This window comes from Pezoporus occidentalis, unplaced genomic scaffold, assembly GCF_034315485.1.
Source record: "Pezoporus occidentalis ecotype Australia unplaced genomic scaffold, CSIRO_AGI_Poc_V1 ctg86, whole genome shotgun sequence".
Classification (NCBI taxonomy): domain Eukaryota; kingdom Metazoa; phylum Chordata; class Aves; order Psittaciformes; family Psittacidae; genus Pezoporus; species Pezoporus occidentalis.
The window spans coordinates 8794287-8866375 of NW_026916220.1; the positions used below are offsets into that span (position 1 = coordinate 8794287).

General features: G+C 44.0%; 1 protein-coding gene and 1 long non-coding RNA gene across 2 annotated transcripts; one reads left to right on the forward strand and one right to left on the reverse strand.

Moving 5' to 3' along the window:
- Positions 1–18764: 18764 nt before the first annotated feature.
- On the reverse strand, positions 18765–23639 carry TOPORS (TOP1 binding arginine/serine rich protein, E3 ubiquitin ligase). The gene is made up of 2 exons (XM_062604535.1): positions 23455–23639; positions 18765–21817 (listed from the first exon to the last, which is right to left on the reverse strand). Exons 1-2 carry the CDS (start codon positions 23608–23610, stop codon positions 18839–18841), a joined length of 3135 nt encoding a protein of 1044 aa, XP_062460519.1. The 5' UTR covers positions 23611–23639; the 3' UTR covers positions 18765–18838.
- Positions 23640–23747: 108 nt separating this feature from the next.
- LOC134156389 (uncharacterized) lies at positions 23748–24292 on the forward strand. The gene is made up of 2 exons (XR_009961893.1): positions 23748–23832; positions 24015–24292. It is a non-coding gene; the product is annotated as an uncharacterized LOC134156389 (long non-coding RNA).
- The last annotated feature ends 47797 nt before the right edge of the window (positions 24293–72089 follow it).

Below are 72089 nucleotides of genomic sequence, written 5' to 3' on the forward strand. Positions count from 1 at the left end.
TTTCATTGTTTTCCACCAGCACAGCTGAAAAGCAACAGTGGAACCAGGCAGGGATAAAAATAAACCCTGAGAGAAATATGAATTTATTAAACCTACTGTGAATCTACATGGATGGTGAAAGAAATCTGTCCATACAGGCCCAACACAGAACAAATCCTTTCCATATCTGTCATCTCTGCTGGGTCCTCCCATGTGGTATTATTTTCATGACAACATTTAACAGCTGCCAGAATAAAGCATAAAATGATACTTTTTTTCTGGACCACAGAACACTAATAGTTCACTCAATTTCTCTATACTCATTATGGGTAAAATATTTGCACCTAAAGAAAGCTTCTGGTTTAACGCTGATGGTCTTGCCAGTATTCAGGCTTAGTTGTCATGGCACTTTTCTGCACATGGTAAAGACAATGACTGCAAAACCTGGCATCAGCACTGTTACTATTGCTAGCCAAATAGCTGTGACAAACAGATGGAGTGAAAGGGCTTAATAACATATTACTGTCCTTCTTCCTGGTCAACTTAATCATTCAGGGATACTTTGCAAGCAGAATATTTTAAGCCAACTTGAAAGGACAGTTATTTGTTGGCTATCGTACACCAAAGGCACACAGAAGGAAATACAAGCTGTTCCTTCTAGCCTCTCTAATCCTAAAAATAGAATGAAGTGCAGAATTGTGGAATAACATTGAAGAGATTCAGAGTAAGTACAGCAACAGTATTACGGTTGTCATGGATGGCACAGGTTTACCAGGAGATACCATCAAGGACTTGCTTACCATGGCACTGCTCTATCTGCTTGAATACTGTTTGCACAATAAGTATTGCATGTTCTTTCCACAGAGAACAACTCTTAAGATTACTTCAGGTTTTTAAGTGTTTGTTTGCCAAATGTCATTTTGGGTACCTTTGCATTTTATTTCAGTAGATACAGTAGCAACAAATTGTGCCAGAGAAATATTTCCCTCCAGTATTCGGGATTATTACCACGTTCTTTTGGGCCAGTTTGTATAGCCGCTTTTAGCTCTGCACACTGAGACTCTGCATGTAAAATACAGAGAACTTTAAAGTATAAAGCAATTATGTTATGACTCAACATATATAAAAGACAGCTAGGATTCAACAAGCTAATAGATCCCATTTCCTCACCAGCTTTGTAAGACCCCTAAAGGGTATTTGGTGGGCTGGGCAGGCATCAGTCAGGTTAAACCACCACGATTTCCACCAGCAGCATCAAAAAGCAAAAAATAAAGGAAATAGCCTGTGCAACTGGTAAACACCACATTTCAGACTAATGGAAGGAAATGCATTTTGTTAATATATAATTAGCTTGTGAAACTCATTGCCAAGAAACATTACTGAGGTCAGGAGCATTGTTGCACTCAAAGGCATTAATCTCTTTGGGCTGTAAGAACACTCATGGTGATTGTGCGCACAACAAAGGGAGCAAGATGTTATTCTTTTGCCCATAATCAAACCAGATTTGATGAAACAGAGTATTTTTTATGCCGTCTCACATTTGCCCTGTGAGATGGGGTTTTACACTCTTCTGGTGCAGCTGATAGTACCCAGGTTTGGAAATATGTTATTTGAGGTGGATGGACCACTGCCATTATGTTCTGTGCCTCAGGTTCTGTCACAGATAAAACGTTTGGCTCAGAAAACCAGGACCTATTTTAAGAAAAAAAAAAAGATGTATTCTAGAGCAAATTTGAACTGATTTCAAAGGCATATCCAAGCACTTTTTCTTCCGCAGCCTTAAATTTTTAATCTCAGAAAATACTAACCTGTTAGATATTACAAGCAAGCAAACTAGGAGTTCTAGTGATAATGGCTGCATACTTTTTTTGTTAAATGTTTTTCTAATGGAAAAAATGCATTAGGATTTTCTAAAATAATAAAATATGGTAATTAGCATAAAAATTACTAAATATTAACCAATCATATGATACCAAGTACAGCATGAAAAGTTAAAATATTGCAACTAGTGTCATTATGAAGAATTTGTCTCACAGACCCACTTTTTTTACTGGACAATTTGTTTCAGAGTTATGTCTGGGATGTTCATTCATCACGAAGAAGCTTCACTATGTTACTTAATGGCATAAAATGCCTACTCAAATATTCATGCTTGCAAGAGTGCTCTATTCTCACTTCAGAAACTGAAATATCTAGGACCCATCCTCAGCTTGGATAAATTGTTTAGCTGTATAAAACCTAGTGGAACCACGCCAGATGATGTACAGCATTTTGTTTCTGAATGCTCTTGTCCCCTCTTGTGCTCCCTTCACATGTATTTGGGCAAGAAGAGACTGTTACGTCACCTAGTTTAACCTCCACTGTAAAACAAAGCTACAGCACACTTGCAGTATCTGCTCCAGGAGCCACCTGTAACATACTTCTATAAATGTCACAGTCTCAGAGGCCAAAGCATTTAAAAAATCAACAGAACGTAGAAATGAGGAAAGCTGTAGATGGCAGGAGATATAATGTGTGTGTATTACCTGGAAGAAAAGGAAAGTTGCTGGTAAAGAATATAAACCAGAAGGTGGGAACTGTAGAAAGTTTAAAGCAAAATTAAATGAAAGCAGCAAAAGGTAGAAGAGATCTACTGGCAACAAAAAAGGAATTCCATACTTAAAAAAGCAGTATTAATAAAATTAAAGTGCCAGATGACCCATACCAAATCATTTCTGGTGTCCTCAACATAAAAAGGACATGGAACTGTTGGAACAAGTCCAGAGGAGGGCCACAAGGATGATCAGGGGACTGGAGCACCTCCTGTATAAAGACAGGCTAAGAAAGCTGGGGCTGTTCAGCCTGGAGAAGAGAAGGCTGCGTGGAGACCTCATAGCAGCCTTCCAGTATCTGAAGGGAGCCTGTAGGGATGCTGGGGAGGGACTCTTCATTAAGTGCTGCAGCGATAGTAGAAGGGGCAACAGTTTAAGACTTAAAAGAAGGAAGTTTAGATTGGATATAAGGAAGAAATTCTCTACTGTGAGGGTGGTGAGGCACTGGAATGAGTTGCCCAAGAAAGTGGTAAATGCTCCATCCCTGGCGGTGCTCATGGCCAGGTTGCACAGAGCCTTGGGTGACATGGTTTAGTGTGAGGTGTCCCTGCCCATGGCAGGGGGACTGGAACTAAATAATCTAAAGGCCCTTTCCAACCCTAAATATTCTATGATTCTAGGACAACCTGCCTCTCTTTTTTTCACTGCAATTGAAATCTGATATATAGATCAGGTGATGAAATGGTTGTGGTTCTGACATATTGGTATTTGACAGGTGAAATAGTTGTCCTGCTATTTTATTTATCCTGTTAAAATTTTACATTTTAAATCATAAAATCATAGAATCAACTAGGCTGGAAAAGACCTTCAAGATCATCAAGTCCAAACGTTACCTCAGGATTCCAAGTCCACCACTAAACCATGTCACTGAGGGCCTCATCTCTATGGTTTTTAACACTTCCAGGGACAGTGACTCTACCACTTCCCTGGGCAGCCTGTTCCAATGCCTGAGCACCCTCTCTGTGAAGAAATTTTTCCTAATATCCAATCTAAACCTCCCCTGGTGCAACTTGAGGCCATTTCCTCTTGTCCTGTCACTTGTTACCTGGAAGAAGACCACCAACTTCCTCATTCCATCCTCTTTTCAGGTCGTTGTAGAAAGCAATAAGGTCTCCCCTGAGTCTTGTCTACTCCAGACTAAACAACCAGAGTTTCCTCAGCTGTTCCTCACAGGACTTGTGCTCCAGGCCCTTCACCAGCTTCACTTCCCTTCTCCAGACTCACTCCATCAATTCAGTCTCTCTCTTATATTAAGGGGCCCAGAACCACATTCTCCTTTTGCTGTTCTGTGACACTGAGCACGTTATTGCCAGTGGAGATAATTTTACTAAGTATAATAGTTTAGCTAAGCTGAATCCCAGTATTTCTGCTGGCCCACATTTCCAAGGTGCCTGCAGTTTTTCTTTGAGACAAACCAGAAGGAAACTTTCTGGTTCAGATCCTAGCCAAGGAACAGGAAGGATGTGGCTCAGTGCTACGTGACTTTGGCTAACCAGCATTTTTTTCACCCTTCAGTCTTATAACATCAAAGGAGTAGTGATAATATGTCTTTTCTGGCAACCTTGATTCTTCCCTACCAAGAGGGCAAGACCACTGCGATAGGGACCACCCCTATTTGGGGGTCATTTGTGCCACAATATGGCCCATAATGTCTTGAACAAAGTGACTGAGAGGTCATACTGCAGCTGTTTGACTCAGGATGGAGATGGCCCGTGTCAAACCAAGACAAAGAAGGACCCTAGAAGGATTTGTCCAAATTTCTGAAGCTGAAACTGTGAAGATTGACTTGATTCATTGAGAAGAGATTTTCATGAATTTTACCTAATGCTCTACTTCTGCAAGACTTATTTGTAGCAGCAACCTCTCTGGGATAAGTAGGTACATTAAGAGTGCTGTGTGTATTCAGGTTGCCTGACGCAGTCCTCATTTTTGTTTTTTTTTTGCTAAAACACAAACTATCCAAGGGAACTCTGTATCTTTCTTTGTGATGCAATTATGTTTCTAGAAAATTAATCTCTGTATCTATACACATAAAAAATTATAATATTCATTCATTTATTATAAAGTCAAACCAAATTGCATTACTTTTTAAAGTTAACTCCATTATATAGTGCAGTCACCACTTCCTGTTACACAAAAAGAATTAATAATCTTCCTTTTTTAATTTTGAAAATCACTATTTTAATTTTTAATTTTGAAAAACACTGAATTTTGAAAAAAATTATTTTTGCTTGCTTCTGTAATGTACTGCAATGCAATCATATATGAAAGCCAAGTATAAATGATAACATTTTCCATATGAAATGTTATTTCATCACTTCTGCTAACTTCCTCAATATGCCAGGTTCTAAAAGGCAAAGGCTTTCCACCCTCAAATTGCATGCAGTCTGGGTGGCATGTGTGAAACATAAATGCTTCCGCAGAAGAGTTAGGATAGAATCATAGAATCATAGAATCGTTAGGGTTGGAAAGGACCTTAAGATCATCTAGTTCCAACCCCCCTGCCATGGGCAGGGACACCTCACACTAAACCATCTCACCCAGCGCCTCGTCCAACCTGGTCTTGAAAACTGCCAGGGATGGAGCATTCACAGCCTCCTTGGGCAACCTATTCCAGTGCCTCACCACCCTAACAGGAAAGAATTTCCTTCTTATACCCAACCTAAACTTCCCCTGTTTAAGTTTTAACCTTCTCCAGTTATATCAGGTGCAGACTATTGGCAGCTCTTTTCCCTGTCCGACCTGCAGACTTGATACTGGTTACAGTGGCATGGACATTCTGGTTCACAGGAATGGCTCTTCTAAGCACATGCTTAGAAGCTGACATTTAGGAAAGGAATTAAAAACTGGGGTGGGCATTAGGTGACCCTTTTTACCCTGACAGAACCTAATGATATTCTGATATTCTGTATTTTAGCCACTCTCTGATCTGGAAATCTTGCCCACATCTTTGAAAATTCAAAATTTCAGAGAAATTTCATCAAAGCACTGTACTCCAGGGGCTTGTGTACTAGCATGGAAAAATGAGTAAGGACAACAGCAGCGAGAGAGAGGTGTACTGAAATTGGCACCATACCGTGTTAGTGGACTGGTAGAGGATGACAAGCAGGTCAGCGGGAAGAGTCAATGACATCGTCATGAATAAATCAAAGGAAAAGAATCAGATAGGAGCTAATGAAATTTTTCAAAATGCTAATGATGACACAGTCATTGGATGTTGTTGGATGGGAAATCAGTGCGCATCCATCTTGTGTGAAAAAAAAATGTACGCGTGGAGGAAGCCAAAACAAAGAAATACAAGGACATGGGTGTGGAGTTCTCTGTGTATGGTGAGGGGAAGGATAGTCCCTCTGAAAGCATTTGACTGGAACAAGGTGATTTAGCTATGATTCAAAATGATGAGAATTCAAGGATGTCTGTGGTCATAGGTCTGAATGGTAAGTGGCACATGCTGCTGATGGTGGTGGTTTGGGAGATGTCAGCAGGCTTGAGAAATATGGTTTCAGAAGGGTTTGGTTTTGACCATGCTGAATGATGTCAAAACGCACAAGGGATGGCTGTAGAAGTGGTTGACAGATAGGATTGGATAGATGGTGACAGAACTTACAAAGAGCTGTAGGCCCATTGGTGTTTGTAAGTGGAATGAGGATTGAAAACAAATTAATGTCTCTGCAGAGACAATTCCAGGCTGTAGAAAAAGAAGGAACTAAAAAATGGCAGACCTCCATGAAAAATCAGACAGAAGAGTATATAAGAGAATATTCTAATGGTTAGGCATTGGAATTTCCTGGAACAAACACCAGGTTTTCTTCCTTTAATGGGGTAAATCTTTGGCAGGCTGCATTAGCTTAAATTGCATGAGAGTAGTAATTATCAATTAAGTAATTTGAATAAGCAAGTGAATCTTCATATTCCCAGTTTGCTGGTGTTCAGGCAATAATTTCCTAATCAATAGCTATTTGCTCAGTATTCCCAACTGGAACCAACTCTGGCAATTTACAGTCACTTCAAGTAACCAAAACAAAAACAAATAGAAAATCCTATTCTAGCAATTTTAAACTACTATGTAACTTATTCCCCTCTTTTGGAATTCATTTGCTGTACTTTAATTATACTCCACTGCTAAAATGTTCTTAAAAATATTTCCTATGAAGGCTAAACAAAACAACATGCCAAACTTGTGCCTTTTATTGTGACAGTCTGTCAACTTGTGACAAGCATAACAGATTGGGTAGCAAAAGCCGAGCAGCAAAGGCTGTTGGACTAACTTTTGTTTCAGCAGACTATAATGTTGCTTGCTTACATTTTCAAGAGTGATCAAAAGTAGTAAGACCAATTTCAAAGTAATTAAAATTTTATAAAAGCTGCAATGTAAGCAGTGCTGCATTTTTTGAGGAGGAGGCAAAGCCATACAATCCATAATACCACTGTAATCCATGGAAAGCCATGGAGAAGACATGAACTTCATTCCTTGCATCGAAGAGATCTGGTGTGGGGATTTTTTCCTGACTCAGTCCAGGCTGACAGGTAGCTTGAGCAGGGGCCAGGCTGGAGATGGTGCTGCTGGATCTCTGTGAAAATCACACTTACCAAGACAGGTTGTCAGGACTTAGCTAAGAAATCATCTTGTCTTTCTCCTTCCCTGTGCTGTGACGCATGGGTGCGGAAGTCCTTATCTATCTTTGCCACCCCTTCGCATACTTATAAATGGAACAGCTTTCTTGTTTCCTGATTTCTTGCCCTAGCTCAGGAACCATTTAGAAGGCAGCACAGCAACATCTTTTTTCTTGTATGCCAGTCCAATGCCTTACGACTCCCAGTGGAGGCTTAGACTGAGCACTAGATATGTAGTCCTTTGTTAAAAGAAGAGGTGCTGTCTGCATCGCTGTACAGCTGAGGTGCTTGGATAGCTGAAAGCTCTGCAAAAAAAATAAATTAAAAATCACTGTTTTGCTCATATGTATGGGAAACCCAAATTTGAAAGCTTCTCTCTGGGAAACAGTATTCCTGGCCTCTGGTCAGCTCTGACTTCATGACTTCAGCACCATCAAAAGCCAGATCATCCAGCAATCATTAGTCCATGATCATGAAGATCAGAGTCAAAACACAAAATATTCCTAAAAAGGCTTGCAAGTCTGTACACCAGTACAGCCAGAGATGCACAGAAAGCCATCCACAGTTTCCCAGATGGCCAGTTTGCCAAAATTCAGTAGCCACATATCCAGACTGCACACATAATATCAAGATGGACTCAGACTGCGAAACGGTGGAACAAGTAGCTCAAAACTATCCTGGAGAGAAAACCTTCAGGTCTGTTTCTAGTTTACCTGAAAGAAAAAACACAGCCAAATAGGGTAAAGATTAATACAGACAGTTATATAAGGAAGGTATTATAAATCAAAAGTGTGCAACACCTCTTAAAATGCTAGTGTTCCATAAGGACTATATTTGTACATCATAACAATCGTTTCATCAGATGGAAATCTGTTGAAGATGGATGTTAGTCATGCAGAGCCTGTACTGGGACCAGGAAATGTGAGCAGGCTTAAGAGAAGGAGGTGGAAATGAAAACGACATATAAAGGTAGGTGTGCAGCAGAAGGAGGTGTGAAGATAGAGGAGACTTACCTTAATCTTCCATTGTGCAAACATCACACAAGATACTGAAGTAGAAGAAAAAGTCCTACCAAAAATGCTGTGAAATCCCCCACAATTTTTTTTTAAAAAAAGGCCTTTCAATTTTCCTATTCAAGGGGTATGTAAATTTTAAATAAATGTGACAGCAAGAAGTCATGAAATGCTAAGAAAAGATGCAGTAGAAAGATTTAGGGCTCTCTATACATTCTTTCTGTCTGCATCCAGAAGCCAGGCAGAAGCCCAGCCCAGGGAGACAAAGAGAAAGGGAAAATTATGTCTACTAATGTACTTTCAAGACTCAGTAAGCAATATCAAAAGTTCTTGGATGACTTTCCATTGCTGATAACAAGGGTTGGTACTGCTAATGGTGTACAGGGCATCGCAGGCTCTTAATCCATGCCCCAGGAAGGCTGAGGGCACTCTCAGTACTTCCACCTTGCTCAAGCCCCTCTTAAGCCCCTTCACATCAGTAGCTGTGATAAATTTATGAGGTTTTCTCACTAACATGTCAGGGGAGGAGGGTGTCTGGAGTCAAGAGGCTGCTAGAACTTTGATGAAGGAAAATGCATAAGAAGGAATTTCTGAGGTCTTCAGAAACTGCTGAAATGAAACAAACATTCCTAACATTCCCATAAGCTGTAATTCAGAAGGAGAGGGTTATCTAGAATCATCTCCAGGTCTTAGGAAAGCTCTAGTTTTAACTGGACTTCAAAGGAAATACCCTAAAGACCTTTGGAATTTTTACATTTTTATTCCCTTGTATTGAGCTATTGAAAACTTCTGTACTGACAAAACCAGGTTTATTCACAAAATCTGTAGAAATAAAATAATTCACTAATAAAACCTAGAGACTTCCACTAAAAAGAAAGCTTTATAAGTCTTATCTAATATTGTACATGTAAACTTTTTCATAAGGGGCACTCAGTGAAAATTCACAGAAGCAATATCTTCACAAAAAAGTGATAAGGCTTAAAAATCACACTGCTGCCCAAACACCCTGTTGTCGTAGAATTATGAAGGTTTTTTATTCTGTTCTGTATCCAATATTTTCCATGGAATTATTCTGGAGCCAGGAAAGCTGCAAAGCCATGACAAACCCCCAAAAGACAGCCATCCTTGTAGCTTTCTCACAGTCCCTGCCATAAGCAAACACAGCTGTACCTTCTGCTTTTGAATGACAGCTACCACAGATAGCATTAATCAGCAGCAGATATGAAATGTCATCCATGTAATGAGAGACACTATATGGCAGTGATGCAGTGTGAGAGACTGATCTGAAATCAGACACCACTGTCCATTGTCTCAAAGATTGGTATAAGAAGCTGAGATGGAATTCCACAGGTCCATTGTCTCAGAGATGGGTTGGAGGAATTGAGATAAGACTCAATACCCATTGCCTGGGAGAAGGGTGCGAGGAGCTAACTGGGACTGTCCTATAATGGCTGTCTTATTTCTTCAGGCTGCAAATTATAGGTTCAGAACCATCAATCAGAGCCATCAACATCTGTGGTTAGGAAATGACCTGCATATTTGTGATGATAGTTCAGAATATGAACATTGTTGTCTCTGTCAAGTACTGTCACCCACTGTACGAATTGCACAAATATTCTGAAAGGTTAGCAATCACTTTCTCAGGAAAAGTAGAAGCAAAATGCATTTACCAGCACTTCAGCTAGTTTGGGTCCGGTGTTCTGTCTCTGCTTCCTCCCCGCTTCCTGTGCCCCTTCTCACTGGAAGAGCATGAGAGACTGAAAAGTCCTTAATCAGGGTAAGTGCTACTGAGCAGCAGCTAAGACACTCGTGTGTTACCAGCATTGGTCTCAGACTAAATCCAAGACACAATGCTGAACCAGCTACTGGGAAGAAAAATAAGTGTTGCAGCTGAACACAGGACACAAACATAAACTACATCTGGCAGTTACGCACTGTTTAATAGGTAATTGCCAAAGCCTGCATGAAGCTCTTTGCTGACATATCCCCACTCTTCCAGGGCTCTCAAGGACACTGGAATTTCACTGCAACCACATGTGTTATGTGTCCTTTAAACTGGAGTGATGGAATTGCCCTCATGGTGATGTCTCATGGATGGTGTCCCTCAGGGTCTGTAGTAGTCATCAGTGGAGAGTGCCCTCACTGAGATGAGCTTCTGGAGTCATCTTCATGACAATGGCTATTTTTTGTGATTACCTTTTCCCCCTTTTACAATGATCTGGGGGGAGTATTCTAGTCATCATGTCCTGCATTACATCTTCTTGGTGGACCAGTTTACCCACTCTTGCAGCCAGCTCTTCAACTGCAGGTATCTGCAGCAATTCTTGAGATAATGGATAGCAATTGCTCACTCCAAAGGAGGCAATGGACAGAAGAGTCTTATCTCAGCTCTTTCCCACTCATCCCTCAGGCAATGGATGGTGGAGTCCCAGTTCAGGTCTTCACACCCTTCTCCCAAGGAAAGGATATTGGAGTCTTATCACCACCCATCTCTGAGACAATGGATTGGTGGAATTACATCTCAAATTCTCATACCAGTCTTTAAGACAATGGACAGTGGAATCTGATTTCAGATCAGTCTCACCCAGTTGTCTTCAGGAAAAAGACTGAAAATTAGATTCTTTAAATCCGTCCAAAAACAGTTTGTGCAAAGCATATGCTTATAGATATTAGTAAGGTTTAATCTTGACAGATGTCACTGAATTCTATTACAACAGAGAAAATATAATCAGGTTATTTTTATTATGCATATTCTCAATTTCTCTCTGCATCTTTAGTTTTACTGCTATAAAATATACAGAGAAGGGAACTGAATTTAACAGTAGTAGAGCAATTAAGATCTATTTGTGAAATATCTTAACTCAATATAGAAAAGAAAGGTAAATAAATTGCCTGAGAAAATTGATGAAGAGAAAGTACCTTCATAAGTGAATGAGAAATGCATGGAGAAACTTGAAGTGGGAAAGGGAGTGGGAAAGCAGGGACCAGAACCTTGCAGCAGCTGTGCAGAACAGTTCAACATTACAGAGGCATTTGGTTCTCTGGCCATTTTAGCCAAAGACTGGACAGACAATGAGCAATTTGAATGCAATTTGAGAGTATGTCAAAGCAATTTAAAAGCATGGGTCTCCCCATTGCTCCCAAGCAATGGGTAGGCCCCCAGCACAGTCCCTGGCACCTCTGCTTGTTGCAGCCTGACGACAGACTACATCTATACCGTGCCAGAGCCAGGCACCAGCACAAGCAGCTAATCCCTGGGGAGAGGGCTGGAATGGGTTGCCTTCAGGGCCCCAACATTAACTTCACATGATTCACACTGTAGAAACAGGACAAGAGGTAATGGGTTTAAACTTAAATAGGCAAGGTTCAGATCAAATATAAGGAAGAAGTTCTTTACTGTGAGGGTGGTGAGGCACTGGAACAGATTGCCTAAAGAAGTGGTGAATGTTTCCTCGCTGGCAGTGTTCAAGGCCAGGTTGGACAGAGCCTTGGGTGACTTGGGCTAGCATGAGACATCCCTGCCCATGGCAGCAGGTTGGTAAGGGTGTTGGAACTAGATGATTTTTAAGGTCCCTTTCAACCTTAACGATTTTGTGATTGATTGAATGATAATGTTCTTTGAGTTTAGAAATCCAGAAGCCTGAGGACACAGGGTGAGGAGGCAGCATGACCAGGAAGTATGATAAAGATGGCAGGGATCTGGTTAAGCATGATTACTCAGAACAACTGAGTTGCTATCACAGAGCATTTCTGTATGGGCAAAGGCTGACCAATTTCTAAATTACATTAATATCAATAGAAGACTATTTATCAAAGTGGTACCAATAATGATAATCTCCAGCTGGTGAAAATGAGGCATTGTTTAAGAAACTATCTCACTGGCAGTAATGGTTACAACGCAGGTAATCTGCTGCATACTATTTCAGCATGTCTGTTCCGTGGGAGATGGCATCATTATTTCACTTTCACTGTTTTACTTATATGACATGGTATGGGTATTTTGTAACATCAATTTATTCTTCATCAGTCTTCATTGTGGTGCCAGCTGTTAGCATCTGAATAAGGCTGTTTTCTCATGTACTGTACACCAGTACTGTTTTCCACTACTGTTCTGTAGCAATCAGTAATCCTGTGCAAAAAGAGACCAACAGTGCAATTCTGACAATACTATAGGTTTTGGCTTTTTAAAAGTAGGGGTGTTAATATTCCCAGGAATAATCATCCTAGCAAAGTTTAGCCAACCATAAAATATAGTAAGATACAGCCATGTAAATCTGATAGCAAATATTAAAGCTCCCATAAAGAAATACAAAATTTGGAATGCAAATACAATAAATTGATCGTCTTTGATCGTACTTCAGAGCGCTGAAATTCTTGCATTTGTTTTAAAGGCAGCAACAGTACCTAGTGTGTAATGATAACAGTAATCTCTCATGCTGAAACTGAGATACCAGCATAAAAGACATTGTCATTAAACAAGTTGTTCTTCTTTGTGGCTGAGCTCTATATCTTTATAGCTTTATTTTCCCCTTGTTTTTAGGCTGGAAGGAACAATTTAATCTAATTGTTTTATGATGACTCTCTTCATAGCAAAATCCAAAGAGCCTTACCAAGTTATTTCTGCATCAAACCTACAATTTACCATGAAAAAAGAACTGCAAAGACTTCTTTTTTTCTTCTTACAAAAATAAACAATACAAGGAGATTGATAAAATATATTTCCACTCATTAATGCCTCAGTCCCAAATTATTGGTTTCTTCTTTAATGATGCTGGCGGTGTGGTTTGAAGCAAGCTGACCCCCATGAAAAAACACCTGTGACTACAGGTAAAGCAGTAGATACTGCCTGTATAGTATCAGAACACAGCCTGCTCACTAGCTGTGACGATTCATTGTAATTTAATTATCTGTGCAATTCCTGCAGAGTTTTAACTCGTGTCAAATCAAGCAGTAGTGCTGGAAATCACCAGTCATAAAGGAACATTCCTGAGAAAAAGAAAGAGGAAAAAGACAAACAATTCAGTACAAGCTTCATAATGACCACATATTTTGAGATCCAGCAGGGTGCTGCCTAGTCCATGCAGGAAAATGAGGAATAAATGCTGTTTAACATTTTGCTTGAAGAGTTTTTCCTTTCAGAAAACTATTTGCAATACAATAATGAGAAAAGCAGAGCTGTGAAGAGAAGCATTTTATATGACTGATTACCTTTCTAAGCATATTATCTGATATACACTTTTCTTATCTGGAGTGAATTCAGTGGTTAAAAAGATTAATTGGGTCTATTTTATGTTACTTGTACATGCTCCCACAGGGGAAGTAACTTGTGTTTTTTCTTATTGACTCAAGCACAACAGCCTGGAATACACCAGCAAGAGCAAAATTACTTTTCTAAATTTAGAAGTTCATAAATCTTATCAGATGTGGCCCATCCAGTGATTTGTTTGGTGTTCTTTTTCTTCCTCTCAGCTCTTTCTCATATGTCCAAAAATCCCTAAATGTGCATACAGGAGGTGAACAGTATCTGCCTCTGCTTTTCTTCTCTGCTCTTCCAGGGTAGGGATCTGACAGCTCACTTGTGCTCATGCTCTCTTCCTCCCACCCTTTCCCGCTTTCTATCCTCATAAACACATATAGTGTCTGGGTGTGTAAGCACATACATATGTACATATGTACGTACATTTTTTCTACCTCACCTAATGAAGGAGAACAAATTACAATGATTTCAAGGCACAAAGGTGTGTGGTTTGAAGAAGCTGTGTGGTCTGGTTCATGTGGCTATTACTCGTCCACCCCATGGTCACCATGAGGGAACCTTTCCCTGCACAGCACACCTCCGCTGCTGCAAGGGCACACGGTGCCCAGCTGTTTGAACCAGGCAGAGCCAGGGAGACACTTGATGGCTCTGGGATGGGTCCTGAGAGCTGCCAAGGGCAGCCTGCAAAGCACCGCCCAGCACCGGGAGAAGCCTTGCTCAACGTTCCCAACCTCACAGGCGCTCTGTAACCCTCTGAGTCCAACCTATCAGCCAATTGCTCATCCAAAGTGTTATGGACTTGTTCAGCTGTGTGCTGGGTGTTTTGTCCAGAAGGATACTGTGAGAGCCAGCGTCAAAAGCTTTGCTAAGATCTCCGAAAAACACATCTATTGTCTTCTGTTGGTCAACTAGGTGGGCAACCTTGTCATGAAAGGAAATTAAGTTAGTCAAGCAGGACTTGCATAGAATCATAGAATGGTTTGGCTTGGAAGGGACCTTAAAAATCACCTAGTTCCAGCACCCTTACCATGGGCAGGGACACCTTCCATTAAACCAGGCTACTCAAGTCCCTGTCCAGCCTGGCCTTGAACACTTCCAGGGATGAGGCATCCACAGCTTCTCTGGGCAGCCTGTTCCAGTGCCTCACAACCCTCACAGTGAAGAATATTTTCCTAATATTGAATCTAAGTCTACCCTCTTTCAGTTTAAAGCCCTTCCCCTTGTCTCATTACTACAAGTCCATGTAAAAAGTCCCTCTCCAGTTTTCCTGTAGGCCCTTTCAGGTACTGAAAGTTGCTTTCAGGTCTCCTCTAAAGCTTCTCTTCTCCAGGTGGAACAAGCCCAGCTCTCAACCTGTCTCCAAGGGAGATGTTAATCGTTGTGAACCTGGGCTGCCTCTGGCCAGTGACTGCATTGTCTCTCAAATGTTTTTTCAATACCTTCCAGAATAACCTCTCCATAATTTTATCAGGCACTGGAGTGAGAGTGACAGGCCTGTAATTACCATGGTCTTCCTTCTTGCCCTTTTTGAAAACTGGGACCACTTTTGGCAGCTTCTCATTGACAGAGACCTCCCCAAACTCCCAAGACCATTGAAAAATAATGGAGAGAGGTCCAGCAATGATATCAGCCAGCTCTTTCAGTACCCTGGGATGAATCCTATCAGGCACCATAGATTTATTATCCTGGTTTCCACTAGGATAGTTAATTTTCTTCCTAGTAGCTGGTGCAGTGCTGTGTTTCAGCCTCAGCCTGAGAACAATGCTGATAGCACACGGATGTTTTACTTGTTGCTAAGTAACACTTACCCCAATCAAGGACTTTTAGTCTCATGCTCTGACAGTGAGGAGGGCCACAGGAAGCCAGGAGGAAGCAGAGACAGGACACCTGACCCAAACTAGACAAAAGGGTATTCCATACCACAGCACATCATGCCCAGGATATAAACTGGGGGAAGTTAGTCAGGAGGCGGCTGATCATTGCCTAGGGATGGGCTGGGTGTTGGATGATGGGTGATGAGCAATTGCATTATGTATCACTGCTGTTTCTTGTTTGTTTTCCCTTTCCCCTTTTAGTTTTAGATTCTCTCCCCTTGTTATTTCCCTTATCATTAGTAGTTTTTCCCAATTATTAGTAGTATTATATTGTACTTTAGTTATTAAACTGTTCTTATCTCAACCTGTGGGGTTTACATTCTTTCAGTTCTCTTCCCCATTCTGCCCAGGAAGAGGAGGAAGGGGGGTGAGCAAGTGACTGCATGGTAGTGTGCTACTGGCTGGGTTTAAACCGCGATGCTTATGTCCATCCAGGTGGAGAAGAAAGTCTCGAACATGTTCAGAGTTGTCTGGGAGTTTATCATCCCCACAGTCATGGTCATCTGAGTTTGAATGCTAATGTGTCAATGACTTTACTGGGGCATTTGCTAGCACTTCAGTGATGAGGTCTCATCCCATTCATACATTTTGCATTTCACTGCAATTCAGAGTGGAGCACAGACTCCCTAAGATGAGGAGGAGGCCACACATACATTCAAGATCCAAAGGGGAAGGCAGTACAGACAGGCAACATCAAAATGTCCAGCTCTTTCCCAAACCCCAGGGGACCTAACTTCCACAGTCACCTTGGCATGTCCCAGTGCTAGGTCTGCTGTCCAAAGAGCTCTTTTGCTGCTCTCTTATGCTTGCTCTCAAAACCAGGCATAGTCTCCTGAACAAAAACTTCCATTTTCTTCAGTCTTTCACTGGGCAAAAAAGTTAGTCCTGAGGCATGGATCTGGAACATCTTACTGCAGCTGTCAAACAGCAGGATAACTAGTCTGATAAAAAACACCTGAACTTCTGTCTTACTAACAGCAACTGACGGAGGCAGAGGAGCAGCCTGGCTAGAGCACAGGGGAAACCAGAGGGAACATCTGTATTTGCATTCCCTTGCGCCCAATCCCACTCACACTTGTCCTGGTGTGTGGGTCCCCAGCCAGCAGGACAGAGGCCCTGGATGGATGGGTTTCCTGAAGCAGGAGCAGTCAGCCAAGGAAACACTCTTTGCCCTCTGACAGCTCATGGGCCATCCAGCCTGCCTTCCTTCTGGATGCTGTTGGGCCACCAGGCTAGCAGTCCTATCTGCCTAAACAGATCAGGTGAAAATGAAGGGTCTGGGGGTAAAAAGATGAGAAGGGGTGAAAGAAGTTTTTTAAAGATCATTCATCTGGCAAGTGCAGTTGCAAGAATAAATTTGATGCATGTCCATGTACACGAACATGCTGCACTTCCTGACGGTGGATACTGGGTATCAGGAACAGTTTTCTCTCCCTTGGGTATGGTGCTTGCAGTTCTGTGATCAGTGGTTGGTAACACTGGACAGACAGACCCTGGCAATACAGAGCTCTGTACACATTAGTCGCAGCCTCCTCCTGTGCCAGTCCCAAAGGCTGATCTGCACCAGCCTGAACTTTGTGTGAGAACACTCATTCTCATGTGAATCCTTCCATCTCTCTGCCATTGCAGGGAATGGCTCAACAACCTCTTCAAAATCCTCCATGCAATGAGAACAGCACCCTTGGAAGTGAGGAAAACCTTAGAAAGTTAATTCTGGAACGGTTATGAAATTGCCATCCCTTGCAGGTAATGAAGGAGACTGCAACACATGTTCAGGAGCTTGCTACAATGACTCGCTTTGGGATTTAGCACTGAGTGGTCAGTGCTGTCAGATGTGCTCATCACAATTGTACACACAGCTAACAGCTTAAACCCTAACTATTCTATGTGGTATCCACATCTGTCAAGCCAGGGTTTATCAAGTTTGTGTAGCAAGGTTTTGGTAGCAGGGGCTGCCCAATGCAGACACAATCTCTTACAGCTGCCTCCAAAGAGACCCACGGCAGGGCATAGCTGAGCCCATCACCCATGCTGGTGGTGCCTCTGTGAAAACATAATTAAGAAAGGGTCAAAAATGCTGCAGGGCAGCTGTGAGAGGAATGAGAAAAACATGACAAAAACAGCTGTGCAGGTCAGAGTGGAAGGAAGGGGAGGATGAGGTGCTCAGACTCCAGAGAGTATTTCCAGCAGCCCATAGAGGATCATAGTGAAACAGATACCCACCATGCAGTCTGTGGAAGACCCCACGCTGGAGCAGGTGAAGTTTCCCCAAAGGAACCCACAACTTACAGAGACTCCTTGTAGGACCTGTAACCTGTGTTTAGGAGTCCATACAGGAGTAGCTTTTCTGGCAGGACCTGTGACCCTGCAAGGACCCTATGCTAGAGCAGTCTGCTCCTGAAGACTATACCCTGTAAAAAGGACCTATACCAAAGCAAACAGTGGAACGAGGATGGAGCAGCACAGACAAGTGTTACAGCCAGGCCATCACCCCCATGCCTCATCCCCCTGCACTGCTGGGGAGGAAGGGATAAAAGAGACAGAAATGAAGGAGTGCAGTTGAGCCCAAGAAGGCAGGAGAAGGTGGTTTTAGTTTCGTCTTTTTCTCATCATCCTACTCAGTTTTTAATTGGCAATAAAATGATCATCCATGTCTCTATTTGGTCTGTGATAGAAATTGTTCAGTGTCTGTTTTTGTAACCCATAAGCATTCTCCAACCTGTGGAGAAGTGGCAGAACAGTTTGGTGGGTATCTGGTAGGCAACTAGCCAAAGTCAAACCCATCAAACTCATGGAGGCAGCAAAACAAAGGGAACATCCTGGGTCAGCGCTGAGAGCTACTGCTGTGTACTCTGAGAAGGCCCAAACCTGTAGAGCAACACCTCACATGAGCCTTGTGCCTTGCACATACATTTAGCAGGACAACTAGGGTAGGCCAAGATGGGTGAACACTGCCTAAAGCAAGGAGCTCAGGAGGAGCTGCTTTATTGCCAAGGTTACGGACAAGACATGTCTCCAAGTACGTAGTGGTAAGGCATACAGAAGAGTAGAACAGGGTCCTTGCGAGCGGCAAAGCAATAGGACACAAGGACACAGACCACAACAAGGGAAATGCAAAGATTTAAAAAAAAAAAAAATAAAATAAAAAAAAAAATCCCATGGGAATACTCCAACATTAAAAGAGTAGCACAGAGAGGCCGGGCTCCTTCTCTTGCTGTTCATTTTAAACAAAACTTTGAAATACTCCGTACATACATTTTAATACTACAAAGAATACAGGATGGCTTTATGAAATCGTAACTTGCAGTCTTCTGAGAAACCATAAAAGTTACATACTAGCAATATTCTATCTTTATTGACTCAATAGTACATACACATTCAAAAGTTTTACTCATTTCCCAGACATCTTTTAAAAACAGAAATCACATAAGGTGGGTTTTTCTGTTCCCAAGAGGAAAAATTCATTTTTAACAAATGCAGAACTTTAAGAAGTGTTCTGTGGAAAGTGTGCTACAGTTTTTCTTCTGGGAAATTAAACCAAGATGATCTGTTGACAAATCCTTTTAGCACTCTCAGCATCAATGGTTGTCTCTCAGGACTCTCTAGGAAGGAAATCCTGGGTGAAGGCAGTTGACTGGAAGGCGCTGCTGGTGCTTCCTGAATGTAGCTGGTTAGAGTCTCTGTGTGAGGGGTGCTACTGCTGGTGTCTGGCATGGTAAGATTCTGATCAGCTGTTGTTTCTTGAAGTTCAGCATTTCTAATGTCACCATCTAAGTTTCCGCTTCTGGTAGGAATACTGAACTTTTTGGCTACTTCTTCAGTTTCCTCAACAACTCTGTAAACATCTTCAGATTCTCTCCTTCCCAGAACAGAAGATGGAGACTCATTTCCCCTCTCACTTATCTGAGTGGTGCCTGTCCAAGTAATACTGCTGCAACTTCCATCAATTTGTAGCTCCCTGCTATCACTATCGATTGTTATCACTGGTGGAGAAGAGTGTGTTGAGTTACTCATGCGACATTTCCGGTGTTTCTTTTTATGCTTTTTCTTTTTCTTTTTAAGTTGCCTTGTGGCTTCTGTTGCTTTTCCTTCATAGACAATCTCCACACTTGGACTTCTCATCTTTTTTTTCTTTTTCTTATGTTTTATGTCGCTGCCTGCTCGACTGTCTGAAAAGCTGTCTTCATTTTTGTAGCAGTCACTGAATTTTGAGAAAGTCTTCTTGGGGTCACTTTCTCTTTCTAGATTTGTGCTCTCAGTGAATGTATTCTCCAGGTGGCGAGTTTTGTACTTCCTTTTTCCACCAGGTTTTTCACTTTTCAATCTCTCAGTTCCCCTCGGAGGAGTCCTTGACCTGTTGCTTGATCGACTCCTTGACCTGCACCTTTCATAACAGTAATAGTGCCTCTCACGAAATCCCCTCTGGCTGTGTGGATCTGCCTTTTCAATAAATGATCGTATCCTATATTCTGGACTAGGAGATTGCCTTGAGTAGGTATCATTAGACTGAGTCCTTCTCCTGCTGGAGGATTCATAGCCATCTCCAAACACCTTTCGACTACAGAAAGCATATCCCCACTGGTGTCTACTTTGATAACTGTCTTTTACATAATAACGATCACTGTCTCTGCTTCTTGATCTCCTTTTGCCATGGCTTTTGCTACGTGATGGTGATCTGCTTACTTCTCTGGATGGAGTGCTCTCATGACTAAAGGAGCCTCTCTGGCTTTCTAGAGAGACTTTGCTTTCATGAGCCCTTGACCTCCTGCTGCTTCTTTTGCTTCTACGTTTGCTACTATCTCTGCTTCTTGATCGTCTCCTTTTAGTTTGGCTTTTGCTATGATGCTCCCTCCTAGACCGATGCCCATGACTGCCACGACTGTTCCGTGAATAGGATTGCGGGCTCCTGGACTTTCCCTTTCTAGACAATCTGTGATTCCAAGGGGAGCACACTGTGTCACTCCCTGGAGGGGGGCTCCAACTTAAGACCTGTGAAGTCAGATCTTTTACCTTATGTTTGTACTTATCATCATCTTTTGTCTTCTCAACTTCAGGAGATAAGCAGCTTCTACAGCTACCAACATTCTCCTTGTATGTTGTGGAATGTGGTGATGAACTCCTGCTTGGTTCACTGTCACTCCAGCTGTGACAGTGGACTGGCTGCTGTTTCTTTACATCTTCGTTTTTCTCTTCCCTGATGGGTTCCTCAGAGTCTGAGGACAGCTCAACAACTTCTGGTGTCCTCTCAGCTAGTGGCTTAACATACCGAACAATAACACAATTGTCCGAGGAAGAATCACTGTCGTTGGAGTCAGCATTAGCCTGTAACTGAGTCTGCAGATTGGTTCTTTGACTCTTTGTAGCAGAGCCTTCATCAGAACTTTCTGACATCTCCAGAGTCACAGGAACCTCTTCTGAAATGGAATAGGAAGGCCCTGGAGTTTCATCATCCCAGGGGGCCTGGCTGAGACCAGTCACAGACAAACTGTTATCTGGGCCTTGAGAATACGCTGTATCTGGAGATATTGTAATAACTGACAAGTCTGAGCGGCTTCCTTCATCATATGATGGTGCAGGACAATCATAATTGGCGTGTTGATCATATGCTTCTAAGTTAAAAGGACAACGGGCAAAACTGATGAATTCATGTAGGAAATGTTCAGTTCGATCCAACAAAAATGGCTTTATCTCATCAGCAAAGGCCTGACTTTCCAGATCATACTTAGTCACGTTGCTCATGATAATGTGCTGTATAATACTAATAAAAGATGCATGGGTACCAAAGAGGGCTGTAAGTTCTCTCTTCAACCAAGGGACCAACCTGTGAAGGCAGGCAGGGTTGCGGCGGAAAAACTCTGCTGAAATGTCTCTGTAGCGGCCACCATCCTGAATGCTACGAATACGCACACCAGTACGGTACAGAGCTCTGCGGAAGTTGATCAAGTCCTCCGCCTGCATCCGCTGCCAAGCTCTGCCCTCTGCGCCACCCTGCCTCCTTGAGGCTGGCCTCCTTATCATCTGCTGCATCTCTCCATCCCTGTGACGCGCTGGTTCGCCAAAGGATCCTTCAGAAAACAGTGAATTATCTGGAGGAGACAGCGTCCTTTGGGAAGGGGAACGGCCAGTGCGACGATCCCCCGTTAAGGTGGTACGGTAACGAAATCTCCGGCCATCAGGGCTGGCAAAAGATCCATTTTCTAGAGGACTGAGTATGTACTCCTTGAAGTCATCTTCTGCACGAATTGTATGGAAAATAGAAAAGAAGGGTTGCTTGCAGAGCGGGCATTCTGCTTTGTTTTTTGACCACTCCTGGACACAGCGGAAACAGAACCTATGCAAACAGCGATCCAGATATGCAACATTGTCAAATCTATCCAAGCAGATGGGGCATTTAGAGTCAGGAGAAGCATCTGTGGGCAGCTTGCTTGTGCTGGCTTTTGGTGAAAAGTTGCTATCTCCTGAAAACTCCTTATCTGCTGAAGTCATGTTCTGCAAAGAGAGAAAATATCATTGTTATATCATACAAAAAATGAAAAGCCTAGACAAACAAACTAACAATAGCCACCCTTAAGGTGGCAAAACCAAGCTCTAGCACTGAGTGAACACTGAACAAAGAGGCAGGACATCCTAACTGTGTTGCCCTGCTTCTCTTCACAGTGAGATCTGGCTCTTCAGTGTTGCAAGTTTTAAACTGAGCTTGAACCATGATGGAGATAATAGGCAAGAATATCTTCTCCCCCACTCATATAAATACTGCTTTGATATGATCAGTAAGTTTGTAATTAATATTGTATCCTCCAAAACACACATCCAAAAGATACCAGCATTTACATGGGGTGTTGGTTAATGAGAAACTTAACATGACCCAGCAGGCTGAGCTCACAGCTCAGAAAGCCAACCGTATCCTGGGCTGCATCAAAAGGAGCGTGACCAGCAGGTCAAAGGAGGTGATCCTGCCCCTTCTTCTCTGCTCTCATGAGACCTCACTTGGAGTATTGTGTGCAGTTCTGGTGTCCTCAACATAAAAGGACACGGAACTGTTGGAACAAGTCCAGAGGAGGGCCATGAGGATGATCAGGGGACTGGAGCACCACCCATATGAATACAGGCTGAGAAAGCTGGGGCTGTTCAGCCTGGAGAAGAGAAGGCTGCATGGAGACCTCATGGCAGCCTTCCAGTATCTGAAGAGGGCCTATAAGGATGCTGGGCAGGGACTCTTCATTAGAGACTGTAGTGATAGGAGAAGGGGTAACGGGCTCAAACTTAAACAAGGGAAGTTCAGGTTAGATATAAGGAAGAAGTTCTTTACTGTGAGGGTGATGAGGCACTGGAATAGGTTGCCCAGGGAAGCTGTGAATGCTCCATCCCAGGAGGTGCTCAAGGCCTGGCTGGGCAGAGCTTTGGGTGACATGGTTTAGTGTGAGGTGTCCCTGCCCATGGCAGAGGGGTTGGAACTGCATGACCTTAAGGTCCTTTCAAACCCTAACTATTCTATGATTCTACATATGAAAAATACGAGAACAGTTAGTTCTGTTCTTTAAAGAGAAAAATCAATACAAGTAATCACTCTCAAACTAAGCTACCAGTTTGCAAGATCGGCTTGACCTGTACTGTTTCTCCACTCCTTGCCCATATGTTGCTGGGCACTCATGCTGGAGCACATACAGGCTATTGAACTAGACAACTTCCTGGGATGCGTTCCAGCCTAAATCAGTTGTTTTTTTTTTTACAGCTGGAGTGTCATTGCTACACCCATAACCAGCTACACACTGCCTCTGTAGTGCAGTAGCTTTGTAGGCAGCCAAGCGTGGTCAGCTGTGAACCTGTTTTAAAGTTATTTCAGGTATCAGCATTATCCTACAGCTATAACTCAGTGGAAGTAAGCTGCCACGCTACATCAACACCCATTAGCCCACCTTTTGCAGCAGGCCCTGGATCAGGTCACAACCGGCTGCAGGAAACGGGGCACGAAGTGAACTACGCAGGCATACGAGACACACGAACACGGACACTCGCGGGGCACCCACGGGAGGGAAGAGGATAGAGCCCTCCGGTGCGCCACCGCCCGCCCGCTGCGCGACGCCAACCGCCGCCCACCGGCACAGCCCCGCGCCGCCCGTACTCACCGCGGCTGTGCCCTCGCTCCCCGTGCGGGCTGCGGCCGTCTTCAGCCTGTGGCGCATCCGGTAGCGTCCGGCGCCGGTAGCCTCCCGCCGCTCCCCTCCCGGTGGAGAGCCACGGTGGCGGCCGCCCTCGGCCAACGGCCGGAACGGTTCTGACATGGGCGGCGGCGCGAACTCCGCGTTGTTGGGAAACGCTCGTCCCTCACTACCGCCGCAAAGCCGAACCGCCCGCACACCGGCATCAACGCGGGCGCCGCTTTGCGACGTCACTTCCAACCACGTGACGACATCCCGCTGGCAGGATCGTATCGCATCCTCCGCGGGGCCGGGCCGATGATGGCCGTGCCGAGGCGGCGGGATCCGCGCCCGCTCTGTCGCCTGGTGGGTGCCGCGGCCGGGGACAGGCCCGGGGGAGGCGAAGGCAGGCAGGCAGGCGGGTTTCCCGCCCGGGGGTGAGCAGGGTTGGGTGTGCCTCGTGGCGGAGGTAGCGGACACCGGGGTTCGGGGGATGACGGGGGTCCTGGTGCTGCCGCCGCCAACGCGCAGTGCGCTCTGTCCCGCAGGTGCTGGCCGCTGTGGTGATGCTTACCTGGGGCTTCGTTCTGTATGGGGCACGAGTGGCCGCCCAGCGGCAGCTGCAGAGTATGCTCCTGGCCCAGAGGAAACCCTAGGCGATGACGAAGCTCGCGGGACGCCCCCGGGAGCCGTGCGCTGTCTCCGAGGAAACGGAGGAATCCAGGTGAAGGCTGGAGGAGCCCTGTGGTCAGCTGGGCAAATAAAGCATAAATATTTCTTCAGAAAGAGAAAGTAAATAAAGCGTAAACAATTGTTGGGAAAAAAATGTCTCCTTTTTGTACTGGCGCGTGAGGGACAGACGTACCCATTCACACAAAGAAAAGACACTGAGGCAGCCAGCTCTAGAGACTGTCACAGACAGGGTGCTGTCTTTTGCAGCACCGCATGTAATACTCCCAGGACTCGCATAAAACATGAACAGAGCAAGCCATGCCCCTTTTCTCTTCTACAGCTCTTAAGGATTGAAATTCAGTAGTAAAAGCACATGTGGGTATGGAGATGCCCTGAGTAGTGGCATAGCCTCTGTGCATCTGATAACGCTGCTCTCTGTCATGACCTTTTGCTCAACAACACCTGCTGGTCCAGCTCCCTGATCACAAACAAACATGCACTAACACACTAACACACCCAGCAAATGCTCCACAGCCGTGGATCAGGTTCCAGCACAGGCATATCTATGCCTGATAGCATGCCTGGCCCAGGGCCTCTTCCTCACCAGCGAGGCCACCTTGTTAAGGAGCTACATCCTTACCCCAACACTTTTTTCCGTGTTGTTTCAGGGAGATGCAATCACTTTGGCTCCCCAGCAGGCACCACCAAGCACTTGGGCTGTGACCTGCAGTCCTCCTTCATGTGCTGGTGCCAAGACTTGGCCGCTTTACACACCCTGGTTGCCCCAGTAGCTGTACCTGGGGCATGCATAATTCCAATTGTGTCCTAGCAGCTGAGCCTTTCTCCCATAGCACGCACAACCCAGCAGCATCTCACTCCACCCACAGACCTCCTGGAGCCGAAGAAAGCTTTCCCCTGAGGACACCTGGCCCTGGTTCCTGGGGTCTCTTGGTCAGTGGCAGGATTTTTCCCACTGGCAGCTTTGTGGGATAGTGTGGAGGGGCACAGGAAGAAGGTCAGCAGGACCCTCACACTGTTTGATTACTGCCTTTTAGCATCTCCCATGGTAGCTGCATCATCCTGTAAATACATGAAAATCATCACAGAACCCAGCAGTGCCCCAACAAAGGTTTCTGTTCTGACAGAGAGGCTCTCAGCCTCTCCACCAACTTCTAATCTGAGCCAAAGCTGAGCAGCTGGATCATCCTTTGCTGTCCATGCAATAAGAGCTCAGGATTGGTGCATTGTTGTGCCCACTGTGGTGTTCAAGTGGTCACCAGGCACAGTTATCTTTTTCTCCCCCTGGCTAGCTGAACACATCGAGCAGCATGGCACCACCAGTAGGAATGACTGGCGCAGGCCTGGACAGCCTGTAAGAAAGGGTCTCTGACCACTGGCCTGCCTCTCTGATTTTCCACCTTTGTTTCAGGCATACCACTGGCATGCTCCTGGAGCTGCAGGGGGGCACGTATCAGTCACTGCAGGGTTTAGGGTTGCTCCACTCTGCTGCAAACCTACCAAGGGTCATTTTGTAGCCACCAAAACGGAAATCACAAAGCATTCTTGCTTTGCTCCTCCTGGGTAGCCAGTGTTCATGAACAAACAGTGCTGATTTACCTGCAGGCTGCCACCAGCTGGCAAAATACTCCCCAGCATTGCTCTCAGGCCTGCTTGCCGGTGCTGCAGGCTGAAGCGGAGCAGGTGTCTGGGAAGCAGCAGCACCAGCTGAATTTCTGTCCCCTGAGGTTAGCTGCTGTTTGGTGTGTTCAGGGGTGCCTCTCCAGCAGCCTCCGGGGTATCAAGAGCTGCCTGCCCATTGTCTCTGGTCCCTGGAAGTCCAAGACACAGCCTACAACTGCACACAACAGAGATGAAAATCCTGAAAATGTCCCTGGTGTTGACTAGGACCTTGCACAGTGACAGCAAGGAGGCACAAAGAGAACTTGCTCTTTTTATGGCATGGTCTGTAGCTAACCAAGCAAACTCTGTGATGTTTCAGTGGATATTAAGAAAACTGAGAGTCTCAAGAGCTTTTTCTTTGCTGTGCCCTGACTTTTCTCCCTCTTCTGTCTCCTGTGCTGCTACTCCAGCACCATGCCAAGAGTTAATGGCTAGGGTCTAAGAAACATTCCCAGCTCCACACCTGATGTTTGCCCAAAGCCACATCAGGATGATGTTAGCAGCAAGAAGTAACTTTTTTTCTCCTGGGTAACATGGGACTGGGATCAAAGCCCCCACAGAGGTTGGGAAATACCTCCTTCAGGGCTAGTGGGGTGGACAGGTTGAAGCTTCTGTCTCTGCCTCTCACCCTTCTGCTTGCCTCTGCTACCTACCCAGTAACAGTAGCTCTTTCTGGAAAGCAAGAATTAAAATCATATGCATTCTAATAATTTGAAACTGCCATCTCAACAAGTCTCTGCATAGTGCCACTAAAATCGTCATAAAACATGCAATGAAGAGCTCCAGGTAACCAGAGAAATCCCAGAAACTTGAGGTTTAGATTCATCTCAGTTTTCTGCATTGGAGTAAATCTTCACTCTGATTCTTCTGCACAGAATATATTGCCTTGAAGACAAGGCCGTAAGGATCATTGTCCAGAATCAAGATCCTGAGACATGGATTGAAAATAATTGAAGATCTCTAGTAAATACCTAGTCATTAGAAGTAAAAGAATATAAGCTCAGTGTATTGTCAATAGCAGTATTAAAAATTTACTTCCTATGCAGTTTTGATGTTAGTTGTCTCATTTCTCAATATGCTAAGCTACTGCTCTCTGAAGCTGTCTCTGAAGTCGTGTCCCCTTCCCTTTCAAACTCTCTGCTCAGCTTGTGCTCATGTGCTTGCTTATGGAAGTCAAGAAGCACAATCAAATACTCTCAGCTTGGTTCTGGGGTGCTGCAAGAAGGGTTTGGACCCAGTGCTCAGCATCCATTATTCTCTTCGCACCCACAAGGATGCAGTGCAGTGCAGAAAGTATGTTTCACATCTGAAGTAGTACAGCAAATAATTATGTTTAGGCAGCATTAACCAATCAGATGTGACCATCAGAGATGGCTAAAGGAATATATTTGTAGTGCTGATTAAATCCCCCTCAGATCTTTTTTTCCCTTTTTAATCCTTTTAAAAAAAGCATAGCTTGTTTATCAGAACAAGAGCGGTTTATTAGCCCTGAAGTGGTTGGTTTGTTTGTGTAGGTTTCAGGGGATTGTTTGGAAAAATTGTAATCAGCATGCTTTTGATTAGCACAGCTAAGAGGACTTTTGTTTAATGAAATGATTACTTGATTCAGCCAGGTATTCAGCCACAGTAATAGCTGCTTCAACAGATACAAGAGATTCTCCTTCAAATACATCCTTGCTTCACTAACATGAGGCAGTACCCATGGTTACATGTTAATTATAAGGTTGATAAGAATATGTATGGACAGTTAATGTTGTAGCTGAGTTATTTGATGAAGGCTATTGAAAACAGTCAAAAACGGAAACAAAATTGTTAGCAGGCATGTTAGTGTGGGCTAAATTTGGCTTTAAATCTCTTTAATGTACTGACAATAATCAATATTATTTATAGTCTATGATAATAAGTTTCTCCCAAATCACACCAGCAAGGAAGTTGGAACATAATTGCTTCATTCCTGTAGGAATTATGCAAGCTCAAGCTAGAGTTTAATAGAGCCCACTACCTGCTTAATAATAATGATATGCTTTCATTATCATCTCTATCATTCATGCAATACCACCTTTAACCTAATAGCTGTATAAATACAGATTCTGGTACATACACACAAGTTCATGGTGAACGGAAACCTAAGAATCTTTTAAATTCCCAGTAGTGACCAGGCATAAAATGCATATAAACCTAAAGGCAGTACTTGAGACAAGTAGCTTCCAGGTTGTTACAGACCAAGAAGCAAAAGCTAAAATTGCATGGGGAAAGATGAAAAAGAACGTATGCATGGTATGAGACAGAAAAATAAGGGTAAGAGACACAGGAAAGCAGAACAACACTGAGCTCAGAGAAGGGCGACATGTCAGAGGACCCTGACCAAGGACATTACCAGTGTTTTGTGATTAGAAACACTGAACAGTTCACAGTTCACAGAATGATCTGGGTTGGAAGGGACCTTTAAAGATCACCTAGTCCAACCCCTAAGGTTGCAAGGCATTTCCACCACTCACATACTCCACACCCCTGGACTTCCACACAAATTGTGAAAACAGGGATTTTAAATCCTTATCTAGTCAAACTTCATTGCACTCTCTTAGCTTCTTTGTAGCCCTTCTGTCCTGGGTTCAGCAGTAGCAGTCAATTTTTTCCTTCTTAGTAGCTGGTGCAGTGCTGTGTTTTTGACTTTCGGCCTGGAACAGCGCTGATAACACCGATGTTTTTAGTTGCTGCTCAGTATTGTTTACTCTGACCAAGGACTTTCTGAGTCTCATGCTCTGCCAGGGAGGAGGGGAAGCTGGGAGGAGAGGAAGCCAGGAGAAGGCAGAGACAGGACACCTGACCCAAACTAGCCAAAGAGGTATTCCATACCACAGCACATCCTGCCCAGTATATAAACTGGCGGCAGTTACTCGGAAGGCCCAGGTCACCGCTCAGGTCGGGCTGGGTATCGGTCGGCAGGTGGTGAGTGGTTGTATTCTCTTCCCTTGTTATTTCCCTTCTCATTATTATTATTGGTGGTAGCAGTAGTGGTTTGTGTTATACCTTAGTTACTGGACTGTTCTTATCTCAACCCGTGGGAGTTACATTCTTTTGATTCTCCTCCCCATCCCTCCGGGAGCTGGGGGAGAAAGGTGGGGAAGCGAGCGAGCGGCTGCATGGTTCTCGGTTGCCAGCTGGGCTTAAACCACAACACCTTCCATGATTCAGTACTATATGCGTACTGAGATGGGACCTATTCCTTGCATCATGCACATTCCTTACATCTATTTTCTTCTAGGTGTGTCAGGAACAGGAGTCGCTATGCAGGTTAACATTTTCTGAAAAGCAGAGGGTGAAAGCAGACTTAGGACCATTTTGTCTGAGTTGTGCGGCCAAAAATACCATGAGAATTTCAACAGGCATGTTTCAGTTTCTTATCTGCAAACACAGACTGGCAGTTTTCTTGCTGCATTGCCAGTTCAGGTCTCCGCTGCTGTTTACTGCAGTCATCTGCCATTAATTGTCACATGATGTGACCACTTCGACTTTTCTGTGGAAAGGAACGCATGTATCAGAACAGAGTGCCATGCTACAGGACCTTGACTTTCCATGGGAAGCTTGGCAAAGCTTCCCATGTACCCATGAATGTAACCCATTTACCTATGATAGTAACCCATGAACGCAAGCAACTGAAGCAAAAGCATACAAAACCTTTGCAGAAGCCAGATGGCAGTGTTGGCACATGCTTTACAGCACAGGCAAGCTACTGTTCGTATTTTGCACAGTGGGCTCTAATGTTTACAGAAATAATTTTTGGGCCTCCTTTCTTTGTCATCTGTAGAAAAAATGGTTCAGCATCTCTGAAACTTCAGACTCAATACCAACAACCACAAAGGAAGTACTCAGAGTTAATGAGGGAAAGCAATAGACAAAAAAACTTAAGCAGAGTTCTTCAAGCAGGAAGAACATATCCTTTTATTTAACAGCAAAAAGGCATTCCCTCCCAGCCTTCATGTTTCTGCATGTCAGTAGGTCATCCAATTTAACGGTGACACACCACCAAATAAGCTTGCCACTAAAAGGAAGTTGCAGTTTTTTAAATGGCTGGTTACATTCAGATGAGATTAAAAAAGAGGTGGAGTGCTCTGCCACAGATACTGGAAGAGACAAATGGTTAAAAAGATAAAGACCTTCAAAGACTATATGTTGCCTGAAGCAGCTTTTAGTGAATTTTATTGCTGTTCAGTGAGTCTGATTTGCTTTTAAGGGTTCATTTGGCAATTGTGGCTGTAGCAATTTCTAATAATATTTTAACTGGGTATAGCTTTGTGACTATGCAGAATTGCTGGATTGCTTTGCAAGTGATTTCTGGACTTGGTAAGATGGAAAAACATATGCAGCAAGTTTCTTTAGCTCCTTCCTCCATGGCAGACATCCCTATGAAGAACAGGAGGACTACAGTCACCCTGAGGAAAAGCAAAAGGAATTCTCTTCCACTCAGATGAGGGTTATTTTGAAATTGTAACAGCAGCTGAGAGCACAACACTGCTGGCAGATAGAGACAACATTTATTTCCTTCACACTTCGTGTGTTACTAATTACAGTGAATAAGACTGTATATATTTATGGAACATACTAATGTTCTTTCCTAGTCTGCTCTTCTAAGTAATATTTTGATTCTATCCTTGTGCTGATTCAAGTAGCAGAGTTTTAGCAAACATTACTAAAATAATGAAGTGATGAACTGTAATTAAGACCATATCTATGGTCTTATACAGTGATATATATATGTATACAGTGAGATATATATATATATATAGTTTTTCATGATGAACTAAAAGTTCAATGCCAGCAATATAGGAAAAAAAAGATTTAAACACAAACTATTGAAATAATTTTCTATTTGTGCTGCTTAATAGCCATACTTTATCTTCTTTCATCAGCTGCAATCTTCCTGCTGTCACTCCACATTTCTACAGAGGCTTTCAGACACAGGATAATGCTCTTCATGTTCTCTATTGTCATTTTTCAGCCTTAACTGTGGATGGACAATACATTTCACAACAGGTAGCAATGCTGAAAGTAGGAAGGAAGATATTTCTAGTGCAAGAAAGGGGTAAGGAATTGAGGAGACTTCTCCTAGGCAAATAATTCTATCAATGTCAAAGCAAGCATGCAATTAAAAAAAAAACAATTCTCTGTATAAATTTCTGCATTAGGCTTCAGATCAGTGGCAGACATGAATCTTGCTATGACCTCCATAGTTGTTCCTATTGATTTCAATGGGACTATTTACATACAAAGCACATGCTGAACTTCCAGAATTGGGACTTGAGGCCAGTTAGTTCAATCCAGCTATAAACCAGCTCCAGACTAAAATCCTTGCATGGCTGCTATTTATTAATCAGTACTTATGTATCACTTTGTAGTACCTTCTAATTGGGTATCTTAAATTCATATAACATACCCTGTTTGCAGGATTGGACCATAAGGATGCATTTTGCCCAAGTACGGTACACTTCAAGAAGAGCTTGTATTCTAACTACAGAACTACACATAGCACTGGGCCCCACGATCTTCAGACCATGTGGAATTTAGTTTGTCTCTGCTTGCAGCCAACCTGCTTCAGACTGGATTTTTACATTATTCTAAAGGTTTGTGGACCACATATTCTGTGAAATTTGCAGCTGAATGCATTTGTTCATTATCATCTCCATCACTGATTAAAGGAAGAAAATCCATTACTTCAAATCAACAACCTCTGCCCTGGTAATGCTGAGCTCTCTTCTCCTTAGAGAGGAGCTGTTTGGGAATTCACCTCAATAGAACTAAACTAAACAATATTAACTTTTCAGTTGTGTTTCTGTTTTCTATGCCATTAAATGGCACCAATTCAGAGTTACTTGTCAATTCAAAAGATAGTCAGTTATGCTGTTATGTTTTGCTTCAGACATGCAGCACCCTGCCACAGCCTACCAGGATGTTTTTGCCTCATTAAAGAATTGAGGGATTCGGTCTAGTGATATAACAAACTTAAATAATACACAGCTTAATCATAAACCCATCTCAAATAATTACTGTTCATTCGGCCTTGATCCAAAGCATGGCACAGGTAATGACTTCAAGGAGGTCTGTCAGCACCGTTGTGTTGGTAGCATGTGTAATTGTAACACTGAGATACCCAGACTTTTGTGGGCATGTAAAAGCATACATCCATACTGGATGTCACAAAAGCATACATTCCATACTGGAATTTACAGTCTTATGTAGAGCTGCTGCAAAAGGAACAAGTGAAAGTAATTACAGTTGTACCTGTTTCCCTGAGTAGGATTTGGTGAGGGAAAAGCTGCTAAGAAAATCGGCTGTGCTCACAAGCAAGCTGAGAGCCAGCAACTGATCGCATCTTGCCAGGCCAGACAGGGTCTTTTAAAGAGTCTTAAAAAAAAAACAGATAACATGTTGTTTTTACTAAAGCCTTCTGAAACTCTACTAGTACAGCCACAGCTGTGATAGGAATGGTGGGCTACAGATCAATGAGAGTGGAGCAATGTAGAGATTAACAGAAAAAAACCCTGTAGTGTCACAGTGAACAGTCCCAGGTTGAAAGGTGATGAGTCTGACATTTATAAACCTGAAGCAATGGCTATTTGATGGCCATGACTGCAATAAACTGGAAGAGCGAAGAAATATTTTTTTTTTCCATTGAAATCTGCAGTCGTCTGCCTCTTTCTGCAGAAGAGCTCTTTGTATTACATGCGTCCAGGAGACAACTATTCATGACCCTGTCATCCAGCTCTCACAGCAGTGAGCCCAGCAGAAGTGAAGCAGGAACAGTTTATCATGGCTTATATAGCTTTTGCTCCCAAACCAACAGTCTGTAGCAGGGGAGTTGTCCTGCTGTCCCAAACCAGTCTGACCGTTTTTTCAAACCCACTGACAATTTTTCTCATTTTCTTCAAGAACTTCTGTAGGTTTATTTTGTTTTAACAAATGCCAGCTCACCTCTCTTCACAGCAAAAGCAAATTTAATCTCTTGGAAATACTCATTCCACAGTCCTTTTAAGCAGGCTGTGAATCTTTGGTGATTATTGCACCACTGACATTTCTGTCATCCCTTGGTCTCTCCAGGTGCTCTCTCTGCCCTGGGTAAGTCTTTTCTTCTAACATTTTCTTTGCCTTTCTTTTTGAGCCTGGAGTATGCTGGAGAGCAATGCAGACAGAGGGATAACTGTGGTCTGAAGGGCAGGATAGGAGAGGAGAAAGTCCATTCAGCAGGCAACGGCAAACTGCCTTCCTCAGGATGAAGCGGAGTGGTAGAGAGGGGTATTCTTCAATCCCCTGTAGGCTGCCCAGCACAAGTGGCTGCATGAGGACATCAGCCACTCACAGATGATTGATTTGCATCTTTCCTCGCAGAGATTGTTTCTTTCTGAATGATGCATTAATTCTTCCTTCCAGCAAAAAAAAAACAAACAAAAACAAACAAACAAACAAAAAACCCTAAAAAACAAAAAAAAAAAAAAAAAAAAAAAAAAAAGAAAAAAAAAGAAAGACAAGAAAAAAATACTGCACAGGGAATTTTATTTCTGGATAAAAGGAGGGTTTTACCATAAATATTAGCACATAGTTGAAAATTCAGAAACAACTATTTCATTATTTTTCCAGATACAATGGGGTATATTAATATGTATTAGAACAGAGTCTATGTATATATATGCAATTTAATATGTTTTATAATGTGGTTGTATCTCAGATCACTAGGTCTTCATTTGAATGAATAATAAATATATTTTAAAGTTTTCTCAAATTTTAAATTTTCTCAAAAGCTCAGAAACACCATTTCTTAACAGAGGTCTCAGTGGACTTTGGTACAAATTTCTGGTTATGTTTTCTGTGCAAGATTCACCCACAGTCTGTGAATAAGTATATTTAATGCTCTCTTAATTTTTCTTTAGATAAAATCAAATTAGGAAGTCTTTATCCAATAGGAAGAAAGATACACAGCTACACCTCAAAACTACTTTGCTTATACTGCAATCTGTCATTGGCCAACATATCTCTCTCAGCCCCATTAATTATCAATTAGTATTAATTAACTGGCTTCTTCTGGGAAAAGACTGCCAAATACTCATTTGAAGAATGCATACTTCTAGATTGGGAAACAATGTTAGAAATAGCTTAGTAGGATTCCTCCATTATTGCTTAATAAGCATATGTTCCCTTATTGCTTCCTTTGAGTTAAACAAAGCTCACCTGTGTTGTTTTGCTGTTGAAGTCAGATAATGAAACTCTGTAAGTGATGCATTAGAAACCTGTATAAAACTCCAGGACCGAATTAAATGGATAATGCCAAGTGCTAAGTAAAAGTGAGTTACAATTAGCTTTAGAAGACAGCAAGCTGTGCCTGCAGCCTGATGATAGTTTACATTTTCACAATCACATTTTTCACTAAAAGAAGTTCTTCTTTCCCTGCTAGTGTTGTGTGAAGGGCCCAAATAAAGAGAGTAAGACTGATGGTATGCATATGAATGTAGAAAACTATCAGCATTAAATCAGGCATGTGTCCCCATTGCTGCCAGGGGACAAAATGCACTAGTAGAGATTTCTGAAACCACTTGCTCCTGAGAAAATGAGGCCACCTCCACCAACTGAAGTTTGACTCTCTTTCTTGACATGATCAGCTCAGCACACATACAGTCAGGCCTTTGAAAAGAATTAGGAAAAAAAATGTTCCTTACTTTGCTGCATTTATAATAAGCTTAAGCACATCTTGACACAAATTTGAATTTAAAAACTCAAACTGAAGTCATTTTTTTGCTAAATTCACACACTGTTCTTCTGAAAATAGTAAAGGAAAAGCTTTAAAATGCAAGTAAGAAGGACAGAGGCCACAAACTCTTTGCTCTACATTGCAGTAGTCATCATATTTAGCCTCACTCTTAACAGAGCTGATGATGCCTTTTACTGCTATTAAAACTCTTCAATGAAGCATTCAAGCAGCACACAGAACAAACACAGCGATTGAAAGCCACAACATCACACCTACTTTATACTTTCTGTTTGCAAATCTTTACCTATTTAAAGACTTGATTCTCCTCTCATACTTGCATGGATAAATTGAATTAATGTGGTATGAAACTTATTAGGCTAACATGAAAACAAAGACAGGCACAGCATCTCAAAAATAAGCCATCCAAGAGTTAGGTATCTCTCTTAAATTAGCCATCTAGGTTTCCCACCACATCCCAGATTGCCTAATTTTTACTGGATGACCTGCTGTCATGGTTTTCACCCACAGTCCAACCTCAGCAGGCTTATGGGAGGCAGCTTAGTGAATTATTGCTTTCTTTTCTAATTTTTGGGAGTAGTTTAAAAATATGAATGAAGAATAAATCATCAGCATAAATTGATGCCTGCATGAGATTACAGACTTCCAAAGGCAAGAGCTATAAGGAAATCTTGCTACACCAGAGCAATGCTAATTCCAAAGTCTGTCAGTGATTTCAGTTTAAGCAGTGGTAGGAAAATATGTGTCTGAGTTTGGGCCATAATCTGTACTTTTTCTCCCTGAAACTATGTAGCATTGCAGGTACAGAAACTGTCAAATATTGTCACAGGCAAAGATCATGGGCTACTTGCACAGGCTAGTGTGGAGATTTTGTCTTCTGAAACAAAAGCTTTTACCAAAAAAGTTATTTGAATTAATGAATTTTTCAGAAGGAACATAAGGCAGAGAGATGGCAATGGGATGGGGCAACTTTAAAGCCAGAAATGGAAAGCAAGGTTCTCTTGAGCATCTCATCTCTTTGCTGCTTTTCATCTTTCAGTGGCTTCCAAGATGTGTGAAACTTATCTAATTAACCTTAAACAATAGCCTTTATTAAACTGAGTATGTAAAGAGAAAGAGACCAACGCAGAATTTAACCTATGCATGGTGTGAGAGTGCAGACATTTTCCTGTTAATGCTAATGCCTTTTGTTTTTGAGAAGAATATTTGACATATAAATTATAATCAGCAATTTAGCTCTCTAGTTTGCCTTCTTGGTGATTCTGGTGACTCACCCTGAGAGTTAAGCATCAGTCAGTGAACTTCATATCCTCCTATTGACCTTGAAAAAAAGCAACATGCAGCAAAGCTGTCCAAATACTGCAAAATTATCAGGTGAGTTTCATTGTTCAAAAAGAAACTCATCAGTTACTTTATAATGAGAACAAGGGTAAGAAAGAATCAAGAAGGTATCTTTTAGCACTAGCCAAGCCCAAGGGTTTAAGTACCCACACAGGCACATTTTATAGAACATGTTCAGTTTCCTGAACAGAGGCTGAACTGACAGTGCAAAAATCAACCTCCTTCATTATTTTACGCTTTCATCAGGGCCTGCTGATGCTATAGAAGGACTGTAAGTTGAACAAAAAGGCATGTTCTTAGCTTCTTGGTCTCATCCCACCTTTTTCCTTCCCGACACTGTGGATCCCTCTTTTCCCAAATACTTCTACGCCCACAAGAGGTGCCGTGTTTGGCTTTTCCTGTGTAAGGACAGAGCTGGTATACAAAGGAGATATCAGGAGTGCTTATCTGGGGTGAGTTGCATTTGCCACTAACCATTCGCAAAGACAGCTGGCATGTGAATTGTGTATCTCTAAATAAAACTTGTGAGGACACAAGAGTGAGGAGATGGGCAAAGTCTATGTGAGATGGGTTTTTTCACCCAGAGGAGACCAGCACTGTAACAAACTCTGATTTTGTTTGTCACTGAAGACTGGACAGCATCTGCTAACACTCTTACGAATTAGAGAAAAAATGAACACAATATTGAAGCAGAACCACGTCTCTGCCTCAGAAAAGGTGCTTTCCAATCGCTCAGTCTTTCTTGCTGAGCTGATCTTCCAGGCTGTACCTTCTGCCAGATAAGGCAACCTGACAACAAGATTCAGTCATGCACTGAAGTGATTAATTCGTATCAGTTATAATAGCTATTGAAACAACCTATTAAATCAGATAGATTGTGTCATTCAGCACACCTGATAGGCTTAATCTAATGTCTTAACCTGGCCCTGGGGTTATCAGTGGGCAGCTGTAACTGTAAGTGATTCAAAAGATTTTTTTCCAGGGAAGTTTCTGTTCCCTGGAACTCAGGCATCATTGGTTATTTTCCCTGTGTTGCCCATTCTAATCCTTCCTTTCCAATCTTCTCATCTCCTAGAGGGCCTATGCAGATTTTTAGTAACTTGAAATCAAGTTTTGAAATCAGCAATCAGGCAAGATCTGAAGGTAACACATTGGACCTATAATGGTACCACATTAGCACTGTATCATTTTACAAATCTCATAATGCCTCTGCCAACATAGGAGCTGAATCAACTGAGGTCAAATTTTTGTTTCCTTATTCCTGCAAAGCCCTGAAGTGTGTTATACATGGAAAATGTAAGTACTTTCAGAAATGTCAAAATAATAGCACGCATTTTTGCAGAAACTGCCGGCTTCTGTAAACAAGCGTCTTTTCAGAGAAAATTGTGCAACCAGGTACACATCTCTCAGCTAACAGAAAGCACTGAACACCCACCACACTTAAGATTACCATTTGTCTAGGCAGGTCATCCTTGCTGAGAAGCACTTTAGAGCATGAGTCACATCCTGACCTGCGAAGGACAAAAGACAGGATGAGTTTATTCACTGAGATAATGAGCCTTCCCAGGTAGTGAGTACCACATGTGCATCTCCCATCTCTGTTCTAAGTACTCAGCCAAGAGTGCCCACATGGTCCCAACCTACAGGAGAAATTAGAAGGGCTTTTTTTTTTTTTTTTGCTTTCCCTCAGTTTCTCTTCGGCCTCAAGGACTGGACTTAAACCACCACCTCATTTTGAGGGGAGCTGCAGGTAGCTGTCAGACAGCAACATTGCTAACTAACATGCAAATGGGAATTGAATTAGCAACCTGGAAGGAAAAGGTTTAGCTTCCAAAACTGCTCCTTTCAGCCACCCAGTCCCTATAATCTAGTGAGCTATTTTACTTTTAAAATAACCATGTTCTGGGTGGAAAGGACAAAATAAAATAGACTTTAAAATAGAATTATTCTTTAACTTCAAAATTTATTATTCTCTAAGTAAAATCATACAGATTTGGTCTCCTAGATGTGAAACAACATATATAATCCAGACCAACATCATAATCAAAAAGACAAGGTATGTACAGCATGTAGTCACTTACAGAAGGGATTGAATGTTTGCAAAATTACATGCTGGCCTTGAGGAGTTCTCTGAGTAACAACTGGAAGGGAAGATACTGACAAACACCTTTCAGCATGATACTATCCACAGAGGTTTATTTTTGGACATGGAGTAATATTTAATATTCCCTGGCACAGATTCTCCTGTGCAAAGCCACCAGGTTCTGAGATCAGCTTCCTTCTACCAGCAAGCTGTACATCCTCCCATCATTTCTCACAACTGCTGTAGGGATGCATATGCACTGGCTGAAGAGTGACAGCATTAGCAACCTGCTGCCTTAAACACATTCAACACAGGCCCTTTGGTTGTCTGATCACAAAGGAGCAAGATAAACAGGAAAGGTCAAGCGAAAATCACTGAAGAGACACCAAGTAGAGCAGGCAATGTGTTCTCAAACCCTGGATAAATTGGGTCAAAACAGTCTGAAACAGAAGTTGTTAAGCAAAGTGAGAAACCAAGGTTCTTATATCAAAGCTGCTCCATGAGACATTGTTCTGTGACTGCAGCATGCTTTGCTTTCGGTTCTGCTCTGCTCAAGACCAAAGACAGTTTTGAACTGCAAGACAGCATGGACTGAATTAAAGTAGACACAAGCCTCACCAGGAGCAGCAGCCATATAAAAAAGCAGGAAGGTGGGAGGAAAGAGCAAGAGCCACTATCCTGATAAGGAAATAAAAAAGAAATCATGAGTTTGCAAAGACAGGCAAGGACAGCAGTGAAAACCTTCCACACTCACTAAACTACATTAAACCATGCATAGGGAATTTTTCACCGTCCAAGAATTTTATTCAGATTGTCCTTTTAGGTCATAATATCTCAGCTTCCAGCCTACCTGCACAAGGATTGTGCCTATTGCTTCAAAAGGAGAGGAATAAAACCAGTGATTACTCCATCCTCCTCAGGGAGGGAAGCTAACAAGACGGTACTTGCAAGGCTCCTTGCAGTACCATTTGAGAGGGCATTTTAAAACTTACAAGGCACCAGCTTATGTGATCCTGGACAACGTCAGGTGCTTGAATACAGCATGTTCAGAGCACACAGCCCTGAGTGCAGAAACACGGGGCCTTGGAATAGAAGCTGCATGGCAGTCATGAACAACACTGAGACACCACGCTTTTTCCCTTATGGGGTGAAGTCAGTAAAAGAGCTCCATCCTTGGGACTGCAGGAACTGGACTGAGATCCTTAGGCAAGAGAAGAACTCTGTACTGAAGAATTAACTGCACATTTGTACAGAAATACAAAAGGCACAAAAATTTTACCAGAAGCCTTAGCCAGATCCACCCTAAAATTGTCTGTCTTTATGTCTTGATTATCTCATAGTAAAAAAAAATCAAAAGCTGTGAAATAACATCTGCAAGCAGGATTTGAAGTGATACATGACTGTAATAGCAGCTCCTTATAAAAAGGATGCACCAGGGAGAGAATAACAAAGGTGCGTGGTTACATCCTGCCTTGCTTCCATGGCAGCTGAGCCCTTTGCACAGCAAAGGGGACTTCCCCCCTGCTCCTTGTATGCAGTGGAAATGCAGATTTTGGTGCATGTTACCTTATGTTGCAGCTGGAGAAAGAAAAAGAGAAGCTTTTTTCTTACTTAGCTGTGAATGATTAGGCCATGACAGAAATAAATTACAATAAAATATGAGGTTCCACTGCAGCTTTCTAGCAGCACAGAGTATTTCCAGAAAATCAGCAGAGATATGCCACCCATCCAGTTAATTTTGTAGCTATCTAAGCAGCCAATTTGGAGCAGCCTGGTTTTGGGAGACAGCATGGTCTGTAACTGTGGCGAGTTCTAAGAGGCAGGCTGATGCTACAAGGCATGAACCGCATTGATTATATACATTTCAGTTATGTAAGCAACTTTCACTGGAAATATTTTAAACACTCCATGAGGTTCTATGCCTTATGTTCCTCTGCTTCAGCATCTGAACACCCAAGTGAAAGAGCCACACCAGTACGTAGAATCATAGAATAGTTGAAAGGGATTAAAAGGGTTGGAAAGGCCCTTAAAATCATCTAGTTCCAACCCCGTGCCATGGGCAGGGATGCCTCATACAAAACTCTGGCCTTGAACATGCCATTCTTCCCATTGAAGTGTTTGTCCTTCAGTGCCTACAATGGACAAGTGATTAAACTGGCTGCAAGCACAATGGCTGAGATGGCTTACAATTAGCCTACAAGGTAAAAGAAATTACACCTCTCCCTCCACCCTAGTTTATATGACCAAGTACTACATAAAAGATATCATTATCATGGAGCAAAGCAACATGAAACAAATGCAGCAAATATGTGCTTATCCAGACATTAAATGAGGAAAATGCAGCCTAGGTTGAGAGAGACAAAAATCAAGAGTACTTTATTTTTTTCTTTTTTTTCCCCTTATGATACAAACTGTTACCAGATTCCCACTTAAAAAAAAAAAATCAAACCCAAACATGTGAACAAGGCAGACTTACAATGCACTGGGAGGGGAGCACAACCACGCTCGTGTTGTACCACATCACATTCATAATGTTGTAAGGCAAGTGATCTCACTTCTTGCAGCATTTGTGAATGCAAAAGGAGAAAAAGTGGATGGAAGGGAGAAGAGGGAATTTGAAATACAGAAACAGAAAACCCCATAACATATTTTAGATTTCCCATCATCCTTAGTTGTATATGCATATCTGAAAACATGAGTTTCCTCCTACCCATTAACAAACTTGTAACAGAGCTCCAGACACAATCTGGAGTCCAAGCCACCCCAGAAGAGTAAGACTTGTGCAGGAAGACAGCAGCTGAGATGAGTGCACAGCAGCAGGACAGACCTCCTCAGCTTGGTCTGAAGTGCCTATTGTTCAGAGAGGGTAAAAATAGAAAGTGGCATGTTTTTAAGAGAGCATCAGCCTTCTGTAGAGTTGCAGGTTAATGGTATTCTGTTGAAGCCATATGGGTCTGTGTCATAACGAGAAAGAAGGGGACAGGGAGATAAAGGAAACCAAGACAACAGAGTGGGAAAGGTGAGGAAGAGGCCAAGGGGAGCTGCATCTCCACTGGACTCCTGTGACTATTGCACAGAGGCAGGAGATCATCCTGAAAATGGCAATTTAATATCCCCACACCCTTGGCCCAGGAGAAAGACTGGTTCCAGTGTCTGCTCCCCACAGGTATTCCCTATCTGGCACAAGGTAAAGAGTAAACTAAACTCTGTCTGAGCAGCCTGTAACCCAAAACTAAGCCCTCAGCAGCTCCTCTGGGCACCAGCCACCTGGTACCCATGCTGTGTGGAGGAGGCCAGCAGGAACAGCCTCACAGCCCACTGTTAGCAAGGTGCACACCCATACAGAGGCACTAAATAAGACCTCAGCCCAGGTGAGGCACCTGTCTAAAAAGGTTTGAGGTTATGTGCAAAACGTTGTTATCATTTATGCAGGCATCTAACAGCAAGGTGGAGAGGACAGGCTGTGTGATGGTTTTGACTGGGATAGGGTTCATTTTCTCCATAACAGCTAGTATGGGGCTATGGTTTGGATCTGTGATAGAAACAGCGCTGATAACACAGGGATGTTTTAGTTGCTGCTGAGCAGTGTTTACACAGAACCAAGGCCTTTTCTGCTCTGCACTCACCCCACCAGCGAGCAGGCTGGGGATGCACAGAGAGTTGGGATGGGATGCAGCAGCAGTTACAGCTGACCCCAGCTGACCCAAGGGATATCCCACACCATATGGTGTCATGCTTAGCATGTAACGCTGGGGGAAGAAGAAGGAAGGGATGGATGTTTGGAGTGATAAGTTTGTCTTCCCAAATAACTGCTACATATGGTGGAGCCCTGCTTTCCTGGAGATGGATGAACACCTGCCTGACTGTGGGAAGTGGTGAATGAATTCCTTGTTCTGCTTTGCTGGTGTGTGTGGTGCTGCTTTACCTATTAAACTGTTTGCATCTCAACCCACAGGTTTTCTTACTTTTACCCTTCCAATTCTCTTTTGCATCCTACAGTCAGGAGTGAGTGAGCAGCTGCCTGGAGCTTAGTTGACAGCTGGGGTTAAACCTCAACAGCATGTCATAGAGACTAGGGATGCTGAGAGATCACTGGGTTGCTTCCACTGTGAGAGACTTTCAAGAGGTTCTTGGGGTATGCATGGAGGTATCAAACCTATTATGGATCAGGTGGGAAAGAAAATGGAGCCAGGGAGCAGTGAGGGCCAACAAAACAGGGTGAGCAGGGAGCAGGGTGCAATAGCAGGGCAGGCAATAGCAGAGCAGGGACCTCACTAGTAGATACCAGGATAGCAAGCATCATGTGTGGGTCAGGACTGGGATCAGAGCAGGGGTCAAGGTCAGAATCAGGATCAAGGAGGTACAAGACTCTCTGTGCAGCTGCAATGCAGTGCAATGCAGCATCTCTCCAGGGAAAGAAGGGGCACATCTTTGGCTCCAGCTTCCTTCACAACCACTGCTATCAGCAAAGGACCTGACCAGGACCTGACCATGTGTGCAGTCAGCCAAACTTCAGCTTGGCCAGCTGGCTTTCTGTCCAGGAAATGTGCTTCTGGTCCTGAGAAGTGCACCTCTTGGGATGCTGAGGCAGAGCTCAGCAAGAGCAAACAGACCACACCCCTAATGCCAAGAAATCAGAAACATTTTAACTTTCCAACTTCATGCTACCCAAGCGCCATACAGATGTGTTTATGAAGACAGGCAGATGAAGCAAAATAGAGTTTGATTCCAACTTTTTTTTCTTGAGGAACTCTGAAGAGAGTCAATCTGCCCAGTGAAATGAAACCTGCTTTCCTAATGGCTTTTTCCCCCTAATGGCTCTCTAGCCTTGAGTCAGTTGTTCCACGTCACACCTTGGAAGTCAATAGGCTTGGAGGAAGCAATGTTTCAGGGCTGACAGCCTTTCCCCAGGAAGAGCATGTGCTGAATGTGTGTGTGAGCTCAGATGAAACTTGAGCTGGCTGATGCGGGCAGCACACACAGCTCTCTGGTGGCCGGCTACACACCACTCCCTGGCTGCAGACCGTGCTCAGCACTTCACACTGTGGCCAGAGGATGCCGGAATCACTGTTGAGACAGCTATCTCTGTCAGCCGTGCAGGAAGGAAACTGCAAACCGGCACTGAGTGAGACCCTGACAGACATCAGAGACAGATCGATGCGGGACACCCTGCCCTGAATCATCTCCTCACAGAGCTGCTCCACCTGCCGAAGCCAGCCTGACCAGAAGCTGACAACGGAAATCCTTCAGGAAGGTGAACTGTGTCCTTCATGGGCTGAAAGATAAGTACATCCACAGGTGCAGAAGAGACACAAGTGTGGATTATCCTGGCCTACTGCAGCTCCAAAAAACAAATGGGCCCTGGTGCAGATGCTGGAGGTTGACACACACAACTGGAAATCCCACTGCTTGTACAAGAGGATTCCTGAAGGTCAGACAGCAAAGCATATGGTAAAGAAATATACCCCCTCTGAGCATTCACGTACTCAGTTTTATTTTCTTGAGATCCTCTCTTGTTGCAGTTCTCATGCTGTTTGCTGCTGCGCCAGTGATGCTTAGGACTCATGAAGCAGCTGGTACATTATATTGGGCAGCACACTGCTTTTCAGTTGTTCAAACTACAAAAGCAAGAGCCTGTGCCTTTCAGCCCTAATGCTGAAGCAGCCTTATGTGGTTATGACAGAGGCAAGCTTTCCAAAGCTGTTTAAGGCCAGGAAACCTCTCCACTCACAAGAAGTGAGCCCTTGATGGGACAGCTATCTCTGGTCTACTTCAAGGGTCAGGCATGAGCACTGCAGCTGATTTTACAAACCATGGGAATCACACCAGACCATGAGTTTGGGACCAACGGGCATCAAAGCAGCGCGTTCCTGCTGCAATGATCACATCAAGTACCTGGCCAAAAAAGCAGAAGTAAAAACATTTTCAAAATACAGAACAGGCACTACAGCAGTTGTAGGCTTCTCTTCTACACTAACTCTCTGCGTTTTTAAAACCCCTTTTCACTATAGATGAACAACAGCTAACACGTAGGTGTCACAGGTCTGTTAAGCAACCCAGACGTAACTATTTATATCAGCCCTGTCAGGTATTCAGAACAACATATGCCATGTGAGTGAAGCCCTCCAGTGCACCCAGCACCTCTCGCAACATGCCACCTGAGACCTTCCCCACCTATGGTCCTTCAAGATCCAGAAACAAATTTAAGCAGAAATTCTTTTTGCCTCTTCCCATCTTCTCTTCTGAATAAGAAACCACTAAAGTATGAGCAAGACTAGTAGGACAAGAGAGACCAAGATAAAAGCATGCGTAACGAATCTGCTTTTCCTTCGAGGACTGCAAACATTGAATCATTTGGGTACACCACAGTAGAGTGATGTAAGGGAATCAGTTCATGCACCACTGATATGTATTCAACACTGAGGGAAAGTACAACAGCTGTTCAGCCATGTACAGTAGCAGCATGTTAACAATTTCATGCTAAGAATGCCTGAATTAATTGGACCTTTGGGGAAGGCAGAGTGTATGAGCTGGAATTAGTCCAGCCTGAAAAAAACATATTGCTCCCAGAAAAAAATTATTATGGAACTTCCATAATGAAGCCTATTGTCCAAAAACACCCAGAATGCTGGGTTGACATTTCCTATTGAAAGCTACCCAGTGTTGCAAATAAATAAGCCAAATTCACTTTTTGAAGACAAGGTAATTTCAAGGGGCTAATCTCATGCAGGCAAGTCTGGCCAGTGGAAGATGCAGATCAATATACAATGATTTACTTTATCAGAGGAAGAGAGCTGCTTATACTGACTTATATATGCTGCACATCTGCCTATGGTATGTTTATTAGTTTGTTTACAACATGATGGTTATTTAAAATAAAATAATTAAGCATTTTACTCCTTTGGCTACCCTAAAGGCAGCTGTCATGTTGTGCATGCTCAGAAGCCTATTGAGAAGTGACATAGAGCTAATGTCAGATCACGAGCTACTGATCAGACCCGCATCTCAATCACTTAGCAAATTTTGCACCAGGTCTGGTTGGTTTCTTATTTAAATTGAGTCACTTAATGAAAAATTAAGGTAATGGATGAAGTTAAGCCACCATTAGGCTAGTGGCTAATTTAACTAGCACATACCAGCAAAGTGAAGCAAGCTGAATGGATCATGATTTTGTGTTTAGACAAACAGAAATATGCCCAAAGTCCACCTTGATAACTTTCTTTTCTGTAGCAGGTTTTCTGCAGATGATTCATGTGAAGCATGGTGTCTCAGTTATCTAGCTGTCTATGCAAACCTATGTAAATCATGAGCTGTCTGAGCTCCACATACTGTTTGACAGCCCATCAGCAGCTTGGCATGTGCAAACAAAGACAGGCTGATGCTGCTGATCCTCCATGCAGAAGCCACCTGGGATCTCATGTAGCTTGTGTGGTACTAACCTATCAGCCCTGGGGCCTTGTAACCTTGTTCGGAAATGAACTGAGTTGCAAAGAGCAATTTAGGGCATGTCCTCACTGGAGGAGGCTCTGCTGTTACGTAACAAGAGGCCATCTTCCAGGACACAGCGTCCCACATCTAAGATGAGTGAGACATTTATATTATAAGAAAGCTGCGATAAATCTTTTCAAGCTTCCACCAGCCCTTTTTACACTTGCTTTGTTGAACTGAAACCCTGATATTATTTGTACTGGTATTTTTGTGTTATGCTTTTCACAAGTAAAAACCTGACAATTCCAGTCTTCATTAAAGAACAAAGCCAAATTCGCAAAGAGAATACTAAAATTTTTCTTGCTTATTCCCACACATTCACATACATACTGGATTGAGCACAAGACAATCCTCCAGGGATTGGGTACCTAAGGAATTCATGGAGATTTTCAGCTTACATCAATGAATTACAGATCTGTTGGTTAATGAAAGTTGGGTGTCCCATTTGTCACTTCGCTTCTTGGACATACATATAAATATTTGGTCCAGTTAACACGTGCTTAAGCTTTGATCCAGTAAAAGTCTTCCTGGGACATATGGATTGACAAAGCTGATGACACTGTCCCAAAATTGGCTCTGTAGTGACAGCGGGCAGCTGTTACACAACTCAGTGCTGAAAGCTGATCTCGTTTCATCTGCATGCAGCCAGGGAATTGCCTGCCCTCCAAACATTTCAACAGAAAGAGGGATCCCAGCCAAAGGAAATGAGAAGGTGATGGGCATAAAAAGAGGAATCATCTCAAACGCCACAGAGGGTGATGGAAAGAGCCTAAACACAGGCTTTGCTCTTGTAAGAGGCTTAGTGCTTTCTTCCCCAAAACAAGCTTTCACACAAGGGACCATCTTGGCTCTCTCTAAAGAAGAAATGAAGTGTTTAAAGACATTTCAGAAATACCAGAACAAATTCAGTATTAACATTAAGGGGGAGAGAGCTACTGCCAGAAAAACATTTGCTCTGCTAGCACAGGCATACTGCTGAATTTCATTCCTTTTCCTAAGTACACTTGAGATGTATTCTGGAAATATAAATCTCTGGGGAAGACAGAAAAATCACCTAAATTCCCCCTTCCTCTACAGGTCTGCTAGGAAAGAATAAAAAGAAGTGAAATTACAAAGCTGGGTTCTACAACACTAAGTAGCACAGACTAGAAATGCATGGCTACAATTAAAAAGGTAACCTTAGGTAAGCTTTGTCTAGTACAAGCCATTTTCCAGACTCAGGCCCAAATATGATGTTGAGAGAAATTGCCACAGCACACTCCTCAGATACATGCTACACAAGCTCCTGTCTCATCTAATTGTCAGTTGTGAGAACAGGCATCGTCCAAAGAGGAAGCATGATACCTGCCTTTTCTCCCCACCCAAAAAAGTAGGGAAAGGGATTTACTTTCTCCCAAAGCCATATAATTGTCTTGTCCACAAATCAGGGAGAGTCAGATCCTGTTCTCTCGAGGTTATTAGCGAAATGATCATTAAATTCACAAGGGTCAGGACAGGACCTTTGATCACAGTGGGTGAATCTGCCAAATAAACGTTATTGAGAATTTTTTTACCCAGTCCTTGCCCTCTGCCTCATTACATGCGTTACAGCTAGCACCTAGGTGGGAACTGTTGAAAAGATCCTGACAGGCACACAGTGCCTAAATGAATGCTAAAATACCCTTAGAAATTTGCTCTGCTGAAGACAGCAGCCCTGCAGCAAGCCATGGGATAACACTGCAGCAGCTGGGGGCCTCCCTTGGGCAGAATAAGATGGGATTTAGGCCAGGGATTTACAGCAAGAACCGTTACCCTTACTAGTAACATAGGACCGTACTCTTCAATTGAAGCCCAAGGGCTACATGCCTTATGTCCTCTCTCCAGCACGTTAAGCAAGAGACCACACTCTGCCTGAGATAACCTTGCCCCTGAAGGAATCCAGCAGTGTGGAAAAAAACTTAATGTAACTGTCTGGGACCTGGAGGCAAGGTAGCACAATTAGTACAATGAACTGTTCAGAGTTTCTGCCAGGGCTGAGTAAGCCTATGTAGAGAAATATATAGCACAATGTGTTGTGGACAGTTGGAGTCTAGACCTAGCTTACCCAGCCTACACTCATGGTCCCATGAGGACTTTCTGCTCTGGAAAAACAGCAGCAGGCACCAGGTTTGCTTCAGAGGCCCGGCAGACTCTCAGACACTGGCACATGCCTAAGAACCCCATCCATGAACACACCAAAGAACAAAGGACATTGAGTTTACAACCTGGAGTGCAGGTGTGGTGTCTGACACACCATCCTTAGAAACCATCAATATTCTTGGAAACAGCTATTTGAAGTTGAAAGAAGAAAACCAACCACCTGGTGGTTTTGAAATAAGTGATAATTGCAGTTCCACCAGCTATTGACATGAGTGCCCCTGGAAGACAAATTTACTGCTCCAGCAGGCTGAACTTAGCTGAGGAAGAAATGCAGCAGGTAGGAGTTAGCACAGTGGCCAGTGACCTCAGGGGGCCACGGTGAAATGCTCATAGGAATGGGCAGAAAAGCACAACAGTGCAAACTACATTAGTGTGGCACAGGCCACTTTATATAAATCAGCTTCTCAGATCAAAGGTCTAGAAGCCCCCCTGCATAATAGGGTTCTTGGAGGCTTCCAGCAGAGAGCACAGGTAGCTCCTTGGTGGGAAAAACTGGAAGCTGGCAGCACTGAGCGAGGTTACACCTGCGAGGAGCCTGGTCAAGACCACATTTTGTCACTCAGCTATGGCAGAAGCAACTGCTCGGGAGAAGTGCACAGTATGCATTTCAGAAGCAATTGTGCTCAACCCTTGCTGCCTCCCGGCTGTCAGCACTCAGCCTCAACAGAGCTGCGGGGCACTGCAGCTTCCCTGTGCTCCGCGATGCCTTCAGACTTGGGAAGTGGGTCAGCAGCATCCCAGCGTCCAGCCATGGAGGAAATCATCAACAGCCTTAAGGATTTAGGAGGGGGAGGGCAGATAGTTTTGGCAAATGAAGTCATGTTTGAACCCTGTTTCCTTACCAGACCCCTCCTCAGAGAGGACTGGGAAAGAAAAGCTTAAACACAGCCAGCCTGTAACCAGGGATAAAAATTGTAATGCATGTGGCTTTGTGGAGCCTCCACAGCATAGCTCTGTTGTCATGAAACAGTGGAAACATTCCCATTTTTGCTCACTTAGAATCCTGGGTGTGCAGGAAAGTATGGCAAAAATTACACAAAATTAGGTGCTGAGAAATGCAAATTGATAATCCCACTGATGTTTTGAGTTTTCACTTTCTATGAGTTAACCTAGGCAAGAATCTAGAGATACTAGTCTGGGACAGTGTTTTAGGATGAAAAGCATAAAAATGCTCCTTTTTATCAACAAAGATGATCTGTGCACCCCTGAGCAGGTAGCTCTGAGCAGAGGACTTATAGGGAGGCACCCATAGTTTTAGCAGTTTCTCCAACGAAATTGTTCTGTATGCAAATCTGTCATGGTTTAAACCCAGTCAGGCAACTCGTTCACTCACTCCCCCCACTTCTTGCCCTCCCCCTACTCCCGGAGGGATGGAGAGGAGAATCGAAAAGAATGCAACTCTCACAGGTTGAGATAAGAACAGTTTAGTAACTAAGGTATAACACAAATCACTACTGCTACCACCAATAATAATAATGATAAAGGAAATAACAAAGGAAGAGAATAGAACACCTCAGCACCAGCCGACAGATAACTCGCACCCCAGTCCGACCAAGCACTGACCCATACCTCCTCCAACCCTGCAGACTCCCAGCCCTTCCGGGTAACTCTCAGTTACCTCCTGGGCATGACGTGCTGTGGTATGGAATACCTCTTTGGTCAGTTCAGGTTAGGTGTCCTGTCTCTGCTTCCTCCTGGCTTCCCCTCCTCCCTGGCAGAGCATGAGGCTCACAAAGTCCTTGGCCAGACCAAAACATCATTGTTATCAGCTCTGTTCCCAGGCTGAAAGTCAAAACACAGCACTGTACCAGCTACCAAGAAGGAGAAAAATGACTGCTACTGCTGAACCCAGGACATTATCCACCCCTTATTCCATACCATTCACATCATGCTCAGATCCCACATTTTCAGTGTACCATCACTCTTATCTCAGTGCACTCTTCTCTTAGTGCATGGACCAGTCCCTATAAAGCTGCTGAATCCATCTGGTCCATGATGTCAGGCTCCATCTCTTGTAACAGTTTTTCAGAGCAGGAGAGACTGTGTGCAGCGTTCACACTTATGAATAACCTGGGCAATAGTGTCCATTGCTAAGTCCACCCCTTGATCATGAGTCCATCTCCATGTTGCATCTCTGCTCTGATGGCCTGAAGTGCCATGGGCCCACCAGGCTCAAAATAATTCACTGTCCCCTTCAGCAGTTTCTGCAGCTTGTTGCTGGGGACTCCATACAGCTGCCTTCCATCTCCGATGCTTCCAAAGCACTGGAGGGGCCCAGTGGACTAGATACTTGCCCATACTGTCCCACACACCCTGCCACTCATGACTGTCCAGCCTCGGGGAAAACCTCTTGGTCCCCCTATATCGTCGTCTAACCCCAGACAAGACCCAAACCTGACTCTGCTTAACTTTTGAGATCAGACAAAATGGTTGTGGGTAGCACACAGTCTGTGTGTGTGCCAACATGCTGATCCCCATCACAATCAGCAGGCAGGTCCCAAGGATACCCAAAGGCCATTCAAAACCTTCAGAACTCTCAGTTGATGCTGCTGTACTTGTCACTGGGGCTGGTGTAGCTGCTGTGCTTGCCGGCTCTCCCACCGCCAGCTTCTCTTTTCCTGAGCCCAGCTCTTCCTCCTCTGCCTTGCTGGGAAATGCTGCGTGGTCTCTTGCGTCCTCCTGGGGCTCGGCGGGCGCCTGCCGGGGAATGCTCTCGGCCGTCGCGGGGCTGGGCTCGGCCGCGCGGCTCGGCTCGGCCGCCGGGCTCGGCTCCTCCGCCGCCTTCTCCCGCTGCTCTGCAGCCGCCTCCTTCCTCTCCTCGACCGCCCCGACCTCCTCCACCGGCAGCCGGCCCCTCGCGGCCTCCGGCCCCGCTCCCGCCGCCGCTTGGTCCCCGGGGCCGCTCTCCCGGGCTGCTTCAGCAGCCGCCGGCTCCCGGGGCCGCTCCCCCTCGGCTCCCCGCGCCTCAACAAGACGGAGGCGAGGGTGAGGGCCAGGCCGGTGAAGAGCAGCCGGGCGGCCAGGTACAAGTCCACGGCCACGTCCGTCCCGCCCTGCTGCTGGAGCCCGCCCGTATTACAAGCCATTGCCATAAAGCACAGTGAGACAAGAACCTTAGCCCAGGCCCCACGCTTGATAAACACTAACACAGCAAATACCGGCTCTAAGTAAGGTACAACATTCTGAAGCTGTGAGATCAAGAGGAACAACTCTGAGAGCCAATGAATCAGCACTGTGACAAATGACTATTAACCCGGTCAGATCTGTCGTTATCTCAACCCCTCATGCCCCATGTTGGGCGCCAAAAAGAACTGTCGTGGTTTAAATGAGGTAACTCATTCACTCACTTCGCCCCTTCTTTCCCTCCCCCTACTCCCGGAGGGGCGGAGAGGAGAATCGAAAAGAATGCAACTCCCAGGGGTTGAGATAAGAACAGTTTAGTAACTAAGGTATAACACAGATCACTACTGCTACCACCAATAATAATAATGATAAAGAGAAATAACAAGGGAAAAGAATACAACACCTCAGCACCAGCCAACCAATAACTTGCACCCCCCAGCCCGACCAAGCTCTGATACCTCCTCCAACCCTGCAGACTCCCAGCCCTTCCGGGTAACTCTCAGTTACACCCTGGGCATGATATTCTGTGGTATGGGATACCTCTTTGGTTAGTTCGGGTCAGGTGTCCTGTCTCTGCTTCCTCCCGGCTTCCGCTCCTCCCTGGCAGAGCATGAGGCTCACAAAGTCCTTGGCCAGACCAAAACATCATTGTTATCAGCTCTGTTCCCAGGCCGAAAGGCAAAACACAGCACTGCACCAGTTACCAAGAAGGAGAAAAATGACTGCTACTGCTGAACCCAGGACAAAATCACAACCCAATTTCAACCAAATGTGGAAATAAAAATTATCTCAGAGACTTTAACCGAAGTTTCTACTGGCGTCTGAAAACAGGGAACTGGCAAGTATTCACACAGAGGGAAAAGAAAATGCATTAGATGCTCAAACATTCATTTCAAAGAAACCTTCCCAATTAATTCCAGTGCTAATGGAAGTACTTGTCCTCAGTTGCCTGGAGAATTGTACCCTGCTGAAAACAACACAGAGAATTTTGTGGCTGCCATGGTCCCCCCTCCCGCTTCAGTCAGGAAGATCTTCCAGCTTATGTTCTTCTCTCACCTCTCCTCTCCGAAGCCCCAATTCCCAAGGTGCATGATCCCTTTCTACATAAAGTCCAATCTGACATCTTTGTGGTTACCCACTCGCCCTTGATTTGGGGCCAACCTTAAATATTTCACCCTCGCAGCTATACTTTGTAAGCATGAGGCAGTGCAGAAGCAGTAAGGGAAAGTAAAATCCTCCTGCATGTGTTTCCCAGTTACGAGAGATCGTAGAGTGGAGATAACCATGTTTTTTTCACTCTTAACCCATGTGCCTCCTGTGGTCCAGACGACATCTAAGACTCCAGAAGCATCCTAAAGACAAACTGTTTGTGCAGTTGTTAGGCAGGTCAAACTTGACATTTGAAAGCTAATGTCGAATGGAAGGATACTTCTGCCTGCCATTTGAGGGATGTAGGGCCCTTTTCTGATTCTTTTGTGGTTTGTGGGGGATCCTGCAAAACCCCTGGAGGTGCACATGCCTGTTTTCCCATGGTCACTGAGGCAGGGATCAGAGGGCTAGAATGAGGTTTGGTTCCTCAGTCTCCACTGAGATGCTGAAACAGATGACGCTGGTAACCGTATGCTCTCAGCACTCATGGTGCTTCGTGTGCAAGCACCTCAAATGACTCTGCTGGACAACTCACATATGAGGGTGCCAGCACATTTATCAGTTCTAAGAACCAGCATTTACAAGGTCACTTTCAGTTTTCAAAGCCTCTGGACTTGGACTAAGGTAATGTGAGAGAACAAATGGCATTACATAAAAAGTCATAAGGAAGCAAGTGTTTTGCCTTGATAAAATTAGAACACTTCCCAGCAAAATTGTCTGTGATTTTGGTAGCTGAGAACTCAAAATGTCTATTCAAGTTCCTGCTATTTGCCCCATTAATTAATCTAATGAGTCGCCTGTGAAATAAACCTTTAGGAAAGCCTTTGTTAATTTGTACCAAAGTAAATGGTTATCTAAAACAGACGCCACAGGGTTGTTCTTAATTAGCCTGTTGCCAGCTGGGACTGGAAATGCTTGTGGCAGCACGAGGCTAATTAATTAGTCATCTTGCCACACTGCAGCTTCCTGTCAAAGTGGAAGGTACTCCTCAGCATAACCCAATGGCTGGTTGCTCCTTTTCAGAGACCACGAGAGCCATAGACAAGGGTCCTGGCCTGACCTACCTCACTTGCTACAGGGAGGTGGGTTGAGGGGGTGTCCAAGCCAACCATCTGTGCTTGTGATAAGCCTGCTGTCTAGACAAGCAGTCTTTGCTGCCTACATTCCCTGGCTTCAACTGTAGATTGTTTCCTAAATGGAAAACAAAAACAAGTCTTGGTAAGTGGGCATTTAGGATCACCTGGAAGCCCAAAGACGTTCTTACCTAAGGGTCCTTTACGCTGGGTCAGTGACACTGCACAAGCTGTGCCTGCCTGGGGAGGGGGAAGCAGATTGGCTTCTCCTTTAGCAGAGTCCTCACCTGCAAGTGTGGGGGCCGGATGTCTGATTGCTGTCCTGCTGTCATGGCTTCTGGGAGCATGGATGTGGAAGCCCTGTCAGAGAGACAGTGATCACACATGGAGTACACTGGGGACCCAAAATGTCACTAGAGCCTGTGAAAAAGACCTGCCAAAAAGGACTTTACAGGGAGGAGAAAAAAGGCCTGCTGTGGAACATCTGTTACCATGCCTTCTCTATTACCATGCCAGTGAGAGATATATTCTTTGGTGGAAGTAGATTTAAAAAATTGGCACACATGCATTGCACAATAGCTCAGTAGCCTACAGGGCAAGAATGGAGCCTGTCATGTGGCCCAAGCACCTCTGTGTAGGGTAGAGGTCCCTCAGTAGAAGACATAGGGTACCTCACTCCTGATTCCGGATGTAGAGATGGGACCTCATCATTGTCACTCTGTTATGGGATGAGAAGGGCAAATAGTAAACACAGTGCATAAACACTCACTGTTGCTCTTTAAACCCAGCAGCAAGGTTAAACCCACCTGTGGGGGATCATAACCAACACCCTGGTCTGAAGGGAGCTGAGCTGCCCTGGTTGTTATGGGCTGCCTCAGGTCAAGCAGAGTGCAGGGGAGGCTTGCCAGGAGAGCAGGTTTGGCCATTCTGAACCTGTGCTCAGAGGCTTAGTTTGCACCAGCTTCTCACTCCCAGAGCCTGGCTGGGGACCTTCCTGTGCTCTGCTCCTCCTCTACAACATATGTAGCTGTTTTTACAGCATCCTTCCCTGTTTCTTCAGAGACATTGGTCTGTTCTACAGAAACAGAGTGAATTAGCAGTGTATTTACACCCACGCTTGCCATCAGGGGACTTTCGGTATCCTCTGATATTAGCATCCAAGGTTTTTACCAGCTCTTAGTGCTGCAGTAAGTCCAAGTGTACAGCAGTAAAAACTTTAATGCCCTCCTCCTGCACTGAATGCCTTTGAAATACAAGAACAGCCTACTACACAGAAAGATGTGTAACACTGGCAAAGTTCTCCCTCGTCAGCATCCTTTACCCTTTGTATTTACACATCTCATCTAGTAAACACTATAATGTGTTTTACACCTCAAGCATTCATGCAGATGCTCTCCCAGCACAATGAACGCATAACCCAACCTTTAAATACTGTTCCTTGACACGGCAGTACTGTGACTGGCTCATGGTCATCATCATCTCGCTATTTGTGATGGCTTAGTTAATTAATGGATACAATGAGTCCATAGAAAGAAAATACTAAAATTTGCGAAGCTGCCCCCATAACTGCCCAATTAGTTGGTAGAGTACTAAGGTCAATCAGATACACATTTAGCCACTACTGAGGCAACAAGTGTTCTTGTGAGTGGTGCTCAGGTCAGCTTTTGATTTTCAGACGGTAGCATGCAAGGGCCAGAGTGATGCACAGGCATTTTCCTTTGGACAACAGAATATCTTCTGATTTTTTCTCACTCCATCACAGAGACCTCACGGCTACTACCCTTCCCACTCCTTTGATGCATTATCTATGGAGGAAAATAGCAACATCATCCTAACAACCATTTCCTCCCCTCTTTCCCCCAAAACTCCCCACAGCGGGTGCCTGTACAAACTTGAACAGCGTTTCCTCTGCAGTCAGTCTGCAGCAGCTCACAGTGTGGGAGGGAAGCCTGGACAGACTTCTGTCACCCCAGACCTCAGTGACTGCTGTACCTGAAGACCAAACTGGTGAATTGCACAGCACTCACACTCTATTGGTTTGATCCCTGGCTCCCTGACTCTGGGTACCACTTACTGGAACAATGAAGCTGATGGGTGCCAGTCTCATAGCACATCTCTCTCCTCCCAGGACTTCCGAGAAGGCTGTTCACAGTGGCCACCAGCAGCAGCTAGCTGGACTGAGGCAAGAGCATCAGTGGCCCTGAAGCTGCTGAAGGGCATTGCCAGAGGAAACCCCTGAGATTCCTAGCTGGCAGGGCTGCAGCAGGTGAGGAGGCAGGTATTCTCAAAAGGCAGTGGAAATGGGAACTGCCAAGGAAGTGCCCAGGACCTCGGGAGTCACCATAGGACTGCAGCAAGCAGCTTCAGCGCTTCCAGCCTTGTGATGGCAGATGGTCCCAGCAGAGCAGACAAGAGATGGAAGCTGCCAGCTTTTAATGGGGATCAGACAGGCTGCCTCCTGAAAAAAAAAACATATTTCACATTATTCAGGGACACAGCAGACCGATGCCTTGCGTCACATTGCACTCCTCTGCCCAGAGAACTCCTGGGGCATCAAGCAGGTTTCACCCCCTTTGAAGAGAGCTACTTGTATCTTCTCCAGTAACACATGCCTTGCCCTCTTCTCCATACAGTGCCCCTACATACAGTGATGAGGGGCTGGTTAGCCCATGTACATACACATACTCACACTCATCTCTCTTATTCCAGAATCACAGAGTGTGCATTTTGGAGGGGACCTCTGCAGGTTATCTGGTCCAACCTTCCTAGACACCCAACTGTAGGTGATCCTGCTTGAGCCTACAAGGATCACCTACAGCTTGGTGTCTAGGACCATGTCCAGACAGCTTTTGAATATCTGCAAGGATGGAGACTCCACCACATCTCTGGAAAATCTGTGCCAGGGCTTTGTCACCTCTACAAAGAAAAGATGTTTCCTTGTTTCCTGAAGTACAGATGGAGCCTTCTGTGTTTCAGTTTGTGAGCACTGGTTCTGGTAGTGTCACTGGGAACCACTGGGAAAAGCTTTGCTCTGTTCTCTTTGCACCATCCTTGCAGGTATTTATATATATTGATGAGATCCCCCTGAGCCTTCTCTTATCTAGGCTAAATAGTGCCAGCTGTCTGTTTTTCCTTGCAGAAATGCTCCAGTCCCTTAATGACCCATCTTAATGAACATTCAGTGGACTCTTTCCAGTATGTCTATGTCTCTACTGTACTAAGGAGCCCAGAACTGGACATAATACTCCAGGTGTGTCTTCAGCAGCTCTGAGTGGAGAGGAAGGATCTCCTTCAACCAGTTGGCAACACTCCTAATGCAGCCCAAGATACCATTTGTCTTCTTTGCCACAAGTGCACACTGCTGGCTCATGTTCAACCTGGTGTCCACCAGGACCCACAGGTCCTATTCTGCCAAACTACTTTCTAGCAGGGCAGCCAGCACACATACTAGTGTCTGGGGTCGTTCCTCCCAGGTACAGGACTTTGCACTTCCCCTTGTTGAATTTCATCATGTTTCTGTTAGCCCATTTCTTCAGCCTATCAAGCTCCTTCTGGATGGCAACATGACCCTCTGCTATTGGCCACTCCTCCCAGTTTTGTGTTACCTGCAGAGTTCTTGTGGGTGTGCTCTGCCTTATCATCCAGATTGTTAATGAAAATGTTGAAGGACCCAGTATTGACCCCTGGATCACACTGATAGTCTCTGGTGTCCAACTAGATGTTGTGCCATTTTGAGTCTGCCCATTCAGCCAGTTTTCAATCGACCTCCCTGTCTGCTCATCCAGCCCATAGCTCAACAGCTTGTCTGGCAAGAAGGGTCAAGGACAGCAAAAAGAGCTTTTTCAAGTACATGGCAGACAAAACTAACACCAGAGGCAATGTAGGCCCACTGATGAACGGGATGGGTGCCCTGGTGACAGAAGATACAGAGATGGCAGAGTTACTGAATGCCTTCTTTGTCTCTGTCTACTCTGCCGCAGGCAGTCCTGAAGAGCCCTGTACCCCTGAGACCTTAGATGAAGTCAGGTCGACGGAGCGACTTGCCTTAGTCGATGAGGAATGGGTTAGAGATCAGTTGAGCAATCTGGACATCCATAAATCCATGGGTCCAGATGGGATGCACCCGCGGGTGCTGAGGGAACTGGCGGAAGTCATTGCTAGACCACTCGCCATCATCTTTACCAAGTCCTGGGAAACGGGAGAGGTGCCTGAGGACTGGAGGAAGGCAAATGTCACTCCAGTCTTCAAAAAGGGCAAGAAGGAGGACCCGGGTAACTATAGACCGGTCAGCCTCACCTCCATCCCTGGGAAAGTGATGGAACACCTTGTCCTTGGTGCCATCTTAAAGTATATCAAGGATAAGAGGGTTATGAGGGGCAGTCAACATGGCTTCACCAAGGGGAAATCATGTTTGACCAATCTCTTAGCCTTCTATGAGGAAATAACACGGTGGATGGATGATGGCAGAGCGGTGGATGTGGTCTACCTTGACTTCAGCAAAGCCTTTGACACAGTCTCCCACAGCATCCTCACGGCTAAATTGAGGAAGTGTGGACTGGATGACCAGGTAGTGAGGTGGACTGCGAACTGGCTGAAGGAGAGAAGCCAGAGAGTTGTGGTCTATGGGGCTGAGTCTAGTTGGAGGCCTGTAACTAGTGGAGTGCCTCAAGGGTCAGTACTGGGACCAGTATTATTTAATATATTCATCAACGATTTAGATGAGGGAATTGAGTGTACTATCAGCAAGTTTGCTGATGACACTAAGCTGGGAGGAGTGGCTGACACGCCAGAAGGCTGTGCTGCCATCCAGCGAGACCTGGACAGGCTGGAGAGTTGGGCAGGGAATAACGGGATGAAATATAACAAGGGAAAGTGTAGAGTCCTGCATCTGGGCAGGAACAACCCCAGGTTCCAGTATAGGTTGGGGAACGACCTGCTAGAGAGCAGTGTAGGGGAGAGGGACCTGGGGGTCCTAGTGGACGACAGGATGACCATGAGCCAACACTGTGCCCTTGTGGCTAAGAAGGCCAATGGCATCCTGGGATGCATTAGAAGGGCGGTGGTTAGTAGGTCGAGAGAGGTCCTTCTTCCCCTCTACTCTGCCCTGGTGAGACCCCATCTGGAATATTGTGTCCAGTTCTGGGCCCCTCAGTTCAAGAAGGACAGGGAGCTGCTGGAGAGAGTCCAGCGCAGGGCAACCAAGATGATTAAGGGAGTGGAGCATCTCCCTTATGAGGAAAGACTGAGGGAGCTGGGTCTTTATAGTTTAGAGAAGAGGAGACTGAGGGGTGACCTTATAAGTGTCTATAAATATATAAAGGGGGAGTGTCACGAGGATGGAGCCAGGCTCTACTCAGTGGCAAACAATGATAGGACAAGGAGTAACGGGTGCAAACTGGAACACAAGAGGTTCCACTTAAACTTGAGAAGGAACTTCTTCTCAGTGAGGGTGACGGAACACTGGAACAGGCTGCCCAGGGAGGTTGTGGAGTCTCCTTCCCTGGAGACATTCAAAGCCCGCCTGGACACATTCCTGTGTAACGTTATCTAGGTGTTCCTGCTCTGGCAGGGGGATTGGACTAGATGATCTTTTGAGGTCCCTTCCAATCTCCAGCATACTGTGATACTGTGATACTGTGATATGGGAGACAGTGTCAAAGACCTTACTGAACTCCAGGCAGACAAGATCTACTGCTCTCCCCTCATCTACCAGGCCAGCCATTTCATTGTAGAAGTTTATCAGGTTGGTCAAGCTTGACTTCCCCTTCATGAATCCACTCTGACTGCTCCTGATGATTATTTTCTTGTCATTCATATGCCTGGAAATAGTTTCCAGGATTAGCTCCTACATCTTGGCAAAGATACACATATGGCACCAAGTAATCAGAAGGCAGGCAATCAGGACTGTTATGACAAAGATTTCACTGTTTCACAGCATGGGATGATTTTTTAAAAGAGGTTTTTGCATTGTTTAAATGAGCTATAGACTAGGGATTTGATGATATCCATCCCCAATTTAATTTGCTTCAAGTTTAGTTGGCTTGGGAAATTCCAGAGCCTGCAGGTAACATGAATTGCTGGTACTCAGTTTGATCAGCTCTCTTAGGTTTTTTACTAAATTTTTTTAAACAGGCAGGGAGGCTGTAAGCAAGCTTCTCAGAAAGAATTAGTCATTTCAAGTGCCCTTGAAATATATGTGGCCATTTCAACACGATTATGCTTAATACTGTGTAAAAGGTATTTCAGCGTATCTAAAATAATTACCTTCTATTGAGTTAGGTCAAGATAACTTGACATGAATTATTTTCCACCCCTCTCTCACTCCACAGATGAGAGACTCCTATTAGAGACCCCTTTTAAGAAGTATGGGCTGTGTTCTTTGGGATAAAGCAAGGTATCATTATGCATAACACACAACACTTGTGAGTGACTCCCCTGAGGTTATTGCATCTTCTGTGCATGAGTACCTTTAGATAAAAGATATAAAGTATGTTTAATCAGAAGTATCCTACAGGGGAAAAGAACATCAAGCAGAATGATGTACATGGACAAAGTTCCCATTGAATTATACGGGCAGGGTTTTGCTCCTATGGTGAAAATTTACTGTCTGATGCTGTGACTCACACAGCAGCCTGTATCTCTTCCACAGCAGCCCTGCTGAAGTCCCCGAGCTCACCTCAAGACTGGCGCATGACTCAATGCCAAGTTTTCTGAATCCCACTTGTGGTGTGATGGCTTGGTGGCAAAGCTAAAGCCCTTCAGGCATCTGCTGTTTCCCTTTTGCCACTTATTTCTTGGTTGTACTTGCTCATCACTGGAGTCCTCCCATATTTGATCTATGACAAATCGACCAGCAAGCTGCAGTCAAGCACAAATGACCACCTGCAAAGATCAACACCCAAGGGCATTACCAAACAGCCCTTGGTTCAAAAATCCTCCCTCAGGTGAACTTCTTGTGCTTGAGGACACGAAGAGACAGAGAACTGCTTGGGCCCTTAAAAGTGGTTAGGAAGGATGGGAGAGCCATGGGGTTTGGCTAGACAGACCCCTTAAGAAATAGAAATAAAGTATTCTGGTATATGGAGCTGGGTGAATGACAAACTTTCTCAAATAAAGAAAAAACAACCCAATGTGTCAACTGAGGCATATGAGGATCACAGCATACATGTTCATAGTACAAAGAAATTGCCCCTTCTGTGGATGTGACCAAGAAAACACAATGTTAGAGAAAGCCTGGAGATGGATGTGGCATTCACACCATCTTCACTAAGGAGTATTTGCTATAGGCAGAAAACTGGAAGGACTTTGTGAAGCAGCTCTTGAGCAGGTCTGAAGTCCCAGTGACCTTAGCAGAATGACACCGTCTACTCAAGCTAATGGGGTGGTTCAAATGTGTGCACAAGAGCATCGATGTGGAAGGTTGAAGCACCCCAATCCACACAGTACTTGTTGGCAAAACAAGGGCAGAGTTTCATATCCAAATTAGAGGTAGAACTTACATGATCACACACTCAGAAGCAGTATCAAGTTGTGTCAAGTTTTAGCATTGCCAAAGAGATTGGAAAGTGGAGAGTCTAATTTTACCTGTAACTTTACTAAGGATTTGTGGAGTCTTCGTATGGTATGAATGAGATGTTACACACAGGCCAGCTCTCAGTTGTAATGTACTAATTTGAAACTCCACCTCCAATCTATCTCCCTTTGAGATGCTAAACAATATACCACACAGTTTTCCATGGGTTTTGCAGCACTGCCTGCTCAGAGAAAGGCTTTGCTTTTACAAAAAGCCACCGACTGAAGTGGATAATCAGACCTGCAAAACAAAAGGTTCAGAGAAAAGTATAAGAATGAAGTGCCAGAAAAATTTATCTAAGTGTCACTCAGCTAGTACCCTTTTCACCAGGTCAGTCTTCTCCATTGTTTTCTGATCTGTACCATCAAACCTAGATAAAAACCACAATGATGTAGCTTGTCTAAACCTGTTTATTTACATAGCTGCTTTGTTTGCTCCATGGCAATTAAGAAAGGTCAAAGAAAGCTTCCCCCTTTATGAACACTACTGACAATGTGGTAACAGCGGACAAAGAGAAGGCTGAGGAACTCAATTTTTTTTGCTCAGTCTTCACTGGCAACCTCTTCCCACAGTTCTTGTGTGGATAGACCACAAGACAGAGAACAGGGAGCAAAGTCCCTCCCACTGTAACAGAAGATCAGGTTCGTGACCACCTGAGTAATCTGAACATACAAAAGTCTATGGGACAGGATGGGATGCATCCTGCAGCCTTGAGAGAATTGGTTGATGCAGTTGCTGAGCCATGATATTTGAAAAGTCATGGCAGTCAGGTAAAGTCCCCAGTGACTGGAAAAAGGAAAACACTGCACCCATTTTTAAAAAGGGTAGAAATGAGGACCCTCTGAACTACCAACTTGTTGGCTTAACTTCTGTACCTGTGAAGACAATGGAACAGATCCTCCTAGAAGCTATGCTAAGGCATACGGAGGTGATTTGAGACAACCAGCATGGCTCCACCAAAGGGAAGTCCTGCCTGACCAATTTAGTGGCCTTCAATGATGAAGTGACTACCTCATTGGCCAAGGAAAGAGCTACAGATGTTACCTATCTAGCCTTCTGTCAGGCCTTTGACATGGTCCTCCACAACATCCCTCTCTAAGTTGAGGAGATACGGATTTGAGGAACTGACTATTCAGTGGATAAAGAATTGGATGGTTTCAGCCAGAAAGTAGTGGTCAACAGTTCAGTGTCTACATGAGATCAGTAATGAGTGGTGCCCCTCAGGGGTCTGTACTGAGACCATTACTGGTTAATATCTTAAACAATGACAGTGGGATTGAGTGCATCCTCAGCAGGTTTGCAGACAACACCAAGCTGACATGACTGAGGGATGGGATGCTGTGGGCAGGGACATCTTCCACTAGACCAGATTGCTCAAAGCCCCATCCAACCTGGCCTTCAACACTGCCAGAACACTGCCTTGAACACTGCAGGCAGCCACAGCTTCTCTGGGTAACCTGTTCTAGTGTCTCAACACTGGAGAATTTCTTCCTAATATCTAATATGAATCTGCATTCATTTTGCTTAAAGTCATTTCCTTTGTCCTATTCCTGCAGGCCCATGTAAAATATCTCTCTCCAGATTACTTAGAAGCATAGAATCACGGAATAGTTAGGGTTGGATAGGACTCTAAGATCATCCAGTTCCAATCCACCTGCCATGGGCACAGGCACCTCACCCTAAACCATGTCACCCAAGGCTCTGTCCAACCTGGCCTTGAACACTGCCAGGGATGGAACATTTGCCACTTCTTTGGGCAACCTGTTCCAGTGCCTCACCACCCTCACAGAAGACTCTCAGAACTTCAACAGCGAAGGTGTTGAAGTTCCCACCTTCCTTGCTATTGTTCAATAGTGTTTTATTCATTTGGGGCCACTCAAATTTATATATTTCACATTTGACAGCTCAAGATGACAAAAAAGATGGTTAAGCATTTCCAGGCACCATGATATTTAATGTGACTAAGGCTACAGTAGTCACTGCACTCTGAATTAGCTCTTTATTTTAAATCTTTGTTTTTAATTTTAAGTCAGTTTGCAGTTTTCCAGCTTCCACACCATGGCCAAAAGGAGCTGCAATAGGTGACACCTCTGTAGCAGCTTTCAACCTGAGTAATGCTTACATATCTTACCAACAGTGGCCATTACTTTCAGTTACGGATTTCAAATAGTGAGATGAGGCACTGCCTGATTATCAGTTACACTAAACTGTTATGTGGGACAAGGGTTTTGTATCTGAGTGTATAGGGAAAATGCTTAGTGAGCTACCTTAAGTTAAGTATCCCAGTCCAGAACAGAATGTCTTACCATTTAATATCCGTATTTATGCATGACATATGACCCATGTCCAGTATCAGTATTGTGCCTGCTCAGGTAAGGGATGTCCACTCACAGCCTCCTCTTACTGAATCCTAGTTCTTCCCAAAAGTCTCTTCCAGAGATTGTGGAGACAGTGTTCTCACAGGAGAGTGGATAATTGGTACATAAACTCTGAAAATCCTGAAAGATACAGCAAGGCCATGAGAGGCCCAAGGAAGCCTAAACAAGCAATATAAGATGCAGCTGGATTTCACCGAGTTAATGAGAACTGTGGACTGCTGGCAAGCTTTCGAGGTCAAGTTCCCACACCTGTGCTTAACCAATTATATGTTAGTTGCAAAGGTTCTTCAAGACATGTATCCAATCATAATATGCCAAATCACAGTAAGTGCATGTAAGAAACAGTATTTAAGGAGTTAAGGCTTTGTAATAAATGGCTTTTGTCTGATCATATTGATCTCTGACTGAGTCCATATAGTTTCTGCGGCAATGGCGCCCAAACAGGGACCCCCCATATTTTTCATATTGAAACTGAAGGAATTATAGTGCGTGGCACCGAAGAAACTGGAAAACGCGGAGCCGCAGGGACGTCGGCTGGGTTCGGTCCAGCAGGACCAGGATCGGGAGGTAGTCACCTCGGAACGGAGCCTAGTGAGCCCGGAAGACACTGCGCAGTGCAAATAAGGTAACAGCCGACGGGGTCTGGAAGAGGGTTAGGATGGGAAAAAAAAAAGTGGTCATCCTTAAGCTCTTCCAGCATATCCTCTCAGTGTGAGGGACAGAATATGTCGATAATCTGTTAAAAAGATTGTTGCTCTGGAGTAAAGAAAAAGAGCTGATCCAGGGGGTTAATGAAGCTTTTCATCTTGGGACTTGGGAAAAAATTGGGGCATGCCTGTGGGATCGAGTTACTTGTGGGTTTAAGGAGGCGAAGTCTCTTGCTGCCCCCTGGTTACTACTAAAAGGGACTCTAGCCGCAATGAAGGCTGAGAAACAGGCGGCAAAATCCGCTTTTACAGCTCTCTCTGACTCACCTTCACAGCAGCAGAGCTTGGCACCTACATTAGATTCAGCACCCCGTGCTACAGCCATGGTAGTGTCGTCTGTTTCGGGCATAAAACATTCTGGTCAAAAACCGGCACACAGTACAGTACAAAAGTTTGAGGACCCTGCGCCTTTCCCCTATCCTGTGTCAACAACGCCTTTACCAGCGGTAGCTCCAGCTGATACTCGGGAGCCAGTAGCGGCTACTGAGCAACCAAAACAAACTGATGTTAACCCTTTTCGTGCTGCTACTGCCCCTAAACTTAGTCCCCAAGAATTTTTGCCGGGGTGGGAGTCTCCTGAGGACGAGAGTGTAACTCCGAATAAATACCCACCTCCACCACATAAACCACCGCTTGCATCGCTCCCACTGGAGCTGCAAAGTGAGTGGAACTGGGGACAACGGACAAAATCCTTAGATAAACAATTGCAGGACTTGCGGGACCGTCTGGACAAATTGGGGGAGGAGAGGCAGCAAGACCCAGAAAAACCGGAAAAAAACATCAGTCCTTGTGATGTGCCGTTACCACCGACTCCTACATCTAATAAAACTAATCCATGAGATGGCGAGGCTGCATTCAGGATGCAATCATAGACGGTACTATTTTACCGATAGATGTTCCTGCTGCATTCCCTGTTATTATAAATTCTCAGGGACAGTCTGTCTGGACTCCTATGGACTGGAAAGCTATGAAAGAAATTAAGGGAGCAATTACACAGTATGGGTTGTCTTCCCCATATACACAGCAAATGTTATCTGCTTTCTTTTCTAGTAATGTTCTAACTCCAAATGATTGTCTCAGAGTGGCTGCAATTTTATTAACTCCTTCACAGCTCCTACATTTTAAAAGTGGGTTTGAGGAGCTTGCTGCGAGGGCTGCAGATGAAAATTCAGAGTGTAATACTCATCACCCTTTGCACGGTGTTTCATCTGAAATGTTACTGGGAAAGGGACAATTTCACCCTGATGGAGTACAAGCTCGTATGAAAATTGAAGTTTTACAGCAAGCACAGCAATTGGCTTTAGCTGCTCTGAAAGCTGTGCCGGAAGCAGGAAAGCCTAATCCTTCATATACATCAGTAAAGCAGGGACCTACTGAGCCATATATGCAATTTATTGACAGATTGACAGAGGCTATTGAAAAGAATATTGATCTGGCATCTAATGCTAAAGAATCCATGCTTATGTCTCTGGTTATGGAAAATGCTAACCCAGCTTGTAAGCGTATTTTGCAGGTTTTGCCAAAATCTGCTGGTCTTCAAGAAATGATGGATGCATGTTCTAAAGTGGGCACAGCAGAGGAAAAGGCTGGATACATGGCTACTGCCTTCGCCGCTGCTGTTAAACCCCTTCTACAACAAGGTCAGGGTGATCGTGGGGGTACTAAAGGTATGAGATAATTGTGGACGGATGGGGCATTTTAAAAAGCAGTGTACTGTAAAGAAAATTAGTTCACCAACCCACCCCCCCCAGTGTGGTATTACTGATTTTGCATACAAATGTATTAAATGTGACAAATTTGGCCACAAGACAATTGAATGTCATTCAAAGTTTAAAAAAGACAGAACCCCGCTGGGAAACTTGAATGTGAGTGCGATGCCACGCCGCGTGACGACACAAAATCAGGGTGTCTGGACTGCATCCCCTCCGCCATTGCAGGGAGTGCCGGAGTGGACGTGGCAACAGCAATAGATTTTACCATAACTGATACTTCACTGTATTCCACCTAAATTAAATGGGCCCCTTGGTCATGGGTTATGTGCTTTGCTACTGGGATGATCATCAACATCAAGGAAAGGAAGAATCTTTGTATTACCCGATGTAATTGATGCTGACTATACTGGAAATATTGGGATCATGGTGCAAACGCATGCTCCTCTGGTCAACATCCCTGAAAATTCGAAAATAGCTCAATTAATTCCATTTGAGGCAAAAGTCCCTCAGACGGGGCCAAAAATTAGAGGAAGTCAGGCCTGAGGTTCCACGGGAATACCACAAATTTTATTTGCTTTAGACATAGCAAAGCACAAACCTGAGGACCAAGTCTCTATGAGAGGTTGTGATAATCAAACAATTAAGCTGTCTATGTTCAGCAGGAGTTGTTGGAATAGGGGGAATGAAATCAATTCAAATCAGTAAAGAATTGGTGGATGTGTTTATGTCTGATGGAAGTCATACCCAAATTAGACCATATGTTATGCCTTCTCCTATTGCATTGCTTGGACAAGATGTTCTCAGTCAAATGGGAATGAAACTGACCACAGGAAATTTTTAGTGGCGGCCATTGAAGGACGGCTAACCTATAAATTACAATGGCTTACTGAAACACCTGTATGGGTTGATCAATGGCTGCTGACAAAAGAAAAGCTGTCCCATATTCACCAACTGATCAATGAACAGTTAGAAGCAGGCCATATTGTGCCATCCACTAGTCCGTGGAATACTCCAATATTTATCATTCCTAAGAAAAATGGAAAATGGAGACTGCTACATGAACTCAGAGCTATCAATGCAGTTATGAAAGATATGGGAGCTTTGCAACCTGGCTTGCCTAGCCCTTCAATGATACCTCAGGGTTGGGATTTAATAATAATTGATTTAGTGAAAAATTTGCTTTCTCTGTCCCAACAATTAACAAAGGAGAGCCTGCTAAGAGGTATGAATTGGTTGTTTTACCTCAAGGCATGAAAAATTCTCCTGTTATTTGTCAACTGTATGTTGCCTGGGCATTGCTACCGGTCCGACAAAAACTGCAAAAATGTGTTATCTATCACTATATGGATGATTTCCTAATTGCAGGCAAAGATTTAAACAAGGACCATCTGCTCTGCCTGCTACAATCAGAATTAGTGAAAGCAGGACTGGTAATTGCACCAGACAAGGTGCAACATGAAGCCCCTTGGAAATATCTGGGTTGGATCATTTCTGGAACTGAAATTAGGCCTCAAAAAGTTAAAACTACCACACAGTTAAAAACCTCGTCTGACCTGCAGAAATTGATGGGTGATATCCAATGATTCTGCCCTTTGTGTGGAATCTCAAATGATGACCTGACCGATCTCATGCCCCTTTTAAAGGGTGAGTCAAAGGCAGAACAAAAAAGAGTTCTATCAAAAGCTCAGTATGAGGCCTTAGATCACACCATGACAAAAATCACTACCTCTTATGCTTCTCAATGGAATCCAGATTTACAGGTTATTCTGTTTATTGTCAACAGTGAGTATCATCCATTTAGTCTACTAGCACAGTGGGATCTTCAAAAGACTGATCCTTTATGCATTTTAGAATGGATTTTCCTGCCTTACCGATTACGTAAAACTGTAACTACTCAGTTAGAAGTATTTGCTCCTTTGATTGTACGGGTCGTTCACGTTGTCAGGAAATTATGGGCTGTGATCCATCACAAATTTGTTTGCCATTTACCAGGGTATGGTTAGACTGGGCACAACAATCTAGCTCTGCTTTTCAGTCTGCTCTGGTAGGTTTTATTGGTCCTCTTAATATACATTTTCCACCTCATAAGATGTTTACAATGCTAAAGAATAATCAGTTTGAAGATGTTACCTTTTATTCTAGTAAACCTGTTGTAGGATTAACTGTCTTTACAGATGCAAGCAAAATCAATCACACAGCTGGATATGTTTGGCAAAGAGATGATGGCTGGAAAGAGCAGAAGATACTTGGTCATTTTTCCATTTCACTACAAACACTAGAGCTAAGTGCTGTTATTGCAGTATTTCAGCGATGGCCTGACACCCCTCTTAATATCGTCTGCGATTCTTTATATGTTGTAGGCATTGTTCAACGTATAGAAAGGGCAATTTTACAAGAAGTCGCTAATCACAGGTTATGGATCTTGTTAAAAACCTTATTACATCTTGTGGATACTCATAAATGTACGTATTTTATTATGCATATTCACAGTCATTCAGGCCTTCCAGGAAGCCTTAGTGAAGGCAGTAACAAAGTGGATAAATTAGTTGCCCAGCACGGGCAGGACCCTCTGTAAATATCTTTCAACAAGCTCGAGCATCCCATGGCTTCTTCCATCAATCAACAAAAATGTTAGCTCGACAGTTTGGACCGTCCCTAACAGATGCCCGAGGCATTGTGCAACCTTGTCCCGATTGTCAAGGCCAAGCAGTAGGTATAGGCCTTGGAGTCAGCCCTCGAAGCCTCCAGCCTCTTCAGCTTTGGCAAATGGATGTGACTCATGTACCCTCTTTTGGGAAATTTAAATATGTCTGTGTTACTATTGACACTATTCTCTTACAGGACAAGCTATTACTGAATGAACACATCAAACTTTGAAACAGTTGTTGGAAAAACAAAAAACGGGGGAAGAAGGACTTACACCGGTAGCAAGGATACAGAAAGCTGTATATGTTATGAATTTTGTGCGATTGACAGGAGACTTTAATGATCCCCCTGCTATAATACATGGCCAGACATTAGGTTCAGGTTATATGACTAAAACTCTGGGTATTCTGGTCCAGTACAAGGATTTGGAAACCAGCATTTGGAAAGGTCCTGCAGAAGTAAAACTAACTGGTTGAGGTTATATGTGTGTAAATTACAGATTCCGGTCTGCGGTGGGTGCCAGCTCGATGGGTGAAACCCTGGAAAGAGTCAGCACCACCCCAGGGCACCCCCCTTGTCAGTGACTGAATTAATTGAAATTTGAGCTTAGGACTTCCATTTTATGGATGTTTTCAGTCCTTCTTAAAGTGAGGGAGCAACACAAAAAAAAACAAAAAAACAAACCAAAAAACAAGCAAGCAAACAAACAAAAAAGCCACCCACCACCCACCCTCCTGAACCTCCAGGGAAGCGAGACCAGCACGGGATACAGATGTATTGTGTGCATTCCTGGTGGTGGGAAGATCTCTCTTGTGCTCTTATCACGGGTATTGGGCAAAGTGTAACGGACCATGGACTTGGGAGCCCATATACAACTCATTTAATACAGTTTCTCTGTGATACTCATGTACCAGAAGTTGGTAAATATAAGTATGTCCAGGTTTCTATCAACCTTTGTAGACCTTTAAAGATATTGCTGGCTACTTCTTCCAACATAGGCTGGCCACCTGTGTCGGAATGAGTGTGCATTTTGGTCAGTATAAAAGCCCGAGCCTCATGCACTCTGGGGGAGGCAGAGCCTCTGCGGGGACGCCCACTAAGGATGAGCCTGCCACCTCACACTGCAATGATGCTTCTCGGAGCTGGTTTCCTGTTAGTCTCCACAGGGTCCTTGTGCCACGTTCTGTATGTGGGATTGTGTAGTGGGAGTAATAATTGTCTGGATTTTGTGCTTCAAGTATTGTAGTTGTGTGGAGTGTGCTTGTGGGATCCCACACATGTGTGTGTGTGTGTGTGTGTGTGCGTGTGTGTGTGTGTGTGTGTGTGCTGAGGGCAGACGGCGTTATGTTAATGCATAATGTTAGGGTTAATACAAAATGTTAGGGTTAATGCAAAATGTTAGGGTTAATGCAAAAGTGCGGTTGCCGGCAGGCATCCATAGTTGCTGCTGAAGCAGGCAGACAGCTGTAGCTGCTGCCGAGCAGGCCAGCGTTTGTAGCTGAGTAACTTTGTATAAAAAAAAAAAAAAAAAAAAACAAAACCAAAGGCAATGATGCAGCAAACTCCTCGCCGGTTAACAATGTGCAGTTTAACCTATCTGCTTCTCAAGAACTGATAACCTGGGGAGGGGGTATATTTGTGTCCTCCTGCCTACAGGTCCACGGCGACTGCCTGCAAAGTTTGTCAAGCCTTGCCATGAGCTGGACAGACGAATGGAAAAACCTGATGCCTCAGCTACAGGAGCTGACAGCAAATGCCCCAGGCAGAATGAGATGGAGGAAGAGAAAAACGAATGACTGCAAAACATCACTTGGGGGCAACTGAAAAGTAACAGCTTGAATATATGTGTGCTTGTAAAGTAGCTATTCTTAGAGGCTGTGATTTTGTGTATAAAACCACCTGTATTTACTAGCCAGTTGCTAATGAGAAACTACGCCTTGTATTGTATAGATTTGTCACTTGTAAAAGAGATGTTAGAGTATGGAAATTTGCAGTAGCTGCTAGAAAATGCTAAGGCAAAAGCTGGAAAGATTTTAATACAGTGGCAGTGTTGTAAAGCAGGTAATGGAACAAATTAAGAGGGTGGGAGAATTCCACTGGTAAGAAATTTCTTTGGCTAGTCCCTCCCTGCCATCAGCATCTTCAACATGCTGCTGCACCCTGTAATAGTTACTCTGCTAATGTAAATCTGTGGGTGCCTTGCTGTAGTAGCGACTTGTTACTGGATGAAGCAGGTGAAACTCTGCATTGACAACAAGGTGCAAGGACTGAGACTGACAAAATGCCTGCTACCACAGTCAAAGGCAAGACTGGGTTGGCCTCTGTGTTTGCCACCAAGAAGAACCTTTAGCTCCGCCGCTGGCTGCAACCCTGCAGGCGTGGAGCGGTGGGGACACACGCCATGCCAGACCTCGATGTGAGGGCTGGCCTCCCCTGTTGTCAGAGAGCCATACAGCAGAAAAAAGGGGCAGGCCCAGCAGCCTGTAGCTGGCATATGTTGGAGATATGATCAAGCCCAAATCCCCTGCTCAAGTAGAGTCACCCAAACCATATATAAAACAAAAAGGGGGAGATGTGGAGACAGTGTTCTCACAGGAGAATGGATAATTGGTACATAAACTCTGAAAATCCTGAAAGATACAGCAAGGCCATGAGAGGCCTGAAGAAGCTTAAGCAAGCAAGATAAGAAGAAGCTGGAATTCACCAGGTTAATGAGAACTGTGGACTGTTGGCAAGCTTTCGAGGTCAAGTTCCCACACCTGTGCTTAACCAATTACATGATAGTTGCAAAGGGTCTTCAAGACATGTATCCAATCATAATATGCCAAATCACTGTAAGTGCATGTAAGAAACAGTATATAAGGGGTTAAGGCTTTGTAATAAACAGCTTTTGTCTGATCATATTGATCTCTGAGTCCATGTAGTTTGCGGCAAGAGATTAATCCAGTTAGACCAGTCCTACAAGAGCTGACAAAATCACAGGGTAGAATAAGAACATGGATTTTTTCCCCAAAAAATTCAGCTTCCAGTTTTGCTTTAAATGAACACTCAAAAGTTATGGGTAATTGCAATAAAAGACCGTTAGTCACCACCATCATCTGTTCAACTAATACTTTGAATTTTCAGTCATTATGATAGCTAATCTAAACCTCTTGTGTAAGGCAGAACAACAAAAACATGCTTCACCTCAAAAGAGTAGTTCTTTTCTCTAGTTACAAACAGGATGGAAAATTGAACCATTTGCATTTTTGCTCAGTTGTTAGCGAATACTTGCTGACCTCTTGACTTCTAGCTTGGAAAGACAATTTTAATAATTGTAGCATGTTTTCCGGGAACAGGGTGATTGGTTTGCCTTTTCTATCGCCCCAGGAAGCATACAATCTTCATACAGTTAGTCTTGAAAACCACTCACAAAGGGACAAATTGGAGGCAGTTAGTTCCACCTTTGTCCTGACATTTTCTCTGAGTATTTTTCTGCCTAACAGCTTTCTGTTCCAAAGTAGATGCTCTCTCTTCCATCTCAGTGACCTTGTCACTTAAATTTGAAGGGTCATTTTTATTACTGTTAGATATTCTGACATTTACTGCAGTTCTTACAGTATTTTTCCCCTCCATTGCTGCCACTAATGATATTTACGTTTCTGTGTCATTTATTGATGTAGTTTTTCCTTTCACTGTTAATGAATACAGCTACAACTAATTGCTATTCTCAAGCAACATAGTTTGTTTTCCAGCCAAATTTCAAACCCAACAAAAAAATCTCAAAGATTATTCATATACAAGAGGAGGTGAAGGAAGGAAGGTCAGGGAGCAGGAATGGTGAGTTTCATGGCATTAGTTACCAACATAACCCTGCTCATAACACAACCTTTACAACATTTTAGCTAAGTGGGACAGACTGGCTGAAGGTTAATCAGTTCCCTTCACCCAGAATTTAGCGGACAGGTAAAAAAAAGTAACTTTTCATTCTAATGAGGACAGAAAAGCTGTATGTCTGAATAACAGCAGATGGAAACAAGCAGCGAATTCTCACTCCAGAAAATACAAGTTGAGATGCTACAGTCG

Bases quoted from the DNA above. Each gene is read 5' to 3' on its own strand.
- TOPORS (XM_062604535.1), bottom strand. From the start codon at position 23,610: ATGTCAGAACCGTTCCGGCCGTTGGCCGAGGGCGGCCGCCACCGTGGC. The intron at 21,818-23,454 runs GTGAGTACGGGC...CTCTCTTTGCAG, and splicing joins GGAGCGAGGGCACAGCCGCG to AACATGACTTCAGCAGATAA.